Source organism: Corapipo altera, unplaced genomic scaffold (assembly GCF_003945725.1).
Source record: "Corapipo altera isolate COAL_440 unplaced genomic scaffold, ASM394572v1 0, whole genome shotgun sequence".
NCBI classification, from domain to species: Eukaryota; Metazoa; Chordata; class Aves; order Passeriformes; family Pipridae; genus Corapipo; species Corapipo altera.
The window spans coordinates 67,141,020-67,212,952 of record NW_020884872.1 but is presented as its reverse complement, the minus strand read 5'-3'; the positions used below and the strand labels follow the sequence as shown (position 1 = coordinate 67,212,952).

General features: G+C 42.9%; 2 protein-coding genes across 4 annotated transcripts; one reads left to right on the top strand and one right to left on the bottom strand.

Annotated features, from left to right (window-relative positions):
- The first annotated feature begins 6,353 nt into the window (after nt 1–6,353).
- RFXAP (regulatory factor X associated protein) lies at nt 6,354–13,287 on the top strand. Its single transcript, XM_027650506.1, has 4 exons — nt 6,354–6,400; nt 8,236–8,917; nt 11,556–11,663; nt 13,069–13,287. Exons 1-4 carry the CDS (start codon nt 6,354–6,356, stop codon nt 13,177–13,179), a joined length of 948 nt encoding a protein of 315 aa, XP_027506307.1. The 3' UTR covers nt 13,180–13,287.
- A 9,934-nt stretch (nt 13,288–23,221) lies between these two features.
- On the bottom strand, nt 23,222–60,757 carry SMAD9 (SMAD family member 9). 3 transcript variants are annotated; one of them, XM_027650658.1, is made up of 7 exons: nt 60,661–60,757; nt 46,826–47,452; nt 40,931–41,188; nt 37,766–37,903; nt 35,709–35,930; nt 31,102–31,358; nt 23,222–26,668 (listed from the first exon to the last, which is right to left on the bottom strand). In XM_027650658.1, exons 2-7 carry the CDS (start codon nt 47,235–47,237, stop codon nt 26,525–26,527), a joined length of 1,431 nt encoding a protein of 476 aa, XP_027506459.1. In that variant the 5' UTR covers nt 47,238–47,452; nt 60,661–60,757; the 3' UTR covers nt 23,222–26,524. The 3 variants fall into 3 exon arrangements, with proteins under 3 accessions (XP_027506459.1, XP_027506472.1, XP_027506467.1); XM_027650671.1 differs by having other exon boundaries at nt 37,793–37,903; XM_027650666.1 differs by lacking the exon at nt 60,661–60,757 and adding an exon at nt 48,011–48,123.
- Between the last annotated feature and the right edge of the window lie 11,176 nt (nt 60,758–71,933).

Genomic DNA, 71,933 nt, shown 5'->3' with positions numbered 1-71,933 from the left:
GACTATCTGTCTCTTCTTGGAAAAATGCTGTATCTGAAGCTGACTCTCTCCAATGTACAAAGGAACATAATCTTTTTTAATGTTCCTGTACCAGAATATGCAACCAGTAGCATTACTCAGCATAGCTATTAAGTCTGCAGTGACCAAATGAATTTCTATTTTTCTGTATGCCAATAGCTGCTTCCAAAACAATAACCAGGATCTGGTCAAGGTCTGAGTGTCTACCAAATAATACAAGTCATTGATCCCAACTGGGAAAAGTTCAGTCTGTGGATCATAATATTTATCCTTCAGGCTGGAATGTATAAGAACTACAGAGAAACATGTGCCTCAGCCAAATGGGACTTGTGGGTTCACAAAAACTTTCTTTAAAAATACATGGAAGAGCTCTTTTGCCTAGAAATGGCTTTTGATGCTGAAATACAACAAAGCCTGTGACACACCTCCAGAAATACTTGCACCAGGTGTATGAAGCTGCAATGCCAGAAGGGTAAAATGACTGCAGATCAATATGAATGCTTAAGGTAAGGTTGTGTGACAAGATGAAGAAACTCAGTGTTTGAGAAAAATGTTTTATGTGAAGTAGCAGTCCCAAGGCACTTGGTAACTAAGAAGCCATCCCTGGATCTCTGAAAGAGAAGAATAAAGGCAATTGAAATTAAAAGATACAAGCTAATGACTAAGCAGTGTGCTAACAGTACAGTAATTACTCTTTTTTGAGCTCCCTGAAAGCTAGTTTTGTGTTTGGAACCAACTTGATGCTGTTGGAAGTCTGCACCCTGACTCCTCCAAAATTAAACTGTTTAATTATCTGGGTTTAATAGAATGGCTTTGAAAACAAGTGGGTCCCCAAGGACTTTCCAACAGGCTGTTTATCATAGATGCTTCAGGGGCAGCATTCAGGTCCAAATTAGACATGTTCTTGGTCACCAAGATGAAAGGTAGAATAACTGTATGCACACAATACAAAGACAGCATATTTGTCTAGAAAATGTTACTCCTGTACCCAAATACACAAGTCTTGTAAAGCCATTCTGAGAAAGGAGAGAATAAATAGTTTAGGCAGAAATTTGTTATTTTCTGAGGATCAAGCCATGCTTCAGTCCTACACAGTGATAATTCCTTCCCCTCTTGCCTGCAAAAATTAATCCCTTTTGCTCTCTGATAGACTGAATCTGATCATAATAAGGTCCCTATATATGAACTCCCATTGTACCTGTATTTGCTGAGCATTTCAAAGAGAACAGGAATAGGTTATTGAGCAGAATATAACAAAAGAGTTAAAAAGCTATGAATTTGACTCCTTTCCCCCTGACTTTCTGTGAAGCAGAGGAGTGGCCTAGCAAACCATATATATAAGGAGCCTACAAATCTTATTTACTTGCAGTTCTTAACATGTAATTTCATAAACCGGGGCATTTTGACTTTCCTGTGTCAGGAACATATTATGCCTCTGCCCTTCCCTTTCTGGGTGCTCACCCCATCACTGTAGTAAAAAGAAGACAAAGGGATTGTGATTCTCTTACTCTTTGAAGAATGGTGGCTTAAATAGAACAAATGAAAACAAACTTCTCAGCTTCATATTGAAGAACAAAACAGAAAAACCTCTGTGAATGTGTAGAAGAACTGACAAAGTTGCTATTTCACGGCTTCAACAAAGTGCTAGAAAAGTGTGCAAAAATAGCTCCAGTTCAAGAAAGAAATTCTTGTTAATGGGTCAGAACCATCCCCTTCCATGAAGGGGACTCTCAAGTGTGAAATACATCTTTCAGAAAAACTAGACACCTTTGATTACACTTATATGTGAGAAATGTGTGGCATTAAGCCAGAAATAGAAAATATAAATTTTGCTGTCCAAATAACCATGTCAGAAGTAAATCTTCCAACTTTTGCTTGAAATGACATATAAAACATACTTATGGGAACAATACAGGAAATATTTCACTGCTCAATTAAAGTGATAAAAGACTACTTGAACACAACTTGTGGAGTGACTCCAAGGTGTGACTCCCATAGATCATGAAAGGGAGTCAATGACAAGAAGCTCAACATGACCCAGAATGTGTCCTTGCAGCCCAGAAAGCCGATTGTATCCTGGGCTGCACCAAAAGCAGCACGGCCAGCAGGGTGAGAGAGGTGATTCTGCCCCTCTAGTCTACAGTTACGGGTACTGCATCCAGCTCTGGGGTCCCAAGATAGGGGTAGTGAGATATGGGCACAGATTGCCCAGAGATATTGTGGATGTCCCATCTCTGGAAGTGTTCAAAGCCAAGACTGAATGGGGTTTTGAGCAGCCTCTTCTCATGGAAGATGTCCTTGCCCATGGTAGGGGAGTTGGAACCAGATGATCTTTAAGGTCCCTTCCAACCCAAACTGTTCTATGATTTTATGTATGTCAGCACAAAGGCCAAAACACATGATCGATGTTAGCAATTGTTACAAAATAGGAAGGAAAAGATGCTGACGTTCAGATACAGTTATGAGTTGCTTGGCAGCCACAGCTGTTGGCAATGGACAGAGCAGCTAATCTGACATATTTCCCTGCCAACAGAGGATTACTTCCTTTATCTAGAGCTTTGCTTCCATCTAGTTTTAACTTCCTTAATAAGCAAGGCTCTCCCTATTTCTACTGAAAGAGAATGTTTCATAGCCTAAACCCAAGCTCGCTCCTTTTTTTTTATTATTATTTTGTAAATTTATCCTGTTACTGACATTTACTGCCTCATAAAGCAGAGTGACTATCCCTTTCTTTTCTGTTATTCATGGTTTCTTGGCTATAAGGAGAGAGATATTGTTTTAAACTAGGTCTGAATTCAATGATTTAGATTGAGAGGATATCAATCTGTGAAACAGTAATAGCTAGAACTAGCAACACTGACCTCTGCCAAGGTGATAACTATTCCATACCACAAAACCTTATATCATGACTCACACAGACTAGGAGACATTTCAGAACACATCCAAGGATGCTGGCCCCTCATGAGAGGAAAACAGAATGACACTGACCTTGCTCAGATGCCAAAAGCAATAATCACCCATACATTCACCATGAATGGAAATCACCTAGACTAACAAAATGGGCTCCAGATAAGTTTTACTTCAGCAATTGAAAATGACATCAAAGAAACATTGTTCTGAGATTTAGAAGTATTCCAGTAATTAAAGCTGTTGAGAGCATAGGGGCTAATAAATGTTCGGTGTGAGGTTCAGAGCATATTCTAACTTCTGTCCCGCACACTTTTATCCATGCCTATTTCCAATTGGTTTTATTATATTGTCAACGTGAATGTTAATTTTATTTATAAGTTGATTAATTTATGTCTAATTAAATGTAAATATATGAAAGGGGAGACTTACTTTCAGCAGAGCTATTAAACTTATCTGTTTTCATGGGACAAAGATAACCATGCAAAAGAGAGAGGCCCTTGTTTTCTTTCAAAACTTATTTCCGATGACCATTTTATGTCACACATTTACTAAACTGTCGGGGACGAGGATGAAGAAGGCTACGAGAAATGGAAAAGAGAACAGGAGATTTGTCAAGAGATCTGTGGTACCCCAGAGAATGAAACCCCTGTTTGAAGTGACTGAGAATTTTAACCCCTATGTATTTTGGGTTTTTACTGTTATATTCAAGAGTCCATTGTATTTTACTCTCAACTCTACTTTAAAACAGTTTTATGAAAAATCCCTCTGTCCTGCACACCCTTTAATCCCTGTCCTTGATTGGCTCCTGCTTGCTGCATTGCAGCAATTCCTTTTATGGTCATAATTCCCTATATGGTAATGCCAACCCCTATTTCTCCTTTTATGGTCATTATTTGCATGCTCCTCCCTGGTTCCTCCTCTCTTTCTGGCGATTTCTACCCCGACCCTATATAAAGCCAGAGCTCCCTTAATAAAATGCCATTTTCTGCAACCATCCCAAGAGTGGTGAACCCCTTTCTCCTTTTGGGACCACGTCACTAAACCCAGAATACATATCCATGATGCAAACAAAAGTTCTGTTTAGGTTTTTATTTCCATGATTTGCAAAAATAAATTTGTCTGTAATTCATAAAGCCTAATGAGTTAATGAAAATAGTCATTTCATATATTTGAATGGTGTAAAAGAAGATGTTTATTTTTATAAAATGAAAAGTTTCATAAAATTGGCATCAAACTTTAGTACACTTATCTGAAAACCAAGCTTTAACAGTCTGACTACAGCAGCTCGAAATCCTTTGCTTTCTATTATTCATAAGACTTCACCACCCATTGTCACCTGGGCATTTGTATCAGTAAGCACATTGATCACTCTGAGCTTTGCCCTCCTTTGAGGGCAGATCTGTTTTTAGACTGCTGAGCTTTTGAATCTTTCCATGACTGTATCACTGTGCAATTTGACTTGAACCCCAAGAGCAGGTAGGAAGAATAAATGGGGAGTTTGCTAAGCAGTACAAGGTAGAACAAAGCAGAAAAATCTCTCTTGACTATATATACTCGCATTTTGATTCCCTCATCAAACAATGTGTTTCTAAAGAGATGTGCTTTAAAAACTATTCATTCTCAGCCCTCCAGCAGTCTTCATTCCTGTATATCTTTTGAGCACCATTCATTCCTGTTTTAAAAACCCAAATGCTCTCCTTGAGTCAACCTGTTCATTTCATAACAAATAAGCAATAACAATAAGGTTACAAGATAATTTGCATTTAGATTATGTCTCCTTTGTAGGGTTATCACAACACTGGAGGTATGAATTTCATAGTCCCACATCTCATAGAAGTTCTTAGTATGGCCTGTCCTCTTACAGCAAATGATAAAGACAAATGCACTTCTGTGTAAAAGATAGATAGAAAGACAGATAGACAGATAGACATATTGAGTGAATGAAATTTATATCATAACTCATCAAATAGTGATAAAATAACTTCCAACATTTGAAAATATTACTTCAGCTATAATCATTAGTACTATCCTGGTCTGTAAGTAAGACAGATCAGCCTCTCCAATGATGATTACCTTCCTGAATCATAACCTGTATCTGTTTTTTTAATACATGTTGTTTCCCAAGACAACTAAGAACTGGATATTAAGAACTAGCATAGAAATCTAGAATATTAAAATGAACTATTTCACAAACACAAACAAAAGAGACAGCAGAAAATTACAGAATCCACTTAAACAACAAGATGTCAGCAAATGGACAAATGAAGTTATTAGATTTCAATAATTGTATTTGGCATCTCCTTCTAATTGCAGCTGGGAAGACAAAACATGATGCAGCTGGATGGCAATGATGTGCAGACTGGTGTCAAAATTTTCCAAACATGACATTCCTCCCCAAAGAGCCAGACTGACAGAAGTGCAGCCCAAGGAAAGGACTACTTTCCTTTATTTCTTTTCCATCACAGATTTCTCTTTTCTGAGCAAACTAGGCGTATAAAAAAAGAAAGCATCAATGGCAGCTTTTTAAGAAGGGCTTAATTTGTTAGCTCACACTAATTTAATTCCTATTTATGTTTCTATGCCCTAAAGTAAGTAGATGATAAGGTTCTGGGGTAAAAAGAACTGGATAAAACTTCACGTTGCAATAGAGTAATAGGCTCATTAAATATAAAATTCATTTGCTAATTAATTAACGCTTTCAGTACCTTTGTAAGGTACTGTTAGTTTTCTGCAGCTTTCTGTTGCTCTTTGTTCTTCAGATGAGGAAAATGAGAACTATGGAGTTGAAGTATGCTTCCAGGCACACTCTCCAGTGAGATCCCCATGTGTTATCAGGGTGCCTAAGGCAGAATCCAATTTATTCTAAAAGGGAGGGAGTTTTCAGCACAGCATTTGGTTGGAAACCCTAACTCCATGAAAAATTTTCTCATGTAGCCTTTCACTGCTTCAGTCTACTGGTCTGACTGGCCCACGACAAACCTATGTGTCTCAGAGGGGCTTCAGAGAAGTGGAGGTGAAGGACACAAGCAACTCTGCTTCCCAGGAATTAAAGGTTATCAGCTTCCCATTTCTTTTAATTAGTTATTGTGTGGATACATGCAGGGAGTGTGGCTGGAGAAAAATACTATTGATTTTGATTTGTTATTACTTTGAATTTTTCTTTTAATTAATTTCAGGAGCACTTAGAATTTTAAGAAGGAATTCTTTCAAGATGTATTTAAAGCAAAAAAAAAAAATTATTTAGATGGAACTATAATGTGAAAAAAAAAAATCCAAACATTTTGTGACAGCCTCTGTCTTAAGGAGCTGACATAAAAGAGATGAGGCAGGAGAAAAAGAAGGTTATGTGTAACTTTTACATGTTTCACTACAGGCACAGATATAAGGCTGAGTTCTAAAGAAAGCTTCTGCTAAGTCGTCCCAGCATGGCTGTAACAGAGATGAAGAAGACACTGAGGCAGATGTGGGGAGGGTAAGTCTTCACTGACCAAAAAAGAAATAGTTTGTAATTCCAGTTTAAACACTACAGCTGGGAGTCACCTTAGCCATATTAAAGTTGACTGGTGTGTCAAAGGCGATGAAGAGAGTTCCTCCGTTCACTGTGATTTGCCTGTGACTATACCACATCACTAACTATTTTGAAATGGTACAACTGTAAACAGCATAATAATTTACCTTAATGAAAGGAAAAGGGAGCTGTGGTAATTGCCAGGGAATAAATGGAGTCAGCACTGTTCTTTAATACGGGATTAACTGATGCATGCAATGAGAAAGGCAAGAGCCCACAGACAGTAAGGAGGTAAGAAAAATGAAGGGGGGCAAACAGCAGGAGATCAAGGAGATGGAATTCAGTGGGACTTCTCTGCAGGAGTGAGGAGAATCCAGTGCCTGACAGAAGGAGTAAGTAAGAAGAATACTGAAGGTAGGCATGACAGTTGCATTACAGGTAATGTTTTTCTTGGAATAAAATGCAAGAGCTTTGCAGAGAAAAGGACAGGACTGAGGAGTGACAAAACATCTAAGATTATGGATACACCATTCACTTACATTGCAGAATAAAGAAACTTACTTAGCAATAATGTACTTGGCAGGAATTGGGTGAAGATAAGTTTAGCTGCTCAGATGAACCTTGTAATAAGGAAAAAGCATCCAAACCGCCATCCAGAAGTAACCCAAAGGGAGAATCGATTTCCAAAGGAAGAAAGGGAAAGGAGCAGCATGCTGAAAGCTACAGGGGCAACAGCAAACTAGGGGAAACAAAAAGGCTAAGTGGGAGAAGCCAAACTGCATCACTTTGTCCCCCGTCTGAAATGACAGTGGCTGAAAAGCAAGGACACAAGTACAACCTAGAAACAGCACTTTGGAAGATCAGTGGCAGGAATGTTTAGGTCTGGACAGACATCACAGGACCAGAGCAGGACAGGAGGCTGAGCAGGCTGACTGGGTGTAGAACCCCAGAAGATAAGGGGCTAATGTGTATGTCTCAAGAACAGAGAGCCAGATGGTTGTGAGAGACAACCAAGGATTGTTGGTACTAACACACTGTGACAAAGAACAAGATGTGACTGGAGAAGGAGAACATGTGGAGGTAGGGCAGTACTTTTCTGGGACAAACACCCTTGTTCTGGAGATAAGCACAACACAGTACTGGGCAAGTTCAGGAATGAGGCCAAGAAATGGGCATGGACAGTAGTGGGGGACCAAGACCACCCAAGACACCCGAAGTCCTCCAACTCATTCCCAGAAAGATCTGAAAGAACAGACTGCACATGACGACTAATTTACATGGAAAGCAAGAAACCTATCTTCAGGGTTGGGAAACCTATCCATGAAATGGTATCCCAACAAGCCTGGGCGGCACCCCCAGAATTCTGAACATCTTTTTCTCTTTCTCTCTCTCTTCCTTCATTTCTTTCTCTCTCTCTCTCTCTTCCTTCATTTCTTTCTCTCTCTCCCCTCTCCCTCACTCCCCTTTACTTCATTTCTTACTTTCTCTCTCCACTTTAAGGCTTCCTCTTTATCCAAAACCCACTGCCATATGCCTATATAGTAGGTCAGGGGCTAACACACCGATTTCCATGCCAAGTGTGCAATTTACTAATAAAACTTCGATTGCTTGCAGACCCTCTTGACTTCTGTCGTTCCTTTCGACCACGAGCATTTAACGAATCTCGGGTGTTCCCTTTCCCTTAAGGGTGGGACATCACACCGGCCCAAACCACACCGGTGGCTGTGCCGTGACTAAAAGGGCTTCTTGCCACCGTATGCCGGTGCAGCCTCGAGGCAAACCCCCCCACACCATTAAAGCGGCGGCGCCGCCATTACAGCCGCCCCCGCGCCCCGGAGCACATGCGCCGCGCGGGCGGCGCCTGCGCGCTGGGGGCGCGGCGAGGACTGGGCGGGGATTCGGGGCTCCGCGCGGTCGGGCAGGGGCGCCCCGCGGGGCTGCTCCGCCGCCGCTCACGTCTTCGCTTTCGCCTCCTCCTCCTCCTCCTCGCCGCTGCAGCAGCTGGCGCTGCTTCTGATGCAGCCGTGCGGCGGCGGGGAGGCTGCGGCTGGGACGGCGGGGGTGGCGCTGCAGCCGGTGTCGAGCGCCGACGGGCCGCTGCCGCCCTCCTCTAGCGGCGGCTTCATGGTGCTGTACGGGCTGGGGGGCCCCGGCGGGGCCGAGGCGAGGGAGGAGGAGGCCGAGGCCGAGGCAGCGGGCGGCGAGAGCACGGCCAGCTTGGAGGAGCTGGAGGAGGAGGAGGCGGAGGCGGGGGCGGCGGCGGCTTCGAGCGGCGAGGCGGCGGCGGGCGGCGAGTGCAAGAGCTGCACGTACCAGGGCTGCAGCGAGACCACCACGCAGGTGGTGAAGCAGCGCAAGCCCTGGATGTGCAAGCGGCACCGCAACAAGATCTACAAGGACAAGTACAAGCGCAAGAAGAGCGACCAGGCCCTGGGCGGCGGCGGGGCGGCGGCGACCGCCGGGGGAGGCTCCCGGGCCGAGGTGAGGCGGGGTGGTCGGCGGGGCCTCGGCCGGGACACCCTCAGGGGTGCCCGGGGGCTGCGGCTTCCCTGGAAAATCGGCTTCTGTCAGACTCGGGAATGGGACCTTGCTGGCCAGGGGAAAGGGCAGAAATGTGGGGCGGTCCTACAGCTCACTCTTCCTTCGGTTTGCCGGAGCAAAGCCCGTTTCTTCTTAGCTCTCTGACATAAATTGTAGTAGCGTACAGCTAGACCAGGACATTCCAGGGAAAGAATTCTTGCTAGAGGATGCTTCGCTGTGTAGCGCGTGGTTTTTTTCACAGGAGGAAGGATGAAAATATAGATCTGAGAGAGACTTCTTGTCAGATTTCTTGCTCAGTTGATGCTGAAATAAGTTTTAAAGTCACGAAGGCCGTTAGATATCAGGTTATATTGTATATAAGAATCAGTTGTGTAGGTTTTTCAAGATACTTTTCCGTTATTATTTTTTATATTATATGGCAGTTATATATTTAGACCACTGCTAGTTTATACCTATTTTTTATAAGCTTATGTGTATTGTTTAGATGGGGAAAAATTGTCAGTGGGAGAGCTAATGGTAACGTTCGACTTTTTAAATAGGTTTTTTTTTTCCTACAGTTACTGACAGAGCCAGGATCACACATTTTCACATTTTTGGTCACTTGTTATAGAGTGACCAAGATCTTGTATTAGGATGAGACAGAAAGAGGGAAATGGTTTTACTCTTGAAGGTGCTGACTAGTTTGTGCTCAAAGGGGCAAGTATAAAATAGTGATTGCCAGAAGGAAAAAAACACCAACTTGCCTGACACTTATCCTAGAAGCAACCCTTTTATGTCAGCACAGCTGTCTCTCGAGTTATGTGACTGGCAACTGATCTAACTGCAAACTTAACCATCAAAAAACTTTTCTTTTTTCTGTTTTTCTTCATATAAATATTATAGTAACCATACTGGGTGTCACACTAAAGAATCTTTTTTTGTGTAGCTGTAAAAGCTGGCATGAAGCAGGTGCATTAAAAAAAGGGAAGTGTACATGATGCTGCTAAGAAGTATTCTCTCATCTTCTCTCTCAGTTCAAAGAACTTACTGAAATAGCTGTAGGTTTTCTGATGTATTTTGTAGCTCTTAAGTAATGCCTGTTCCATGTAGTATTTTGGATTTTTTGTTGAACTCTGTAAGCTCTGAGCATCTGTTACATTCTGGTAGTTTCTTCAGGTCTGCTGCTTGGTTTATATGATCTCCTTGTTTTTGAATCTTACTGCTGTCAACCTGATTTGCCAGTTAGTGTTTACATGAGAAGATACGGCGAACAACTAATTCCTGTTCAGTTTGTGACACTTAAGACTTGCCTCCTAAGTTGTTTCCTTCCTGCATTGAAAAGGCCTAACATGCTTGTTTTCAAGGAAAAAGTTACATACTTTTATTATCCTTGCCATTCTGTTAACCTTTTCTAGTTCTAGTGGCTACTTCTCTTTTAGATGAGGGAACAGAAGCTGCACACAGTATTCAATCAAGATCAAAATGAATTCTAGATTTATATACTGGCATGACTTCCCCTCTTCTCTCTTTCTTCTCTGATAGTTCATCCTGCTCAGTTTGTGAGCCGGGTCTACAGAACTACTTCCTGCTCAGTCTGTAGAAATACTTTTGCTAGTTCAGAAAAAAGGACGGTATGGGAGAAGGGCAGAATCGTAGCATACTGCATAGTGATGGGTTAAAATCTTTTGATCTGTAACATGAAATAGTGATTATTACATTTTGGAAGAAAGTGGGCTTGCTTTTCCCAGGTTTTGCAAATGCAGGTTGCTTTGAATGTTATGAAATTAAGGCCTGAACTTGCAGAAGAAAGCAGGATATTTAGTCCTAAACTTAGTATGCTTTTTTGCAGTGGTCTCTGTTAAGACTTCACAAGATACTGTTGTCTTGTGGAGTGAGAGTTAGGTTCCCAGTAGATGTTTTCATTTTTGACTTCTGTGGACAGGATTGAAGTGAAAGATACTGGGATACTTTGTTCTTCCTTTTGATCCCTTTCAGGTAAGTGGAAGTGTCAGTAAGTTATGAATTTAATACACAAAGAATTCAATATAGGTTTAAATTTTCCAAACCATTGATATTTTCTTCAGAGCAGATTGTAGAGCCATATTGTATTCATATGTCTAATTCAGGTGACTGGTGATTGTACAACAAACAGAATAAACTTGCAAAGAGAAAAGTAAGACTGGGGCTTCAGCAAGTTCATAATAGTGTTCTGAAGTATGTTTTGTTTTGGTACTAGAAGTATTCCTGCCCAGTTGTAAATGGTAAATATCACTCGCTTTCAGAAGCTGGAGATTGAACTGTTGTGACTTCTTTTTTAAGAAATTCAGTCAAATAAATTCAAGGCTACAACTAGCCTTAGTAACCTGGTTACTTTTGCAGTGTGGAAGACTTAAATCGGCTGCATTGCTTCGGTGTGACTGGTGAAACGGTGAAAGGATGTGGAAAGAAGAGGCCCAGTCTTGAATAGATACATTTCCATTCCTGTGCTGTTACTTTCCTCTGCAGATTAGGAGGCAAATGTTCTTTACTCCTGGGATTTTCTGTGTATCACTATATCAGAGTTTATAGTCTCACTTTCTCTTTTTTCTTTCATGTGCAGGATAGTGTTGAAGGTTCAGTTCCTGTTACAAAGCAGAGAACAGGATCCATTGGAGATCGCCCAGCAAGACCTACTCTTTTAGAACAAGTATTGAATAAAAAAAGGCTGGTAAGTCTTGTTTTTGTAGAGGTTTTGAACTCAAAAATTGTTACACCACCTTTATTTACTTAACTGGCATTGCTGTGAAAGAAGATCAGTTTAAGATTGTTCACTACATGTGCATATTTTCAAATCTGAAATACACTGCAGAGCAGATATGTGCCTCAGCTCTCTGTGAAGAATACTAAGATAACTGAATTTAGTGATCACTGCCACATTAACTGAAGTTGTGTATTATGGTAGTAATAAACAGGCATGGTTATTTCTTCAGTGTAAATAGTGCTTATAGTATAACTGAGGGGTTTTAGCTTGTTAAACCAAAGCTTTAGGTAGAACAATGTATGGACTTTAGGTCTGATATAAGCTTTAATTACTCTGATGTGTTTTAGAAGTTGTAGATATATCACACTTAAGGTTGTGTATGTATGTGTTGATAAACTGTAAACAGTATGACTCATCTGTAGAGGGCATGAATGGCACGTGTTCTAAGTTTTTAAACACTTTGTTGCTCCTTTAAAGAATTAGGCCCAATGAAGGAAAATAATTCAGTACTTACAGTTTCTTTGGCTTCTCCATTACAACTTTCATTCCTTGTGACTGGACTGCTGTTTTGAAGTGTTGGGAAATTCTGAACACTCAGTGAACACAGCATCATAGAATATCCCGAGTTGGAAGGAACCCATAAGGATCATTGAGTCCAAGTCCCTGCTCCTTGCAGGTCTACCTAAAACTAAAACATGTGGCTAATACTCCAGATGCTTGAACTCTTGATGGGAACGTGAGCTTTGCTGCAGAATTACAGTATTTTGTTTGTTTATTATACTCTTTTTGAGCTATCTGCAGTGGGAAATGTAGAAATTGGCTCAAAACTGAAGACACAATTGAGAGGTGTTTGTTTTCAGTATGTCATTAGATTATTCCTGTATGTAATATTTATGGGCTTTTTTGCAATACTGTATATTCTTTACATTATGACCCTGCTTTCAGGATGTGTATTAATGCTGCTTCTGGTTACTTGACGGTGTCTTGAAAAATGCCAAGATGTCTTGTGAGCGTGTTTTGTAACTCTGCATTTGATTGAACTCTCGTTTGGATGGGTGTGCTGGTATTGACTGGGATACAGTTAATTTTCTTCACAGTAGCTTGTATGGGACTGCACTTTGGGTTTGTGATGAAAAGAGTGTTGATAATGCAGTGTTGTTTTAGTTATTGCTGAACAGTGCTTCATTCCACAGCAGGGAGGGAGCAGGGGAGGGAGTGAGCAGAGGCTGCTGCTTAGTTGTCTGCCACGGTTAAAGAACAGCAAGGAGTAATGCGCAAATTAATTTAATGGAAAAATATTATAATATAAATATAATATAGCTATTTAAAATATGTGAGTTCTCTAAAGTAAAGTTCACTCTCTTTCTTTCAGTCCCTACTCAGAAGCCCAGAAGTAGTGCAGTTTCTACAGAAACAACAGCAACTGTTAAGTCAACAAGCTTTGGAACAAAGGCAACAACAATTTCAAGGAGCCCCTGGGTAATGAGAACAGATCAATGACCTTCAGATCAGTCTGGTGCTGAAGGAGGGATGGGATCTGTACTTTGTATAAATACTAAGAATCTCAATGTTTAAAGGAAAATGAAAGTTACTTTTGTTATGTATTTGTATCTTGTTTGCACTTTTGAGGTTTTGAGCTGCTTGGGTGTCTGCAAACTTCTGAGCAAATCACAGAATCATAGAGTGGACTGGACTGTGTTAAGGAAACTTCCCAATCTGACCATTTACCAGACTCTGGCAGTCACACTCCCAGTGCCAGAGACTTTAACTGCTGGGACCAAAGCCCCTTCACTGTGGGTGGCTCCAGTGAGCTGATGGCTCTCTGCCCTGCTTGACTCCCTACAAACCCCACTCATATGCAGTCAGACCAGGTTTCCTTACAGGTTCAACCTCACGTTTCCTATAGCAGAGTCTCAGATGTCTCATTCCATAAAGCACTTTATTCACAGCGCAGTCACACAGAAACAGCCCCAGCTGGTGCCTCTGAGGAGGGACCTCCAGCAAAGGAACCCTTGGGCTTTTATACCCTCACAGTCTAAGTGCCAGCAAGTCTTGTTCTTCCTCCTGAATCTTTGGCTCCTGATGTGGCTCTGTGTCCACTCACCTGGCTAGTGCCATCGGACTTCATGCCCTTTATTATGCAAAGGGTTGGCTTGGCAGTTCATGGCCTCTTGGCTCCTAGCTAGAACTCAATCTGCATCTCAGTCTGCGTCTCTGAATTGCAGCTTGCAAAACCTGCACCAGATGTATTCCTCAGCAGTTGCAAGGGACCTTAAAGCTTCCTCACAGGAGAGGTGCTCCATCTTTCTAATCAACTTGGTGGCCCTCCTCTGGACTTGCTTTAACAGGTGGATATCCTTCCTGCATTGGGAGCTCCAGAGCTGGACACAGTACTCCAGGGTCTCACCAGAGTGAAGTAGAGGGGCTGTAGCGTACCTTGCATACAGATGTATACATTTGCATTAATTACTATCCCCTGTCCTTTTACAGATAGCTATTATTTTCCCATTTCATGGGCTTCCTCCACCCTTCCAGATGTTCAAAACCAGGCCATGACTGGGACTTCATTCCATCAGGATGGGTGGTCAGGACAGAAGCAGCAGCACACTCAGTCTTTGGACACTACCATAGCCCAGCTTGGGGCATTGTCACGCTCTCCTTGCGCCTCGCAAAATTCACTCTTCATTGGTTCATGTCATTCCTGCAACATACAATTTAAACCACAGATTATTTTTCCCCCAAGGTTAAATCTCCTTGAGGCACACACCAGGTCTCCCCATCCTTCTGCATTACCCATCAAGTACACCCAGGTCCTTGAGCAAAGACAATCCTACAAATGGGTTTGCCTTTTCCCATGGGAGGAGAAATCCACACTCAGCTTCCCTGTATGTAGTATGGGGAGCTTACCTCCCCCCTCAGTATGCAGGGGTTTTGTTTGGTCAGAACCAGGGCAGTTAGCAGATCCTCTAGTGTAAATCAATTGGCCAGCTGACTTCTGCTAAATTAGCATCTCAGTGCTTCCATGCCTCATTGCCTAATGCTCTTAACATAGTCTACAGTAGTCCATTATACTTCTCAGTTTTTCTAGAGGCTTGTGGGTGACAGGAGATGGGATATATCCACTCAATGCCATGTTTCTTTGCCTAAGAGTTTATAAGGTTATTTTGAAAGTGAGCCTGTCTGATTCAATTCTTTCTAGAGTACCATGTTGCTACAAAATGTACCTTTCAAGGCCTAAGACAGTGTTTTGAGCAGTGGCCTGGTTTACAGGATCTGCTTCCAGCCAACCAGTAGTTGTTTCACTGTGGTGAATATGTAACACTTATCTTGGCGTCAGTTTGCCAGGCCTCACCATATCAGAAATCCCAGTTCCCTGTATTCCAGGGAAATTTTACATGTGTAGCTCTCTTCATTGCAGCACATTTCTCATTCATGAATGATCTGTGTGATGGACTCCATGGTCACGACCCCATGGATCATGAGCCCATTGTTGCATCTCTTCCTAGATGTCCTGATGTTTCATGGGCCCATTGGGCTATAAATAGCTCACCCTTCTCCCAATCTAGTTCTATCTGTGCTATTTCAATTTTGGCAGCCTTATATACCTGCTTATTGTTCTGATGTTCTTCAGTGACTTTTGGGCATGTGAGCATCTACCTGATGTACCTTCAGAGTCATATTTTCCACTTGTGCAGCGATGTCCTGCCACAATGCAGCAGCCCAGATGGGTTTACCCCTGTGTTGCCAACTGGCCTTCTTCCATTGCTGTAGCCATGCTCACAGGGCATTAGCCACCATCCAGGAGTCAGTATAGAGGTTTAGTACAGGCCACTTTTGTTCAGCAATCTTAAGGGCTAGTTAGATGGCTTTCACTTCTGCAAACTGGCTTGACTTGCCCTCTTCAGTGGTCTTAATGACTTGTCATGTGGAACTCCACTCAGCAGCTTTCCACCTCTGATGGTTTCCTACCACATGGCAAGATCCATCAGTAAATAGAGCATAGCCTCTTTTGTCTTCTGATAACTCATTATATGGTGGTTCTTGAGCACAAGTCACCTCCTCAGGCAGTGCTACAAAATCTCTGCCTTTTGTTCAGTCCATAGTTTCTTCCAGGATTCCCAGAAAACTGGGTTTTCCTATTCAGGCTTATTGTGTGATCAAAGCTACTCACTTATTCCACTGCTTGCATAATGTATTGAGGGGATGTTCCCTTTGAACATCCAGTGCAGCACAGGCAAACGCAGTGCCAAGAGGAGACATCCCAACAACTTCTGAGGTGCCTCGAACCCCCTCATAGGCTGCTAATATCTCCTTTTCAGTTGGCATGTAGTGGGCTTCTGATCCTCGATAACTCCGGCTCCAAAACCCTAGAGTTTCTCCTGATGTTCTTTGCCAGAGGCTCCAGTTGAGACCATGCTCCCCAGCTGCAGCTGAGAGAATATTTTGTGTGGTTGGTCCTGTTCAAACAGGCCACAGAGCTACCGCACGGGCTATGTCCTGTTTGATCTGCTCAAAGGCCTGTTGTTGTTCAAGGCCCCACTCAGAATGGTTCTTCTTCCAGGTGACTCGATAGAGGGGGCTCACAAGTTGACTATAACCTGGAATGTGCATCCTCCAGAATCCTACAAGGCCTGGGAAAGCTTGTGTTTCCCTCTTGTTAGCCCGTGAAGACATCGTTCCTATTTTGTTAACCACACCCATAGGCGTATGATGGCGTCCATCCTGCCATTTTACTCCCAAGAACGGAATCTCTTGTGCAGGTCCTTTGCTTTTCTTTATGGCAAACCCAGCTTTAAGACTCTTGAAATACCCTCTCCTGAGGTAACCGATGCCAAGGATACAAGGGGCCTCTGGGCCAGTCACAATAGGGTGCTTTTCCCACTTGTCCCCTGCTGTGCTCATGTTGGCCTCTAATACAATTTTTGGCATCCTTCTGTCACTCCAGAGGTCCAGATGGGTTCTGCACTCCTGTGTTTTGATGGCATCAGTGTGCATTGTGCACCCATATCTACCAAAGCTCTATACCTCTGTGGATCTGATTTGCCAGGCTGTCGAATCATCCCCTGTCATCCCTTTCCTCCTCCTGGCTGAAGGCAGGTACCCTCTATTCCTATTCCTGGTCAGAGTATTCACTGTCTGACCTTTGTGATGCCAGATCAGAAGTCCCCTTACCAGGATCAAAGGAGCCTGCATGGCTCTGAGACTCATTGTGTTGTCTACTCCCTTGCTTCTTTTATTGCAGAACAAAATCTGAATTTTAGGAATATTAAACCATGACACTTCTATAACAGTGCTTTCTTACTGTATTTGTCTTTTTCCTTGAGCATTTCAAGAACTGTCTTTCCACTAATGTCAGTCTGGTGCAGAGCAAGGGCCTCTGTCATAGGGCAGCATCACTGCTCATTGACTGCCTGTCAGATCAGAGCTGTCTCCTTCAAAAGTAAGCTCAACCATCCTCTTAAATCACCAGATCTACCACAGAACAGTGAAGGATTCATAAACTATACACCCAGATTTTATGCCATATTGATTTTCAGTACATTTTCCTGTGTCTAGCATACCATTACTCACTTAGTGCAATCACTGATTCTCTTGCCCAAGACGAACTTGTATGAATAAAGGCTTTCTAAATGCTCCAGTTCCCACAGTTACTTGTGGTCTGACTGAGACCTAGAGTTTTCCATGGCCAATCTCTTTCAAAGAGAAGAATGGCAGATGACAAGGGAAAGAGCTCTTAAATCAGAAATCTCTTTATTAACAGTAAAACACAAGACGTGAATAATCCCTTTTACAATAGAATAATTTCAGCCAAAGAAAATGGAGTGTTTTAAAAAGTGTATTGTTCAAACATCAGACTAAATGTGTTGACTTCAGAATGCCTCAAATAAAATGCAGCAGAAGGAATGCTTGTGAAAATGTCCACTTGGTTAGCAGTCATTACATCTTTCTTGATACGACACAGCATGGAATAGAGTACTCTGGGGCTGAGTGGAGTACTCGGAGCTGCCCTGATCTCTCGGGCTCTGGAAGCTATGTCTGAGATTTTTCATTCTCGAGAAGCAAGAGTCCAAGTATTGTTCTTTATACAGCAATCTATGCTGGTTTACAGAATATCATGAATGGTGAATAATACTTGTGGATGGTGCAGATGTTTTGCTTTGCTTCTGGTGGAAAAGAGAGGGCAGAATTGTTCATAGACAGAAGCAACTCTGTTAAATCTATGCATGACTCACAGTGCTTTTCTGCACCAGACTGATAGCTTGTATTTAACACAACTCTCCCCACACACACCTTGCTCAAATCCACCATTTCAACCCCTTGACTGCGTAGAACTTTGCAACCTTATGGCTTCACTGTTCCACACTAAAAGGCCTGTTTCTTCACTTTCTTGTCTCACTTCTCAGCCCCATTTATATCACAGAGGTGATGCTGAAGTGAGGGTTTAAATTGCTAACACTGACTTATTTGCAGAAAGTATGCTGTGGTACATTTAGCTTGTACTTTAGAAGTATTTTAAATCATTAAAAACTCCCAATTGCTTGAGTAAGTGAAGAAAATTTATCTAAATGTGCATTATCTCTGCTCATCATGTTTGTTCCCTTGCTCTCTTGTTTGCAAAGCTTCTCATGGACATAACTGCGAACTAATAAGACAACACACACTTTAGCATCAAATAAACCACTTTGAAATACAATTTGCTCACTCACTACTGTGAAAGTGCAAGGGGTCAGACTTTACCAAGTTTTTTTTAGCTTTTCTTTACCAAGTTTTTTTTAGCTTTTCTTTGCTGATGAGGTCTGTATTTAAAATTATTAAGTGGTTGGTCTATTTCATCCTACGCTATTCATATGCAATATTATTTGAATACTAACACAGAATATAAAATAGCAGCATCCATGGATAATAAAAACACCATGACTGAAGATCTAAAATCTGTTCACAATTAGCTGCAAATGTTCACATTGACTGTAATGGAAGAGTAGCTGACTGGAGGATGTAGTGGTTATGTCTAATTGCGTAAGAGACATGGCCTGCAAATTAGATTTGTTATCTGTACAGGCACCGTTTGCAAGCACGGCCCAGGTGCAAGTGCAGGTGTCCTCTTGGTAGGACTCTCATGCACCTCACCTCCCTGACAGGGAAGTGGGGCATCAATATGGCAAAGTAATGTAAGGCATGGCTGGGCAAGCTGTCTGGAAAGCCCTGGGGTGAACAGGTAACAGGATTCTGGCTGCTCCTGCCCATTCAGAGCTTTCCATGAATAGATAATGGATACAAACCAAAGGCTGTTGTGTGTGCTGGTGACCAACATGCAGAAGTGTCTGTCCGCACTAGAAACACAAAAGGATTTCTCTCAGCTGAACAAAGACTAAATGCCCACTCAGGCTTCCTGTATCTTGCAGTAAGGTACTCCTGAAGCTGTGATGAGGAAGAAGCCCTGTTTCAATGGGTGCAATGAAACCTTCAGGTTGAGAAGATTTTCATTCACACATCTAAAGTCTCATGTAATCTCTCTCCCTGCTGCAAGATGGGACCAACTCTTGTCAAGCTCTTTTTTGATGGTGACCTGACCTCTTAGCTGCTCTCAAGGAAGCACATTTGTCCATTCTTAAGTACTGATAAAAATATGAAAGCTCCTGCTGGCTCCGTTTTCCTTTGGGCACTGCAATTTCCCACCTATGCATGAAGTGAGCTGGTTTATCACAATTCCCAGGTAGATGCTCTTATACAGACCATGTCTTTCAGTTGTGTACTTTCTGTTCAGACTGCATCTTTCTTTGAGGAGCACACACTGGATGTGCTTGTAGTGTCCTTGAACATTTGCCCCAAAACTGAACTCATTAGTTTTGCAGCAAGGCAGAGGGTAATCTTTCAAGTGCAGTTCCCAGATGCAACCAGAGCCTACTCTCTGGATCACATGGGACACCATTTGCCCCAACTATCGAATGGCTTAATCAGGAATCTGGCACACTCACAACAGGCTGGATATACAGGAAGAACCACAGCAAGGATTGTCATACTCCAAGCTGCTCTAAAAGCAGGTCTTGACAATTTGGTTAGATGTGAACGTAAAAAGCTCTAGTGAACACAATAACTGCCCAAGCACGTACTGCCTTGATACCTCCAGTAATGACCACTGAGTTTAGCTGGTCATATGCTCTCTCCTCCTCAGTCTCTTCAGCATCTCAGTGCATTTCTGGCTACTTAAACAACCACTAACTGTAAATCCTCTATAAAAATCTCAGCCCCTTCAGTGGGGCTTCCCCTCACTCAAAAGGGCTTGGTTTCAGCTGTCCAAGTAACAGTCTGCTCTCCAGCTTTGTCCAGAGCAAGGAACTCTTGCCTTTGGCTTGGAGAGCATCTGGGACATCATCATCATCAAATAGTTTGGGTTGGAAGAGACCTTTAAAGATGATAAAGTCCTAACACCCTGCTATGGGCAGGGACACCTTCCACTAGACCAGGTTGCTCAAAGCCCCATCCAACCTGGCCTTGAACACTTCCAGGGATGGGGCAGGCACAGCTTCTCTGGGCAACCTGTTCTAGTGCTGAGTTCAGGGGAAGAATCACTTCCCTGGTCTTGCTGGCCACACTGTTCCTGACACAGGCCAGGATGCCATTGGCCACCTTGGCCACCTGTGCACACTGCTGGCTCTTGTTCAGCTTCCTGTCAATCCAAACTCCCAGGTCCCTTTCTGCCTGGCTGCTCTCCAGACACTCTGTCCGCAGCCTGTAGCGCTGCAGGGGGTTGTTGTGGCCAAAGTGGAGGACCCAGCACTTGGCCTTGTTGAACCTCATCCTGTTGGAATCAGCCCAGCTCTCCAGTCTGTCCAGGTCCCTCTGAAGAGCCCTCCTGTCTTCCATCAGATCAACACTCCCCCCCAGCTTTGTGTCATCTGCAAATTTGCTAATGGTACACTCAATCCCCTCATCCAGATCATCAATAAAGATATTAAACTAGTGACCAGCTGCCAACTGGATGCAGCAGCGTTCACCACCACTCTCTGGGCTCGGCCATCCAGCCAGTTCTTAACTCAGCAGAGAGTGCCCCTTTCCAAGCCATGGGCTGCCAGCTTTTCCAGGAGAATGCTATGGGAGACAGTGTCAAAGGCTTTGCTGAAGTCTGGATAGACTATATTCACAACCTTCCCCTCATCTATCAGGCAGGTCACCCGATCATAAAAGGAGATCAGGTTGGTCAGACAGGACCTGCACTTCCTAAACCTGTGCTGACTGGGTCTGATCCTCTGTCCATCCTGTAGGTGCTGTATGATTGCACTCAGGATGAACTGCTCCATAACCTTGCCGGGCACTGTAGTTTCCCAGGTCCTCCTTCTGGCCCTTTTTGTGGACTGGCGTGACATTCGCCAACTTCCAATCATCTGGGACCTCCCCAGTGAGCCAGGACTGTTGGTAGATGATGGGGAGCGGCTTGGTGAGCTCTTCCACCAGCTCCCTCATCACTCTAGGATGGATCCCATCTGGTCCCCTAGACCTGTGAGGATCCAAATGGCTCAGCAGGTGGCTGTTTCCTCCTGGATTACAGGGGGGCTATTCAGCTTCCTGTCTCTGTCTACCAGCTCTGGAGGCCAGTTGTCCTGAGGACAGCCTGCCTTCTTGTTGAAAACTGAGGCAAAGAAGGTGTTAGGTACCTTGGGCTTTTCCTCATCTTTGGTGACTTTGTTCCCCCATATGTCCAAAAAAGAATGGAGGTTTTCCTTGCCCCTCCTTTTGCTATTGTGGTGGTTTGGGCTAGGCCTTCCTTGGTGACCAGTTTGTAACCAAGGAAGGGTCCAGATTTACCCAGTATTCCCTACGATTTTTACGTAAGCTAGATTATAAGAAGAAAGGACGAGAGGCCTTCGCCCTCTTTCCTTCCGGCGGCTTGAAGGTGCAGGTTCCCTGCTGTTGAGTCTGCTGTGTTGGGGAGCGAGGCCTGGTAAGGCCTTGTCGACCTTGGGAGGCGGAGGTTGCCGGCGATCGTCCCGGAGCAACTCTCGGTTGTCCCAAGGAGAGTGGTGGGATATTTTCTTTGCTAACCCTTTAGTTACTAGATCTCGGGCTACTGATTTGGGATATATATATATATATATATATTTTTGGTTTTGTTCCCTTTCCCTTCCCCCTTCCCCTTCCCTTGTGAAAATTGTATATATTTTAAATTGTATATATTTCAATTGTAATATAAGTGTAAATATATTTATATATATCACTTTAGCTGTCTCTCTCGTTTCGGGTTTTCTTAGCTGGTTGTTTTTCTCCCTCTTCTCCCTGAGGTTTGGGGGGGGGGGGACACTTCTGGTGGTAGGGTTTGGAGACTTGGCGGGGAGCCAGCTTCAAACCATATCAGCTATTATGTATTTGTAGAAGCACTTTTTGTTGTCCTTCACAGAAGTGGCCAAACTGAGTTCAAATTGTGCCTTTGTCTAATTTTCTTTCTACATGACCTAACTATATTCCTAAACTCTTCATGAGTAGCCAGCCCTTTTTTCCATAGTCAGTAAGCTCTCTTTTTTCCCCTTATTTCCTTCATAATCTCCCTGTTCAGCAAGGCTGGTCGTCTTTCCCACCAGCTCGCCTTTCGGCACACTGGGACAGCCTGCTCCTGTGCATTCCAGACTTCCTTCTAGAAGCATGTCCATTTCTCCTGGACCCCCTTGTTTTCAAGGGCTGTTTCCCAAGGTACCCTCTGAACCAGTCTTCTGAGTAGGCCAAAATCTGCCCTCTGGAATTCCAGGGTAGAAATTTTATTGATGGCCCTCTTTGTATCCCTGAGTACTGAAAACTCTTATTATTCCATGGTCATTGTGCCCCAGACGGCCTCCGACCACCACATCTCCCACCAGCCCCTCTCTGTTTGTGAACAGCATGTCTAGAGGGGCCCCATCCCTGGTAGGCTCATTTATCAGCTGAAGCAGGAAATTATCCTCTATACACTCTAGGAATCTCCTAGACTGCCTCTTCCCCACTGTGTTGAGTTCCCAGCAGACATCCAGCAGGTTGAAGTCACCCACAAGAACAAGGGCTGGCAATTTTGAGACATCTGCCAGCTGCTTGTAGAATAATTCATCACCCTCATCATCCTGATTGGGGGGTCTATAACAAACAGACTCCCACCGGGATGTCAGCCTTGTTGGCCTTCCCCCTGATTCTGATCCACAGGCACTCAACCTTATTGTTACTGACTTTAAGTTCTAGAGTGTCAAGAGACTCTCTAACATATAGAGCCACCCCTCCACCTCACCTATCACTTATGAAGAGCCTGTAGCCACCCCTGGGAGTACTCCAGTCATGCAAGTCATCCCACCACGTTTCTGTGATGGCGACTACGTCATAGCTTTCCTGCTGCATGATGGCTTCCAGGTCCTCTTGCTTGTTACCCATACTGTGTGCATTGGTGTACATGCACTTCATCACCTGGGCTGCTGATATCACTCCTAACCCTGGCTTTCTACCCTTAGGCTCATCTCTGGAGAGCCTGGTTTCAAACCCTTCCCCTTTCAAACCTTCCAAAATGGGGAGACATTAGAGATACAAAGTTACATTGCTGTAAATTAAGAGAAACCTGAATTTTTAACCAAGTTCAATTCACATATACTAGAGAAGCCTGTAAAAGAAACTTTGTTCAAAAAGAAAGGGTAATAAATGGTTTAATAACCTTACTTTTTATCTCTGCATATGGGCAGGGATTATCTTCCTATTTACTTGTTTTCCTCATTCCTATTATCACTTCTCTGTGAGCTCTCCCCTTCACTTGGGAAGGAGCTGTCAGCTTCTCTGTGTTTGCACAGCATCCCGCATGGTGGAATAAGTCCCCAGAGGCCACCAAAACAGGAAGAAATAGTTGACACAGTGATACCAGCCTTCCTAAAGGCTAACAACTCTGTGATGGCCATTGGCTTCAATTGCCCAGAATCAGGTGCTTTGATCCAATTTCTGACAAATAGTTATATTTGCTGAAATTCATTTCATTCTAATACAGATGTTTTAAATAGGTCAGAAGAATCATGCTTCAGAGATTCCTCTTTACTTATTAGTAAGGTAGTATTAAGGTGACTGCCTTAAATGAGATGCATGTATGGACTGCATGGAAGCCAAATTCCATTCATATAAGGATTACTATAAAAGTAGACATATACAGGAAAGAAAGAACTGCTCTGATTTTACCAACTTTTATTCAAACAACACAGACACTTAACTGAGCAAGCATCGTTATTACGCTGGGAAAGCTACCACATCTTCCTTAGGGTCCACCTCCTCTACTTTTGGAATGTCCAGTGTAGCAGTCCACATTTGTGCTAGAGACACAAGTGCCCCTTATACTCAGTGGGAAAACATAAGCATGCCTAAAGTACATTTTCACCTACTTGAAATGCCTGTCTTATGATGAAATGAATGATGTCCCAAAAGGACCTGCTTCTCTTCACTGGCCTATTTTTTAGCATTGGCAGAAACTGGGTTCTGGAGCTGCGCAAGAGCAGATACACCTCAGAACATCTTTTTGCTCTCTGTGAGGAAGATGACAATGCTGGGAATGTCTTCTCTCTATAAAAGCTTCTCTCTATATTAGAAGGGAAGGAGGTTTCAGCCTAAAAGACAAGGGGGAACCTAGGATAAAGGACAGAGCTAGATCCTAGACAGGAGAGGTGATTTTCTCTGTCCTTAGCTGCTAAGAAAGCAAAGAAATGAGCTACATGAAAAGGTGCTCATCCTAGAGCAAAGGTGCTACTGGAGAAGAGGTGCAATAAACATGATAAAAAACATGTTACCAGTACCTTGGTACAGGGTCACTGATGACAGAGGGAGCTGAGGAAAACGCATTTTTCCAAACTGATGTCTCTAAGTCTGCTAAACAGTAAATGGCACACCTGGAATTTCTGTGTAATATTATTATTGTATTTCATTGCTGCAAGAGACTGTAAAGCTTTTCCTATCTCACAGTGACACCCCTGACATCAAATGGTGATAGAACAGGTTTCTTCGCATGTACAAATTTCATATACAGCTTGCTATTACTGCTCAAACTTAACAATAATTTATCCTTCTGTGTCCTGCAAATTCCACAGGCAGCTGAAGATGCACTGAAATGAAATAACACTGTTACTTTACTTACTGTCTTTCCAGTGAATGTTATTTCCTTTGCATATGTGATATAGCTGAAGATTTCAGACATCCTCTTCGAATTATGCAGCAAAATGTGTAGCACCAGATATTGTGTGAGAAGAAAAGAAACATTCTGTAAAACATTTTTTTTTCCTCATGATACTTCTAGTGCATTCCATGGAGGAATGAGATTGGAGAAGTTATCCTTAAAGCAAAACAATTTTCAATGAACTGTTATGCCTTTAAAGAAATAATACTTGATTCTTTCAGCAAAATGATGGAGACAATCAAAATGTATTAAGAGTTTCACCTGTCTCCTCAGAAAAGGTTAAAAAGTGAACAGTATTTTGTAAGGCTGGCTCTGTGGATGAGGGTATGGGCAGTAGGTTTCCCTTCTTACAGAAGGAACACAGACAAGGTTCTGCACATCGATTCACTCTTTGCTTGTTCACGGCTTACACTGCCTCACCATCACCTGCAGTCAAGGCAAAAGCACAGCAAATGATGGAACCTGTATCTAAGACAAGAAACCATTTGTGGGGATGTATGGAGTGACTGGCAGGGAAGCCCTCTCTCTGTCAGACCCGAGTGATGCAGTCAGATCCCAAGGACTGGCCCAGTACAGGGGATGGATGTGGCTGACTCCCATCTCCTTCTCATTGCATCCTGTGGGCATGGGGCTTCCTGCTCCCAGTATGGAGACTATCCCAAGAAGAATGATAAAGTAATTATTTGCTTCTTCAATGCACACTTCATTTCCCTTTTCTGAATCACAGTTCAAGCCCCTTTGAGGTGTACCCTTGATATCAGCACAGTATTCTACCTACAGACAGTCCTAACTTTAAAACAAACTACATCAATACTGTATCATGGATAGGATTCAGTTTACATGCCGGATACATATGCAAGTATGTATGTACTTTGCAAAAAAAGCACTGGAAGTTAATTAGTTTTTTAAGTCATAGGCCTATATTTCAATTATTATTTTTTTCTTAGGAGCTTGTTGCTTTTCAGTGCAGCAATACCGTACCCTACTGTGTCAACAGTAACAGATTACTTGGAGGTGTCTAGAATGCTCTGATAAGGCTCCAGTGCTGAGTATATCCTGAGGGCTCTCTCCCCCTTGCCAAATCCTAGGGGAGATGCAGGTGCCTGAGCTCCTCACAGGATTTGTTGTCCCATCATGCTTTGCAGTAGGGAGTCAGACTGGAATTGCAATTTAGTCCTTCAGTTCACTAGATAAAAGTCATCTCTATGCATAAGTCCTGTGCACCATCTAAGGTCCTCTTTTAGACCTGAAATTAGGATGTAAAATGGATATAAATGGCATAGAGATCTGACTTTGGTTGCCTGCAGAGGGGTGAATTTCACCTACTAGGAACAGCTACAGCCAGGTTTCCGAACCCACATGAAAGTGCTGAGAATTCGCACCATTTACTGGCTTGGCTGGGGAATGAAGATGCTCATAGGAAATGTTTGACACTTTTGCAGGAATTTGGCTTATTTTGCACTAGAGAACAGATATGCTATACCTGAATTTCTAAACTTGTTTTACTGGCATCAGAGTAACTAGAAACCACAAAATGCAGCATGGAAAAAAAAAAAAGAGAGTAGACTATGTATAGATATATTTACATCTACATATACAAGCTTCTGTTCACTGGGAATTCTATAAGCCACTGCCTGCAATAGCATCCATCCTAAAGAAATTCTAGAGATGATTCTTAAGAGACTGAGGAGATGGGGTTGTGAGGTGAGCCCATCTGTGTCAGCACCTTATCCAGCCATTGCAACGGTCCATGCAGGTGGATCTCAATCCAGCAGGGCGTGCTTGTAACATCTTGGCGATGATACTCTGCTCCCCAGCCCTACAAAAGGACCAAAAAGTGAGCAGTTTTTTTAAGAAAATCAAAACATTAAATCACAACTCCAGTGCTGACAGTCTAACACAACTACAGGTAGTACACCACCCAAGTTCCCAAGATTTAATGCTTTGTCCTAGGGATAATTTTCTCTAGAAACTTTGCTACTTTTTAAGGTCATTGTTATCACAGTTACCTATGTGGTTACTCTATGGTATTAAATTAAAAATCTCTTCACACTTCCAAGTGCTGAAAACAACTGGCATGGAAAGGCCTGCTTCCAAGCTTGCTGCCTGCAAACAGCCCATGGGGAATGGTCCCTGCTGTTTGCACCCCGGAGACATGCCCAGGAAAGTCTGGCAGACTGCTGTCTGGCACAGATAAAAAGCAGGCCAGGCTCTTTCATAACATTTTAACAGGAACTGGGTATGATCCTGGGCACTGCTTCATGTATTGGTAGGGATGCATTCTATGAGTCTGAGACCCTAGAAGTTCTAGGTATTTATCTAAACCTCTGGAAACTTTCAGCAGTTCCTATGTACCATAGCCTATGTATAGATATTTTCCATAAGTTTTCTATCCTTGAACATGTCCTCTTTTCCCACAGGAGTTCCCAGCTGTCTGCTGTGGGAAGTCCTGCAGTAATTTCTCCAGCTCTTTTGGTGTGACAAGGGATACAGAGCATCTGACAGAAGATGGGGATGTGGTGCTAGCAGGGAGAAAAGAGCCTGGAGCCCCCATGCCTCAAGGGACAGGTTTAGGTTACATATCAGGAAAAGGTTTTTCCCCCAGAGGGTGGTTGAGCAGTAGAACAGGCACCCCAGGGAAGTGGTCACAGCACCAAGCCTGTCCGACTTCAAGAAGTGTTTGGACAACGCTTTCAGGCACATAGTATAATTCTCCTGTGAAGGGCCAGGAGTTGGACTCGATGATCCTCATGGGTTCCTTCCAACTCAGTATATTCTATGATTCTATGATTCAAGCAGGCTCAGTGTCTGCACCCTAAGCAGGCAGCCTCATTTCCCAGCAACACGAGGCCTCCGAGTCACAGCCCAAAGTCTTGCAGCTCACCGGTTGTCTCACTGGCAGAACTGAACTGGGATTTCCACAGGGCAATGTGTAAAACATGGTCCCACTACAGGATGAGGATCTTCGTCTGTGGGATGTTGATCAGACACTGAGTCTTACCTATCATTATGCTAGTCAGGCAGGTTGGTATTCTTGTCATGGAAAAAGGATGTGGAGGTATATTAAGAATGATGCCTGCCAAAGGCACTTAAATTGCAGACTGCTGAACAACTCCAACAAGTGAAGGTGCTAGAGCCCACTTCTTTAGATGTTCAGCTGCAAAATTAAGATCAACACCGAAACAGGATGCCATAATAAGTGGTCTGGATAAAATTCATTGCTACTAAATGATGAAAAGGGGAAAGAAAGCAAAAGAGTAAAATAAAAAGCCCAGAGTACTTCTAAACAGGCAGCATTTTTCTGAACTGTAGAGCATTTATCAAGCTAGAAAGGGCCTGTGCTCACAGGACCTCAGACTGATGTTCTGTAAATGTTTGCATAAAATGCCAGTTGCCGTCACACTCCTGAGATGATGAAGTTGCAAGTACTCAGCTGCAATGAAGATACACAGCCAGAAGGGCATTAGAGGAGCCGACGCACCTCTGCTGACTGGCAGAATGGAAAAGCCAGAGGAATGGCAATTGCAGGCTGAAAGTACAACCTGCCAGATCTGGGGGAGTCTGGCAGCGCATGCAGGCGGCTGGCCATCTCCCTCTGCTGGCAACTCCCAAACACTCCCAGTGATGCTGTCTCTGGCTGGAGCCCTGCCAGGGGAAACAGTAGGAGGACAAGGCCCCTGTGGCCCCTTGTATATCACTCTAGGGTCACAGGTAGCCTCCTTTATCCCCAGGGTCAAAATGAACTCGGACTCTCTTAATGAGGGAATAAGATGAGCACAACTTGCAAAGCTGTGACGGTGTTTTGCACAGACGGTAGGAAGAGCATACTAGTACTCTCACAGGGTCCTGCTGCTCCTGCCAGCCCTTCCTACCTCCTGTGGGCAACAGCTCTCTCCAGTCCAGGCTCCAGCCATGTCCCAGAGTACTGAGTTACCTCATGCCATGGAACACAGTCGAGTCTGCTGGGTCTTCCCCTTAGCCCCAAGACTTGGGGAAATGTGTCAGGGGTTGTGCTGGGTTCAGACCTTAGCTTAGAGAAACTCTCCATCTCTACCCTTTGTGCTTCAGCTGCCTCAGCTGTGGAGAGGGGCCAACACCATCCTGCTTTGGTTATCAGAAGTGCTCAATGGATGGAAACTGCTCTCACTGATGGTACATCCACAACTGAGCTCCTAGCTGCAATGTGGGCACACAAAGGACATAAGAGGGGACAAGACATTTACCTCCCTCTGTCCCATGTCCTGCCTCCAGAAGACAACACAGTCCTGGCAAGTTTCTCATGTCTTGGTCCCTCCCCATCGCTGTCTCCCAGCTGGTAGCTCAAGCATTGGTGGGGTAGGAGACAGGGTCTCCAGCCCTTTAGCTGTGCTCGTCCTGTGGGTTGTAGGTGACCAGCAGCATCTGGACACGAATCAGGGGAGAAGCCACAGCATCACCCGGCACCTGGGGGCTCTCTTGGCGGCTCTCTGACAGACAACGTGCCCCTATCTGCAACTACATACCCAACATCCAACGGCACTCCTGACCTCAGACTGAACACACAGTGGCTCACACCTTGGGAGAGAAATATTTTGAGAAGACTGAGTACAGGAAAAGGTATTAGTAGGCCAGGAACAAGGAACCTAGATGAGATTTGCATAGCAATTTTCCAAAGGTCATGGGAAAGGTTTCAAAAGAACTCCTTGCACTGGTCTTCTGGTGCCTGAGGCACTATAGTAGCTGCTATTGTTTCAACAAAGCAAGGTGATAATATGGCAGCAGCAATATAGAGTGCATCAACATCACCATTTCTGCTGCCAGGCTGAGCATGGAGGCAGATAACACATCAAAGAGACTGTCCCCAAGTTGCTGAGATAATGAAAATATTGTGTAACTGGCTACACTGCCTTTACAAACAACATGCCCATTCACGTCTTCCATTAATTAAAGAAAATGTTTGTTGAGTTTCTTGCTTTCCTTTTCCCCCCTGAAGTCTGTATGTGAACAAGATGTCAGCTCCTTCACAAGAACAAAGCAGCAGCATGGTGATGGGCATGGAGATTTTGGCTTGGACTCCTGGGAGAAGTTACAGGGCACTCTTAATGCTCTCAGAGACTTAAGGAGATGGGTCCCCAAGGATGGCTTGAAAAAGTCAGAAAGATGTGTAGGACTCAACTCATTTGCTCTGTAGAACATAAGGTAACTGCGCTCAAGCCTCAAGCAATTTTTCAGTATCTTAGAATTCAATCATCTTGATTCAGTCATTTGTATAGAAACAAATCTGCAAGACGAAGGCACATACACAAGCCATTTTTTATGGTACCTAGCAGAACCAACTGGCTTCTAATGGTGCAGCTCCTCTAGTTTGCAGGCTGAACATTGCTGCCAGCTCTCCCCAGCAGCACTACAGCAAGTCAGTCTAGCATATCTGCAAACAATCTTTAAATACCCACCATTCTTTGGGTTTTAGATGCTACAATAGGCACCTAAGTAAATTCTAAGCGCTAAAAGGAGTCAAGAGATCTCATTCTGGTAAGAAGGCCATTCAGAAAATTTGACAAACTCCCACAAATATCACACAGAGCAGTCAGACTGTGAAGTTCAGATATGAAAGACGTTGAAACAATAATGGCTTTGGTGGCTTCCTGTCTCTTCCAAGTAACAGAGAGAAGGTCAGATATTCTTTTTCTATTCTGCTTGCAAGAAGCCCTTCTGATCCTGTGGCTGGCCAGAGGGAACGTCATCAGAAATTATGACAATCTTTAGCCAGGAATCAGGCAGATGGCAAACAACAACTCCCTGCAAGCTAAGTGAGAGATGAAGAAAGATCCAGTGTTTCTTGACTGAGACCATATATATCAGTCTATGGTACTGGTGAGACTGTAAATTAGCCTAGAGACATAAGGACATTCTTTTCAGATCTATGGCTCTATCAAGCTCTATTGCAAACCTGTAACAATATGAGAGATCACAACTGCCTAAGACATTCATATTTTGCTAAGCCCTTCCAAGTTGAGCTTTTTGTGTAATCAGTGGGGGAACTCCACCATGCATTCTCTGCCTATTTTCCACAGAGAGCCTATGGAATACCCAAATTTTGGAATCTAAGAAATTTCCAGGTTGACCTCAAAACTAATGATTGTAAGCACCTAGAAGTTTAAGGCAATACTGGAAAAGAGGCAATCTGAATTGCTTCAGAAAGGATTTGATGGGAGCTAGAAAGTAACGGGATTTGCCTTTTCAGAAATCCAAGAGAAAACAAACAATCCTTACTTTAACAAAGCTCATTCGAATAGTACACATCTTGGTCAGCTCATACACCACTTCAAAACCATGATTGACTGACTGGGCAAGCAGCTGGGCGAAGAGCTGGTTGTTGAAGATCTTGAGGCTGCAGCCACTGGGGATCTTGCAGACAGTGGCTGGGTGGAAACCATGCTGGTAGTTACAGTTGCGGCTTTGCACAAAAATACTGCTGTCACTGACACATTCGGCATAAACTTCCCCACCAACGTAGTAAAGATGAACACCTTGAAAAAGAAAATGTAATGTGTATCATTTCTCCATTGTTCACAACACACTTTATACCAATAATTTTTTCTTTTATCCTGGCATACAAACCCAAGATCATTCCAGATACCTGGTACCTATACATTACCTTTTAGAAGACAGTAAAATGTGTGCATATCTATGTACTGTACAAGGGGCCACTAACATTAAGAGGAAAATATCATAAACACTATTTTGGGGTATTGGTCTAGAAGAGAAAAGTTTTGGAAAGCGGTATTTTTCTTCGTTTCTCAGTAAAACTTGGTTTACTTCTTTTACCCAACAGCACAGTATTTTATGACAAGACACACATATGTAAGTATCAAACACATGTCAACCATATACACAGCATAAATCAAAACTATCCAAGAACTGAAAAATCAGTATTACATTACACATCGAAGTGTATTTTCTCTGTTCAGAACATGCACGCTGACCAAGACCCACTTCACTGCATGCTGTTATTTTACTACAGTATCCTACATCATACAGTTAAAACACAGCATAGTGTGTACTTAAAATAGCTTTTCTGTATTTTGCTTTATCCGTCACATCAGAACCGAGTATTTGCATTTACATGATGTGACTGACTCGTCAGATCCTGTTCCAAGTGACCTTTAGCAAGAAAAGGACTGATTTTATTCTGAACTTTCCAGTGCCCAAGTGACTTACCAACACTAACCTTCAAATTTTGACTGTGCCTTGGGGAAATGAAGGTGGAAGCACTTCTATCCATTCAAATACTCTGATCCCCTCAGGATATCTGCTTGCATGAAAATATACCTAAATTGGTGTGAGAATTTATCTTAGCCTAATTCAGTAACCTTAAAGTTAGGGATCTTGAGTAAGGTAATTGTGCAGACACCTTCCCTAGCTGATAGATGATGAGAGGCATTGTGACCAGATGATTCATTCCATCCGCTACAGAGTGCAGGCTTACAGCCAGTTTAACCCCATGGAAGTCTGTGTAGGTGCTGAAAAGGCTCTCCCATTCCCTACTCCTGCTGTTTCTTCCTACACTAGCTTTCATGCTGGCAGCAATGGCTGAGGATCGGGAACCAGCTAATAAACTTAAAACCAAACCAAACCAAACCAAATTTATTTGCAGTGAGATCCTCATCAGTGCAAGCGCGGCAATGGGGACCCAGCCTGCTTAAACGTGAGCATGAAGCCACACCCTGAAAGGGGCCAAATCATCCTGTGAAAATGCCCAGGCAGTCACCTTTCCCATGGCTGGATTAGGGGAAATGAACCCCTCCCATAGTCAAGAGAGGTGGAAGAACTCAGTTCTTTGTTCTCATAAAAACCACCACTAAATAAAAGTAAAATCCTCCTCTCTATTCCCAGGTATGGCATTCAAACACTTACATACAAATGTACATTTTCACAGAGCCTCAGTGGACTGCCTCCAAAGCTAGTGATAACTATGCTTTAATAATGCAGTTGAAATTACTTTTATTCCTGGTGTCTTTCATAAAAAGACTGGTTACATATTCCCAGTCTGTTCATCATTCTGTGGTCGTAACAATAAGAGGTAGCAGCACATCCTCAGGACAAAACCAGCCTCTAAACAGAAGTGGGAAAGGCTCAGGGAAAAGCAGGTTGAGTGGGAAAGGAATCTGGGAAGATTATGTTCTCCCACAGTTTTCCAGGGTGACTCAGACAGGAACCTTTAAGTCTGTCTTCAAGCCACCACTTGACTTCTATGCACCCACAAGATCTCAAATAAGATGCGAGTGGCAGGGGTGTGGCTTAAAATACACACTGGTGCTGCACTGGGAACACAAGCAAGGGGACAGCTCCATTCCACCAGTCCTCAGGTCTGCTCTGACTACGCCAGACACTGTGGGGTGCTGCACACTGTGACTGCTATTACTTGACCTACTCTCCTTTCCTTACCTTGGAAATGCATAAAAGGGAAGGACTGAAAATAGGAAGGACCTTGATGGAGTCCGTATAATTTTCTGAAATAATCAGATAGAGTGAGAACAGAGGGTAAGGAGAGAAGAATAAGGACATAAAAATTCACCACATTTCAAATCTTCAAGTGTGGCTACTGATTTAGGGTCACCACACTTTCTGGTACTAAGGTGAAAAATTTTTAAGGCTGGGTTTTTGAAGTATATTGAGCAACCTATTTTCTGAAAAAAATTAATTCTTTCAAAGGCATCGCCTAATCTGTCTGCTATAGTAACAAAACCACTGTTAGTCTCAAAAGCAGATGCTACAAATTGCTTTCTCCTTGTGGACTTTTTAAAAGCAGTAAATACAGCAGTAATGAAATATCAATATGTATTTCTATTCTTCTAGTATTCATTCATCAGAGGAAAGCACCCTCAAGGAAACCAAGCTGCTAGATACATATTTGTAGAAGACCAAATTAAGGGTCCATATGTTTTAGTGGGATTTCATTGCTCCACGCAGAAGCTGGAAATTCACCAGTCTCCAAGCATCCACATCTTCTTGACACTGATCAAAAGTCCCGTTTTTGTCCTTGAAGTCTAACTGCTGAAACAGGTCCAATTGCTAGTAGATGTTGCATTGTGTTCTGGATTGTTTTTAGCTTTGATGTGGTATTTCCAGGAAACCGTTTCATGCTGATACACTAGATGACAATTCAATCACATATCCTTATCCTACTGAGCTAATCTTGTTTACTCACTCTTTTTTCTCCCCTGTTAACATGTGACAATTGTATCCATTTCAGTAGCTTTCATCTGTCCACCATGCCTCTGAACTACACATTTTGGAGCTGCTCTGTGCTCTTCTGCAGGCCTGTACTGGTGCCACTTATACTCCATTTGTACATGTTTTTTTAAGATTTACATAAACAGGCGAGAACAGTAAAATCACGGATCTCTGATACACTAAACTCCTCTCTGGGCAACCTGCTCCCTTCCCTTGGGCAGATTCTTAGTGTAGGACTTTAAAGGACTTTTAAGCAATGAAGACAGATCTTCAGATTTAAATGGATGAAGACCATTAGCATCTCCCTAATTTTATTTTTGTTCTGTCTCCTCCTCTTTTGGTGCAGAAAGTCACAGGATGTAACATCCTCAAATGACAGCTGGGATCTTTTGTCATTCTTTTAGGGCCAGGCTCATCTTTCATCCACATCCCTCTGACAACTTACACTGATAGGGAAGCTTTGCTTTATTTACTAAGTTAGAACTAGATGTACAACACATTTGCACCTCTCACAACGAACCACTATGACAGACACTTGTAGCATCACACTGGCTTCACGCAGCGCATCTGCAACACAAGTGCCTTCCCTCCCAGAGAAAAGTGCAAGAGCAAAGCACAACATCTCCTGCACCAGCCTTCAGGTTCACTGCTGTTTGCAAAAACTGTATCACATTTGTCTCAGAGCTTCCTTGTATTCAGTCATTCAACACTAGACTATCAAGAGCCAATTAAAATATTGCTGTAGGCCTGGGAAATAAGGTGAGGTTGACAAGATAATAGCAGTGGAACAATTAGAGTTAATTAGCCCAGTGGGAAATACATTCCCAAGTAGCTACTGGTGCGAGGCTGGGTTGGCAAGATAATGAGTCTAGACTGGATATACCAGAACATGAAAAGCTTCATCTGCATGGAGAAGTGGCTGGCACAGTGCTTCTGACTCACCATCACAAACAACAGTAAATTCTATGAGAATATCAAACCCTACACAGCCCCAGTGAGCTGGGACAGATTGTGTGTGGTCACGCATGTCCAGGTGTGGTCTTTCACCGGCAGCATATGATTCTGCACGCTGTACACCAGAAGTGGAGCATACAAAGAGAACCACTGGTGGGAGAACAGGAGCCTTAGTTTTACTGGTGAAAAGTCGGCAAAGCAGGGAATCAGACTGGTGGTGGCAGCGAGAGGCAGGGGGGGTGTGTGGAGCTACAAAGACAACTCTGGTAGAGTTCTTCAGCTAAGTAACTCAACTACTAAGTGTTTCATCCATTTCCCTTTGTTATTTGGTGGAAGGAGAATCAGCCCTCAGGCACCAGCAATTATCCTTGTAGTGGCATTTCAATGGCAGTATTCCCAGTTGCCAGAAGCTCTAATAAATAAAATGAAAATACATACTGCTAAATCAGAACACATAACTATAAACAACATTTTTCTCTTCGCTGGCCAAGTAAATAGCTTTTGTAAGGAGTTACTCTGCTGATTGTTATCCAGTCAGAAAAGAATCAGCTGCTTTTCTTTTATTTCAGAATAATCTCAGAGCTTTTACTTTAAGACAAGTGCATTTGACAAATCAGATAGGTTTGTTAATGCAATGTGTGGATCTTTTCAGTTCTGAATATTCCTGAGGAGAAGGGATTTCCTCTTACCTTTTCCTATGTGTCTCCTGGTGTTTTCTATAGTAGAGTTGCGGTTTACATTTGACAGCAGACCCAGGCAGAATCTGTTTTTGTTATTTGAGGGATCTGTAAATCCATCTATAAGGATGCTTCGAGAGGAAGCCTGGAAAGTCTCTCCTACGCGGTTGTTGAGTTCATAGTAGGCAACTGAGCACCAGTGTTGGGGTTCCTCATAACAAACAGGCCGAAAGTCTGTAGGAAATAAAAGTTAGTCAGCTGCTCAGGTCTCAGTAATATTTTTTAAACAATCCCTCTCTGTTTTCTTTCCTCCCTCCCATTCTCAGCCCCCCATCTCTTCATCTAAACAGTCACTTATGGTATGCTTTATCTCAACAGCAGCTTCCCTTGCTTCTTAGCTTTTTTTACTGTAGTCCCAAACATGCAAAAGTTTGATGCACCAGCTTAACTCTAACACACTGACATTCCTTGCTGAACTGGGGCCCAAATTATGCACTGAAAATAGTAAGGGATACATCTTCTCTACACACCAGTAGGAGCTAGGGATGACAGATGGGCTCAAAGCAAGTCAAAACTAAGGCAAGCCTTCAGCCTAACACCAAACTCTGTAGTTCAGAAGTAATAAATCACTACCCCCACCTCCCATCCCCCATTCTCAATTTTTAGATGCTTTCAGGCTTTCTGCTTCCATGTGGGATCATAAGCAGAAATGTCAGCAAGGTCATTTCTTTTGGATCTACCCATGCCCAGGTTTTCTAAGTCAGAGACAGACTGAAAAATGTAACAGAATCTCTGAGCCTCATTTTTCCTACAGAAATCAGAAGGAAACCTTATCCTGCCTGCTCACCACAGGCATGTAAGCCTGCCTGCCCCCAGAGCCTCTGTGCGTAACCTGTAATAAACTCCTAACTAATATTCACTAGGATAGTGATCAGGGTGGTAAACTATGATAAAGAGATTAAAGTAGCTTGACAATTTATTTAAAAGTACTGGTGTCTGATAACTTATTATTATCTGGTCATTCTGTGTAATTAGCACTATCCCACTCATCTTCCTTCTGCTCCAGTTCCATGCTACATACAGCCTTCTCATTTTTTCAGAAGAACTGGTAGTAGTTTTCTAATGTGCATGTGTGTGCACAGTGTTCAGTCCTCATTCTATAAACCACATTTCTTTAAGAATACAATATGATGGACTAAAAGAACAATGGTGATTTTCCATTTGCAGTAGCAGGAAGCCAAAGTAAAACCCAGCAGAGGAACTCCCATTTGCCCTTGGTACTCTGCAGCAATTGGCTTTGAATAGTGGAGGCATTAGTTGCCAGTACTGGTGCAAAGGTAGCAGGGACCATGATGAAGATGACATCAAGTTGCTTTGAGGGGTGCAAGGAGGATCCCAGACCCTTCTTCTCTGACCATCCATGCCCTCTCCCACTAAAGCATTCTCATAAGAGGACAGAGGTTGGTCTTCTGTAGAAATCTCTTTGTACTTAACTAAAACATGTTCTTTTCTTTTTTAGCCAGCCAGTAATGTAACACTTATACAAAGATGGCAGCAGAAAGGTTCCTACCACAAGACTTTAAAGTACTTGAAACCCAGAGCTGAAGGTGGTAAAAAACCCAACAGTTCTGATATTGATAATGCTTTTGTGTGTTATACTGCCCCACCATGCTTGATTTGATATATTTATCTTTACGATGTAGATAACAGTGCTTGCTTTCATTAACAACTTTTAAATGTAATAGTACATGGATACAAATAAACTACATAAAGTAGTTAAAGTACAAAAGTAAAGTAATAGTAGTAAAGTAGTTGACTACATAAAGTAGTTAAAGTACAAAAATGCTAATAAAAATACAAAATACAGAGTCTAAACTCTGTAACTTTGCACATAATACATGGTTTTCTTACATCAACCTATTCTGCTAGGTAATGGGTGGGTCTAGCACAGAGCCTTACTGCAAAATTGCCTGAAACCTATTATTACACATCACTGAACCCTTTTGTTCAAATGACAATTCTTTTTCTTAACAATTTTTATGTAAAAAATAGTACAAATGGTTATTTACTTTCAGGTTCTCCATCGGCAGATTTACCTCCATTGGGCAAAGACAGCACTAGTTGACTTTCAGCTATTGCATCCATTGACCGTCCATTGTGCATTCCTGCAGGTTCTCTTGTGTGGTAGGGTGGAGGTGGAGTTTCCACTGGAAGAAAGAAAGAGGGAAGGGAAGGGAGGGAATGGAAGGAGGGAGGGAATGGAAGGAGGGAGGGAATGGAAGGAGGGAGGGAAGGGAAGGGAGAGGGACGGAGAGAGACAGAGAGAGAGTGAGACAGAGAGAGAGAGAGAGAGAGAGAGAGAGGGAGGGAGGGAGGGAGGGAAAGCAAAGAAAGAAAACAAGAAAGCAAAGAAAGAAAGCAAGCAAGAAAGAAAGAAAGAGAAAAAAAGAAAAGAATTAAGCCTAAATCAGTATGTTGGTAAATTCCTTCTTGGCTTTTCCTGGTGAATATTATACCTCTTTGGCATTGTTTAGCTAGAGAAGGGCTGGAAACAGCACAAATCTGAACCTGACCTCCCTTCAGTCTCTAGATTAAGACCATTGTGTGTTCAGAGAAGATGGGAAGGAAGGGCTGTCATGTTGGACATGCAGCACTTGAGAGAGGGACAGTCACAACAGTACCTCAGGCCTAGACCCGTGCCAAGTTCTCTCTTAACACCAGCTGTTACCCTACAAAAGTAATGAAGTTTGATCCTTCAGTTCCAGACTTCTCTCATGAATTTAAAACTTAAGGAGATGATTTAAGAGCAGAAGCAAACTTTAAATGATCCTCTGGGAGAAAGCTCTCTTCACAGTCTATAAAAAAAAGCCTATGGAAAGCATTTACACTCTAAAATCAGACTTGGCAAATCTCCCTCCAGATTTATTTTTTTTACCTCTGTTCAACAAGGGAAGTCTGTCCTCTCCTGGTTTGTTCAGTCTCCCGTCAAAGAGCAATGGATGTGTTGAAAACATTAGGAGAAAAACTATCAACTCGCAACCTGCCCAGCTCCTGATTTGTTCCATTTCCAGCAACATGAGCTAGAAAATAGGTTACTCTATAGCAGGGATTCTCAAGAAAGACAGAAGGCTTCAAACAGCCAAAGAAAAAAGGTCTTAATTTTCAAATTAAAAAATGTCAACATTCACTGCATAAGCACTCAAAGTATGTAGCTTTGTTCATTTGAACAGAAACTCTGTGAGCTTATGTGCTAATTATAGCCATATACAAGCTTGCAGGACTGTGGATCTCTTTAAGCACTGTTTAATTTGGTTCCAGTTTGAAATTCCCTGTTGTGTTTGGGGTCTGTTGGCTGGCCCTCAAAACAGAGCAACTTCAGCTGGAAGTGGATGACTGTGAACTGTCTCATAAGACAACCACTGAATCTTCCAAGTAAGTACTGAACAGGAATGTAATTTTACTTAAGCACTGTTCAGGATTTAGGAATTTCATACACCACATGATATTTCTAACATATAGATGACATAAGCCTCCCACATAAAATACAACAAGCTAGAATGGTAAAACAAAACCAAGAAATAGTGGAAGAGAAAACAAGTCACAGAAAGGAATATAATCACACAGTCATGTGGTTATATGGCTATTTTTGATGTCTATGCCTAAGCTAGTCACCCTAAGCTCTCCTTATACCCACAACAGAAACATAGGCACCCGCAGAGACAGCGTATCTCAGGTACTTTAAACATATACAAGAAAATGCAATGAATCCTGTTGTAGGAGTCCCTGTTTTCCTCCATTGATTAGAGAGAGAGTGTAGAGAATTGCATGAGATGCAGAAATGAGCATAGCTGACATCTATATTTGGTCACAGCAATCCTGCTCAAGGTTCTTGATGTAACTCCAGTTTGCTTTAGATACCCTTCCATCCCTGATTGTTACACAGGCAAATTATGCTTATCAGCATGCCATGTGCTGTCATATACTGAAGCTCAGGTTGAGCCACTTCTATTTTTAAGTAGCTTTGCAAGGTCCCAAGTTCAGTTAAATGCACGAGTCAGAGTCATTACATAGCTGGAATGGGCCTGATTTACCTGTCAGGACCAGCTCCACTGAATCCAGCTTGGTTACACAGAGGTGAAAAAAAAAATATAGGACAAGACAAACAAGTCTTACTACTCGATGAAATGTTTCAGTGTTGCTAAATATGATTTTATCTGAAATACAGATCTAGAGAAAAAATTAATGAAGACATATTCAACGAATGGAGAGAGAAGGAAAAACATCACACTGTATTGAAAGTATCCAGCTTAAAAGGAAGTTCAAATACTACAAATACCTTGTAAAAATAAACTTCTTGCACTTAAAGTGAAAATAGGCATGTCATTAAGGACATGCATTTAAACACTTTGCAGTTGAGATACTAAAATTTTAAGCTACAAGTTTCTGATCTGAATTCATCTTTGTGGAAAAAACTGAGATCACTGAAACTATTTGAAAGTTAAAGAGTAGAAGTGAATCTGAAACATGTTTTGACATCAAAACTATCTCTCAGCTGTGTTGCATTAACAGCAAATGCATAGTTAAATTTTCACATAATTAGAGCAGTACTAAGTAAGGAGTTTACAACACAAACAATCTGAGTGACATAACCCTCCCAACTTCAGAACTGTGGAACATGTTTCAAAGTCATAGGAATGTGCCTAGTGGCTTCCACAAGTGTTGGGCCAGACTGGTAAACACTTTAATTTATACAGTCAGTGGGATCACCACACATTTAAAAATATTTCTGCACACCAATTTCCCGATTTTATCCTCTCTCTTGATGGAGTTTCTAAAGATTCCTACTCTGCCCATCTTAGGTCCCTTACTTGAGTCTTGCAAGTGCTCTTTTCCATGAATTGTATTGGAAGCTTGGATGGACAGCTTTAAACAGAAGGTGGCCTGGCACACCTGCTTCTCTCCTCAATTTCCTCCTTACAGTAATCATGAAATCTCACTCAGGCACTTCTAGGAGTGGGATGACTACAATTCTTAGTCCCTTGAGCATCTCTCAGAAGGACTGGGAGTCAAATACACAAGAAGCAGTCACAAGAAATCACATTCCAAGTCCACTCTGTCCAACAGTTCAATCTGTAGCTATAGCCTAAGGGAAGCATACAGAATTGTCACCTGACTCCAGGTTCTGGTAAGAACCTCGACTGCCTCAGTCAGAATGTCTAAAAGCTCATTATTACCTGTGAGCTGATAGGGACTTCCGGGTCCAGAAGAGCTTTCTGGTGAGTTGGGATAGCTGATGCTGTTAGGTGACTGGGAAAACATGTGGCTGGGTGATGATGGAAAAGGGGTGCATGGAGGATGCTGGAAAGAATCAGGATAGGTGGCATTGTGCGGCATCAGTGGCTCACTGTGCAGAGAAGTGTTTCGAAACTTGGCAAGGAGGCTGAGGTGAGGGTTAAACTCACTGTGTCTTGGAACGAGTACAGGAGGCAGGACTGAAAATAAAAATAACAACAAGAAATAAAATGGTTAAAACTGCATTCTTGAAAATATATCGCTTTGTAAGTTAAAAAGAGGCATATTCCATGCTGCTAAAAATATTGCTATCTATAGTTAAGTCATTGAAGGGCAACAAACTTGTTCAAAATCAAGAATCAAAAGCTGATTCTTGGGACTTTTTTTTCTGCAGATTTGCAGCCAGTTACAGCAGTTCCATATACAAAACATGGAATCCTGACTTGAGCAAAGTACCAAAAAATTCAAAGGTACGGCATGAGTACACAGTCCTCTTACAGAAATGCAAGTGGCACATCTCTCCATCTAAAAATTATTTATTCTTTCCTTCTTCAAAGACTGATCATGTCAGGACTTTGCTAAATGTTATCACCAGGATGTGCCAAATTCACAGCCATGTTTAAAAACAACTAATAGTACTCTGCAATACACAACATATTTTACTACCACTGAGTAACAGATGGGCAAAAAGAAGTACAGACCCGAAGCTAGACACCAGATTTAAAATGTTCTCAGGTACTTGAAAATGCTACCAGCCAGACAGTGGGATCCTTAAAAGGAAATATAAATGGCAATTAAAATATTGCAGCAATATCAATTTAGCTCTTGCAATACAGTTAGAAAAGATCTAGCATAAAAAGGCATATGTCAATGGTTGGTATTTAAGACATGAAAAATGCAGGTCAGAAAACTGAAATCCAAATTAACCAATGTAAAAATTGGTCTAGTAGAGGATAGCACCTCCCTTCACAAACTCTCTTCACTTACATCTCATACTGTCAGTGCTGTTAACACCACTGCAACTTGAGAAATCCAAAGCGGATCTGAATTACTCTGGATTCTGACATGAAGAGCAAGAGCAGAATTGGAGTCAAAACACTTCAAAAATCCTGACTAGTGAGTTACCTATAAAGATGAAGTCCTTAGGGTGGAACACAAAGGGGCTTGCTAAGTAGGACTACATAAGAGAGTTCAACTTGAGGCTTTAATTGGGTCTCCCATAGTCCCTGGAGGGAGAACAGCACCTACAGCAGGCAATTCATGTAGCCTTAAGCTGTCCTGCAGATCTAAAAGCCACCAGAAGAGATAAGGAGGCAATTTGAGCTATTGCGACAAGGATGAATTGTTCCAAAAGCAGGGACAATTCAGCAGGCTTGTATTGATTGACCTAGTGTGCAGAGCTCCTCTGGTTTAAAACCCAGCAGCACGTAATCTTTCAGTCTACTCTTAGTAGTTTATAGAAACAAAGAGCAATGGGCACCCTTGGTCTTAAACGTTGTTGGGAATATATGGTTTGAACATGTTTTAACATACTGCTTGGGCCCAAACACTCTGCTTAGGTAAGGCAAATCCTTTTTAGGTAGGTTAGCTAACACCTTTTAATTATAGCAAACTCTCATTTATCCAGCTTAATGAAAACATGGAATAATTGCTATAAAGCAAGTAATATATAGATAATGCAAAACATGTGCACGAGAAGAGGCTGCAGGAACACTCCCCTTGAAATGCACATCAACAGCTCAGGGAGCTGGGGCACTTACTAGTGCCTGGTAACAAGGACAGGTTTACAGCTTCTTGCTTGATGTAGCACTATGCTGCAGCTGGGGCAGGATTAAACCATGTATCTGCCTACCCACTAGCATATACCATTTGGGAATTTGTCAGTCACCCACAAGATGAAGAACTGAACCCTAAAACCATACAAGAGATTGGACTGATGTCAGGGAGTTCACTGCAGAAGTCTTCTTATCTGCCTGGAAACACAGGCACTGGGATACCTATTAAGAGACTGGACATAGACCCTTCTCTGGCCCAATGCATTTCTAATTAGCTTTTGGCCAGGACAAGGATTCTGCTTGGGAAACTACTTTCTTTCCTTCTGGATCTGATATGCCCCTATCTGTGGTGTAAAAATTCTGCCACCACTTTCTTAGAGAAAGGTGTTTCTGCTTCTTTACTGCTGTTTTTAGTTTTATGGATTTCCTAGACTCTTCAGGTAGGACTCATACAGGCAATACAAGTATTCACATCTTATTCACATGGATCTCTTCATAGCTAGTGGAGAGAAACAGACTCTTTTACTGCTAAGTTCATCTGCTATACATTGGGACAAGACCAGTACAACCACTGCAGATGTGTTTTTGGTGAGCTGGATTGCTCCCATCCCATGCTCTTGTGAGCAGCCCCAGGTTGTGAGCTGTTGCTGCTTCTGGAGTTTTCCTCTGCTGCTCCATGAAACTGGTACAATGCATGCCAGGTCTGCTGCTGCTCAGCCAGCTCAGACCAGCAGCCTTAAAAAATGGGGAGCTGGTGATCCCTTTGCACCCAGCAGAGGTGCTGAGCAAGGGACAGCTGTGCTACAGCAATGTCATACAGCACTGAGAGGCTGGTACCTCACTGTGGGTACCACATGCTTTCTTCAGCCCTTTGAGAACTCAACATAACTCCTCTAAATGAAAGCTGAGAATTCGAATGTGTGAATAACGCTTGCCAGGGAAAGCCTTTGATTTGCCTTGAGTGAGTCAGCATGCTAGAAGAATTTTCAAGCCTTGAACTTCTTCCCAGCTCTGACCAGGATACTCTTAATTTCTGCTCTACTGTACAGTTTTTGCCACCTCACTTAATCTTTCCACTGACTGTTCTGTGACTGCCTAGAGGGCTAAAGCGGTGGTGAGGAATTCAGAAATTTTCTTGTTTGTGGCTAAGAGTACCCCTGAGGGCCTTGTTCTCCTTGTTCTTTTGGTAACATGCCACTCTCCAGGGCTCAACCACTCTGAAGGAAGTGTGGTCAGAGGCTCAAAACTGAGTAACTGAGTGTATTTGGACTTGCCTTCCCTCATAAATTATCTGCACTTTCTTCACTCAATGAGGGTCCTTTTCTTCTACCTGCTATTGTCTACCAAGAGCCAGAGGTGGACCTTTCCTTCTATGCATGCTCAAGTGTGGATGATCTTTGTTTAACTGAAGACATATACGGTCATGTCCCAAGTCCTGCTACTGCCTTTCATGCACAGGGTTTTCTCCTCTTCCCTTTAGCTTCAACAGTTCTTGCTGGAAACCTGGCTGTGCCCAGAGCCTCTGACTTCAGAGGCTCACAAGCAAACTACCTGTCTCAGTTTAGTTCCAGGTACAACATCCACACTGCGATTTCTCACACATCAGTCCATCTCCGCAGAGTTTACTTACCTTTGGAGATCTACCCTCTGGTGAGATCCACCTACTCCCTGTGCCCACAACTATTTCCAAACACCAAACACATGATCAACAGTGAGATAATTGGGCGGTCTTCCACCTGGGAGGCTATCACATCTTAGTCCTACTCGGGCTTGATGAAAGCAGTCAGTTAATCTAAGTGAAAAATTAATTTCGTCTCCTGCTGTCTAGAGCAATGGTGCACCCTCAAATTTGCAACATCTACACATGAATGATCACATAAAAATAACAGGGTACATGTTTAGGCAGCTTCCAGATTTTTCTGAAACTCAGGCTTTTTCTGACAACAAACAATTCAGATTTCTGACGAGCTCTTCGAAGAAAACAATGAAGGGGGAAGTAGAGCATAACCACCATACCTATCTCCTTCAGACTAGGTAGCCTAACCCCTCTCTGCAGTGGGATGTTGCACAAATAGAGGAAATATTTGCTGTTTTTTTCTAACTGGCACCTGATACTCAGCAGACCTGATAAGAAATCTGCTGGGGACACTGGCAGCAGCAACAAAAGCTATGCATAGTCTGTGCAGTATTGGTCAGCATAACCTAAAAGGTGGCTGGGCAGCCTGGGGACGTAACAGAAGCAATGAAACCCCTGAATCTTCAACCAGAGCCTAAAGCTGCTCTCTAGTAACAGAGGTCTAGGGATCTGCCAGGCCACTGAAGAAAGGGTGAGGCCCTCCCATCTTTGACACAACTCATTCATTCTGGATAAAAGACAACAGGTCCAGTCATAGAGTAGTTGACTCAGTAAGAAAGACTGCAGTGAGGCAAAGTGGTCCACAGAAGGATGAACATTAAAATGAAAATAATATTGGCATGTAGATTATAAAACGTTTGGCAGCCATTTAGCAGCTGCTGTACTATTCCAGTACTAGTGTTTGTTAGCTGACACGGAACAGATGACAAGACTAGGGTTGAAAACAGCACTGTGCAGTGCTGTCAGCTACTACAGAGGAGACTCCATTAACTACACAGGAGTTACACCAGAAGAAATGAAAAGACACTTAAGACTGCAGCCTTCAAACAGAAAGATACAAAAAATGGGATACTTTATGAGCATCTTCTTGTAGATTACTGAAGAGTTTATTTAGCAAGGCAGGCAATCAGCTTTTTCCACTGAGAACTGCTGACAGCAAGCAGCACTCAGTGTAGCTGTAAAATTTAAAAGTTGTGACAATGTTTACAGCAGTTCAGATACAACTTCACAGCAACAGTTCTGCTGCAGTGGAAGGACTATCAGAGGAGGAAGCAGCCCCTGTTGTTTAACAAATGTTAACAAATGTCTTTCCCTTATTTCACCTATGTGAAAAGAAGCATCCCACATTTCACTTATCTGATCCTAATGTCACCTCATAGTAAAGTTCATGCCAGACAAAGAGTAATCACAGAATAATATACTTACCAACCGTATCCATTAGTAAATTAAATTAGTGTGATTTTTGGCAGCAAGGGAGAGCTAGGTTAGACATTAGAAATCATTTTGAACTGTAAGAAGAGCAAAGCAATGGATTCACTTGCCTGGGGAGATTGTAGAGCCTATATCACATGGGACTTTTAGAGCTCATTAGAAAAAGATCCGTCAGGAATGTACCCCGTCATTTGTTTTGGTTTGGTGGTCTGGGCAGAGGAAAACAGGACGACTGCTTGAGATCTCTGTCAGCCCTGCTTTCTAACATCTCTATAGAAGTCAACACTGAACACTATGATTTTTTAACAGCTGTTTCATTGACATAAAGCCCAATTAAATGACCCTTCAGTGTTTTAGTGCTGGCCAAGTCCAGTCTAAAGAGGATCATTGGGGAAAATTTCAAAGTTTTATGACAACTTGGGGGATTTATTTCACATAAAATCTCCCTTTAGGTAAGTAAATTCCATTTAAGGCAGGCCACCAGGCATTTTAGGAAGAATCAACTGACTTGGTTTCATATCCACTGCAAAATATGCGATCTTACTGCAACTCTTATCTTTAAAGGGGAGCTAGTGTTTCCTGTGGGTTAATGAGTCGATTGCTGATTTTGAGACAATGAGACGTAAATCTTGCCAGGGTGGTAAGTCTGGGCTGGTGCCTAGACTTAATGCAAATGGACACCAGTTCACGAGGGAAGGATTCTGCACCCACATCCATGGAGAGGAAGCTGCTTTCAGCACCCTGGACAAGATCCGGGCACCCTCGGTGGTCTGATGGGATGCAGACCCCACAGGGCAACGGGCTCCTTACTCCCTCCTTACTCCTGGCTGCCAGACCTATGACGCCACAGGGCAGGGTAAGACCCAAGATCCTTCCATTAGATGGAGCCTACCTTTTCACATTTCAGAGCACAATTCGTAGGATGCACCAAGACTAGACCTGCTAGAGCAAGAGTTAATAGAGAGACGTGAATCACTGGCAGATGACATAATTACCTGGGGTTTCCACCCGCCGGTAATGGTAGGGGTTAATGCACACTTCTTTTTGTTTTGAGCCAAATGGGAATTCACAACATTCCAGTGGTTTCAACTCATGGTGAGATTGTAAATCAGGCCAGCGCCACACTCTGCAATATATGACGTGGGGAAGCCCCTTGCGGTGAGACACCTGCAGCCGCCCATCCAAGGAACGTGGGATAGTGACACATTTACTGGGCTGACCCGGGCAGCTCAGAGCCCTTTCCAGTTCTTCCATGGCACCCTTTTTCTTCTTTAACTTCTTCACTAAGGAATCAACAGCTTTTTCTGCCCACTTTTCTTCTTCATCTCCTTGTTTCCAGCCCAGCAGCCTCTTCACTGCAGGGCTGGTGAAGGAGAACAAGGAACTGATAGGGGTGCTGGAGTGCATAAGAAGCAGAGATTACAAACAAGCGCCAATGGAAGTACAAATTACTCTCCTGCCTGGCAAGGCTTGGACGGAGTTTCCACAGTATAGCAAGGGACACTTCCTTCAAGGAAAGGTTCTTCCACACATATGTTCCTGTAGTCTTAGGCACTGGTTACAAGTGGTCCAACAGGGTGGGTCTCAGAACTTTCCAAACATCAAGAAACTGCTGATGTAGCCTGGAACAGCAACACAATACACAGTTAGGCTTCACACACTATTTTCATTGTTCCTTCAATAAAATATTTTGAAAGAGAAATTATTCAAAATGTGTAGTTAATTTGCAATGGTTTTCTGTTTGGTTTTTGATGTTTATTTTGGGTCCAAGCTTCTCCTCCCCATTACCCTCCCCACTCCTTTTAGAGCTGGATGATGGAAATTGTTAAGCATCCAGCCACTTCAACTCTGTTTAGAGTTCAATGCACCAGGCAAATTGTTGCATGACTAGGGTTATATTTACTAGAAAACAAAATGTAGCTCTTTTTTATATGCTAGTATCTGTGGATTCAGCTCAAGCATCTTCTATGAAACTAAATCTGTTATATCAAATTTTATGGAACCAATGAGTAGAATATTGTACTGATTTCAACTCCCTCTGCCACTCCAGTCTCACAGTGTACTGTCAAGAGCTGTACAATATTAACTGCAAAACTAATTTAAAATTACTACTCTCAGGTTTCATTTAGGGCCTTTGAAAGATTTATTAGTATTCTCTAAGCTTATTTATATTCTCTCACATGGAAGAGAAAAACCTTGTTTGTCTAGACAGTCTGTTTCTCTCTCTTCAACAATTCACAGCTTTCTGGATCCAAATCACATACTTTTGGACATAGTTTGTGGATCCTCAGTTTTGCTAGGAGTTGCTACATCTGACAAAGTCCAACAGAAGGAGTTTAGTTCTTGAGGGTTTTTACTTTTTTTCCTTCATGTAGCTGGAGACAGCCTAATTTTAGCTGTAAATGACATATTTCCACTGACTGGAACTCTGAGGAAAGATGTCTTCACATGTCAAGCTATTTACTGCTTTAAATAAACTTCATGGACCCCCTGTGCATAGGTAGTCCAAAGGTCTGAACTATATATACAGAGGGCACTTAAAACAGGAGATGAGAACAGCTTCTAAATGGATGCTTCTAGAAAAGCAGCTCCATGACTGCCCTGGTCCACTCTTGTGGACCTTTCCCCCCATCCAGTAAAGGCCTGCTCATAGTCCTCAGCACTACTTATATGCAGCCACTGAGGAGACACATGTCACCCAGTCCGGGGAGCAGCAGAGCTTCACAAACCATATTATTCTGCAATTTCCTTAAACGTACAGTTCTTGTAAGAGTTCAAAGGGCACCTGGGGACACCACGTGCAGGCACAGGTACAACACATTGATACAGGAGGCCAATCCTGAAGATTTGCCATAGTCTGATACCCTCGGCACCACACAGCTCTGGAGCATGCTGCAGAGTAAGCACACACAGCCCAGGGCATCAGAGCCTCTTAGATAACCTGAGAACCAAGGATTGCCTGGAGCTGTTTTTTCTACCAGCTCTTCTGTTCCCATGCCCACCCCTCTGCCCCACTGCATTACCCTTTAAGACGCCAAGCACTCTAAGAAATGCAGGTACACGGACGCATAACAAGCTTTTCCCCTTCTTCCACAACAGCAGCAGTGGTGATGGCGGGGGCTCAAATGCCCAAAAGCCTTCTACTGCACTAGGAAGGTGGAACCAGCACAAAAGCAACACCCTGGCATACCACAAACCCCACCAGTAGTTGCTATTCCCCAAGAGATTAATATTCCAAGAACCAGTGAACAGAAGGTTCCATGAAAGTATGCACAGAAGGACTACAAAACTGAAAGGTAGAACAGGTCCACCTTGCTTCAGGCACCTACCACAGTATTGAGCTGTGGCTTACCCAATTTCTACATTATCAATCTATGTGTATGTCCATTTGTCCTCAACTATCAAGAGAGGTTCCCAACAGAGCACAGCAGAAACCCCCTTGCTCATGCCATTCATCAGTCAATGACCAATTGATTCCACAGAACTGCTCGAACTTGTCCCTTCACACCAAGAGAAACTTCATATTCCAGATTTTTTCCCTGCTCTATATTAGTGAAAATCCAATGACCTGGAGTATTTAACTGGACAGTTAATAATGCTTCTTAGTAAAAACCAAAGTCTATTTCAAACACTTAGAGGGTACATGTGAGAATGAAGTAAATTCGGAATGATTTATCACAGGAAAAAAAACCCTCAAGCTGCTTGTAAAACATAATGTGGATAAAATTTAGGCAGGCAGGCTCCAGCCTTTGCAGGAGCAGGCTCAGCCTACAGAGGCTACAGCACCAGCTGCATCTTGACATCCTGTGCAGTGGAGGTGTCTGTCCCTCACTGCCCCAGTGAGAATCTCTGGAGGATCCACCACCACACTGCCATCACTGTTTGGCAGCACCAAACGCCACCCTCACGTAGAAAATGAATCAATGCTGGGATCGCTGTGGATCAGCCCTGAAAGCAGGAACAGGAAGCAAGGAAAGCCTGGGATGAAAGCCCACTGGACCAGCAGCAGTGAAGTCTCTGCTCCAGGCTGAGAGGGAAAATGGCTCACACTTCTTATCTGAGGGGGTCTCTCGGGCATTGGCATGTGTAAACAACTGCTTCTGATAAGTTAATGCAACATTACAATCATCAGATATGAAAACATACATGTTCACGTAAAAGTATTGTCCCAAGATTTTCTTTTCCATTTTGACCAAGGTTTTAAATAAACACATTAATCTCGTACAGTCAAATTAAATAACTCAACAGTGACATCACTATGAGTCTGAGCACTATTGTTGCTAGTGGGAGAGTAGCCAAGATTATATGTATGAAAGCAAAAGCCGTACTTTGCAGACCATGTGATGTAGTCTCAGATAAGTACTTTGCACAATTTCCTACTGTGCTCCCCCCAGTTTCTTCTAAAATCTTTTTCTCCCCAAATTCAACTGACATATAAATATAAATGGTATTAAATAAACAGATTTCAAATAATATTATCTGAACATCCTAGTTTAACGTTAATAAATTACATAATACTGCATACTATTCAGCAGACTAAGTCCTGTGTTGCTACACTTAGATTCTCCATTATGAAATACCCAGGCAGCCACTCTGCTCCAGGGCTGCAATGACAGGGATGTAAATTCACAATTTAATTTTAACAGTCTTTTAGGACTGAAGCAGTTGCTTCAGCTCTGTGCCTTTGGTAACAGGCAACGTGCCTACTCAACTGGAAACTTCCAACGTTAAAATGTTTCAAAACCATGTTTGATGTATTTTCTGTGCCGATGATCCATTGCGCTTCTTGATGCTCAACAATTCAGAGTGGCAGTGGGGAGGGAACAGTTACAGTTTTGATCCATATCCTCACCACATGTGTAAAGCCATACTATGATGGTAGTTCTGTTCTGGTCACCTCTCCCTCAGTGACAGCATGATGTGCTATCCTGAGTACGAGTCAGGCATCATTCAGGGTACATTCCTAACATGATTCCCTCTCCTCTGGGACTATAAGGAAGGCTTTATCTGTCTGTCAGCTAAGTGACTGGTCAACACTAAACATGGTCAGTCTTCCGTGCCATAGATCTTTATTCCATCACTGAGTTTAGCCTAAGGTCTGAAGCTTGATTTAGGGAAGAGGCAGAAGACATATGGTATGTGAGCATGGACCTTTCGCTTCTTTAGGGCCTGCAGGAGAAGGTGGGACTGGAAATGCACTAGCCCAGTTCACTGGCTCCATTCCTCCTAAACACAGGGCGCCTACCTTAGCTATGGCACAATAGTGATGGGAAACTGGAACTTGACTACCTATAGCATGTTATTACCACAGCATCTGGAATAGCTTTGGTCTGTTACAGTAGCACCTCCAAATCACTTGCGTGTAGTTCAAGAGTTAGCAGGGAACAGGGGTCACTCCTGATAAGCCTGCACAGAGCCACCCTGTTTTGGAGGGTGAAACAGCCATTGCATGGAAGTAAGCCTCAAGCCAAGGTAGGTTTTTCCTAATGTTTAATCTACACCTCCCCAGACACAGCTTCATACCATTCCCTCAGGCTGGGATAATTTCCCTACCATAGGCACAGCAGGGAAATTGTATCAGTCCTTGTTACATTTCACCCTAAGTTTTCTGCAGAAGTCGAAAAGGAAAACTGCATGGATGCTAACAAAACCAGACTTAAAACACAACTGTATAAAAAGCAAAGGGTCCAGTCTCCCTCAAAAGCATATCTGTGCATGTGTGTGTAAGTACACGTGTATGCAGATTGTGTATGCTTTGGAATAAAGAGTCAACGTGCTGCCTCCACTGGAAGCGCTCGTCTGGGCTAACTGCGCCGTGAGAGGCATAGGCAGGGCTATCTGTCTCGAAAATGGCTGACATCAGTCTTGGTGTCACTGCAAAAGCTATGTAAGGCCACAGAGGGAGATTCCTCAGAGGGTTGTCTAGACATAAGCTGTGCAGTTCTTGGAGATGAATGCGGCTAGAAAATGGAGTAGTGCGACAATTATAGCTGGAAGTCTGCCGCTTGGCGACTAAATCACAACAGAATTGGAAGGGAGAAAATAATTTCAGTCAATCAGTGTAAAGAGGAATGCTGTGAACATGCTCTTGGTTAGTTATTTTTACCTAGCACTGATTCAGTTACTTCTACCTACTATGAAAGAGAGAAGCATGCAAGTTTTCTTAAAGCTGAGTCTTGATATGTTTTCAGATGTGGCCAGATGGCAGCAGCCAGCACACACTCAGGGCTGGCAAAGAACCTCCTGGGTTTCATCAGCACTGCCACTCGTTTATGGGGATGTTCCACACATCAGAAGGGGAAAGGGCTATAAAATAAATAAATAAACTAACAGAAGTGTATACAAATACTTGGGCCTCAAATGAGCGAGGAACCTCACCAACCTTGCTTTGGGCCTCATGCACAACCCTTTTTGGTTTTTTTGCAAGCACAGCAGCTCAGAGTTAGGCAGGAGAGTTTCACACGTGCACTCGCTCTGGAAGAGCAGTGTGGAAGCACACACCTGAGCTGCACAGTCATGAGTAACCAGCTCATGGCTTGGGAACGGTGGCCACATGTTACTCTTAACACATGTAAATCACTTGAAAAGACTCATGTTCCACTCGTGGCACCCACAACATCATTTGGGATCCCCCAAGGCTTCTTGCTGTGCTTGGGACCTGCCAGACAAGGGTGCTGTTATGAACCTATCTGAAACCACTGTCTTTCACACCCAAGAAAATACAGTGAATGAATTATTCATTACAATGTTACCTTCTTCTTCTTACTGACAACCACAGACCTGATAGCCAGCATTTTAATTACATGGGACATAAAGGAGGTTGGGTTGTTTGTTTTTTTTTTTAATTAAGAAACTAAATTTCTTCTTGATTTGACCATGGTCTGCTTCAATTGGAAACAGCTGCAATGATAGGAGGTAGAGTGCTTGGGATTTAAATATAACCATGTTTCACACAGCCCTGGCAACATCTTGTTGTTTATTCCTATAAACTTAAATGAATAATGCAAACTTGTGAAACTCATTTTCTTGAGTCTTTTCAAGTTTGTTCTGAAAACCCTTCTACAATAATTTTTACGTGCAGGTATCAATATCAAATAGAAAATCCCACAGCACCTCATGCCTCTCCAACCACTCATCTACCCCGTGGAGCTTTCACCAGAACTCACTGCCCTCAAAATAAAGCAAGGACAAAATTTGATGCTAGTGCCTAAAAATCTGTGACATCCAAATAATTTCTCTGGACTTTGAATTTTGAGTGTAATTACTCAAATATTACCTCATCTGCTCCGCATCATTTAGCTTCTCTTGACAGGAATAACACATTCTCCTTTGATATAAAGAGGGAAAGGTTCAGGTATATAAGTCACACACCTTAGCACAGCTACAGGCCCTTCCATAGGCCAAACACTCGTGGAAATGTTTAAGATGCATAAATTCTGTCACGAAAGAAAATTAAGTACCAAGGTCACTTTTGGTACGCCCATGATGCCTGACTAGGAAGAAGGGATGTACCAACTCCCACAGTGGGACTACTGTGAGTGAGCACATTGACTGATGTTTCAACAAAGCTTCAGTGGTGTGGCTTAAGATGGGGAGAGCAGAGGGGCATGGACATGGTAATAGTTCACCCATGTGCAAAAGGCTGTTGCAGGCAGGATAGGGGCATGTCTTTCATGTCCACTTGAGAAACAGGGAGAGCATACGAATAGAACAGATACATGTTAGGATAAGCTGCTGCTGGAAGTCTGTGAGTGCATATTACACAGCTTGCTTCAAGAATAACTGTGCTGACCTTGGGGAGAAAGAAGGGACTGGAAAACCCCTTGAGATGAGCCCTTATGACCCTAAATCCCCTACTATGACTAAGCAAAAGAGCCCCTCTCTTCAGGTGCAGCACTAGGCTAACATGGCTATGCTGGCTTCAGCCCCTGGGCTACTTGCATCCAGCTGCTGAGGGTAAACCCAAACCAGAGGGCTGGATGTTATCACTGATTTTTGCCTTCAAAAATCTCCCACAATATTTAAAGGTACCCCACAAAATTACCACAACCAATGTCTGTGCAAAAACAGTAAACCAGACCACTTTATCACTATGATCTCTCTTTGACTGCACTTCCTTCCTTGATATTAATTCTTAAAGGAAACCAGTGACTGTGATGTTTATAAGGAGTGAACTGCACTGTGTTCCCTGGCTGGGCCACACTGAAGTTTCTAAGATCGAATTCCACAGGGACACATCCTCTTCTCTGCCTCACACCCTGCTCCCTGCAGGCAGAAGGAAGACTCATTCACTCAGCCCCTGTCTCACCCCTTCCTGTGGCTACCTTGCTCAGCCTCAGACCAGCAGCTCTGAGGAAGAGCCCCTTTCCCTGCTGCTTTCCACCAGCAGAGCTGAAGGCTAAGGAGCACATACGCCATGGAGGAGCTCTGAGTACGTATTTGTGGGAGAAGGCAGGAGGCAGTGGGGTGATGGGGAGGCACATCAACCTGCTCTGGGAAGCCAAAATGTCTTCTCATGGCTCTGGTTATCCCCATTTTGTAGCCAGTCAGTCCTACATTCTCCACATACCCACCATTCCCAGAGAAACTGTAGCAAAGCCCATTGGTGTTTCTAAAAATGGAACAGTTAGAAATGCACAAAAAATAGAATTCCTGCTTTTAAAATAAAAGCTGACTCGTCTCTAATACAAAACATGCAGCCAAGTGCCTGCAGAACAAACACTTCACAAAGGAAGAAGGCGACTTGAAAAGAATTTCACCTTCAGTGCTGGCCTGAAGTTTATACCCACACTAATCAGATGCTGTAACCCTCGTTATCAATCACTGGCATTCTTGGAGTCATTCCCAAATACCCATTTTAGGAAAAGGATTTCCTTAGAGTTAGATGTTAAGAACGTTGTGAATAGGGATACATCTAAAGAACAATTACTTCACCAAGGATGTGGCACTCCAGTCTGATGGAAACCTATTCTGGAAGTTTAGTGTCTTAAGCTGTTAGAAGAGAATACATTTTGGAGGTCTGGTTGTGCATTTATGGTACACACAGGGAAGAAGGGTAAAGCAAACACTCTCCTCATGTTGCAAGGTAGCAGCACATCCACCTACTTAGAGGAGACCTGAGGGCCAGCTGAGTGAGCATCATGTCAAATACCTTCATTTCCTGAGAGAATACACGGAACTGGGAGGCTGTCTCCCACTGGCAGACCTGCAAGGTCTGATCCCAGCAATGAAACCTGGCGCCAGGTTCTATCCATGCAAGGACTACATCTCGTGTTTCTGAGATCTGCTGCCTAATTGTGCCAGGAATCTAATGCCACAAAGTCAGAAATAACCTGTGGCACTGGGTATTAGCTGTGGAGTCTGTTGTCTCCAGCACCCCACGCTTACGGGGCACCCTGAGGCACGCTCCTGGCTGTAGCCTGGCAAAGACACTCCCTTGCGTAACACCCAAGGTCCCAGAGAGAGACACATCAGGGAGGTCTGCCTGAAGAGTTACTTAGTTATGGTATTAACACAGCAGACATCTTTTGCTAGCCATTTAGCATTACACAGTTTGGCAAGCGAAATACAGATCATCAGATCATATGGATCATCAATAAAATACTCAAAAGGAAGAACTTCCAGAAGTGCTTCCCCTCTGACTGGCAGCAGGCCTGGAGAGGGAGCAACAGTACTGCTGGCCACCTCTCTTTTGCAGGTGAGACAGCCTGGCCAACTGCATACAGGGGGATAGGTTCAACACACAAAAGACTTTCCATATACATCATGTTAGCAGTTTTCCATGGAATTGCATTAGCATTTCATTGTGTTCAAACCATATCACATTCAAATCTGTTTTTCCTAAAAGGTTTTCATTGTACATCACTGTGGGAAATTGCTAATGCAATAAGATTGACATATAGGTTCTCCTGCATGAACATCCGCAGTAATCTGTGCTAATTGAGCTCTCAGTGGCTTGTGAAACCCTGGGGGGGGGAGAGGAAGGGTGGAGCATCCACAGGGCTTACATCTTGGAGAACTGCAACAAATAAGAGTGTGGAGGACAGGTAAGCACTAATATTAGTGTGTTTTATCCACATAAAGATCTGATTCAGTGGTAGGGATTGCCTCGGACGAGGGACCAACGCTCCCAAGCAACAGCACTGAGGCATTTTCTATGAAAAATATCTGAATATGCTTGGACTTCCTACAGAAGTTATTTCACAACAACAGGACTAAGAACAAAAGGAGCAAGAACTTGCCTATCTAGTTCCCTTCTGTGGGGGCAAAGGAGGAGATGGCTGGCTATTCCCACTGACTTCAGCTGAAGATGTGGGTCACAAACTGCAGCTCCCACAGGAATGAATTTTGGTTTCTCTGCTCTAGATGTCTCTGTGAAGGCCTCATGCCCTGTATGAAGTAATTCAAGATCTGCTGATGAGAGAGATAAATTAGATACCTCATATATGCTGCAGGGTAAGGAACCGCACATTGGTAGCAGAGTAATTTGACAGAGACAAGTAGGTTTGGATAGACAAGACCAGCAAGTAACCATAAGAGAGTCTTGAAAAGCCACATGAACTGCTTATGCCTCTAGTCAGTTCTGTGTCTACTGGGTAGCATGTGGGATCACCTCCTACCACAGGCCTCTGGCTGAATGGCTTTCCCTCAGGTGCCTTGATTTCTGCATCTGTCTTACAGGCACCCTGACAGGGATGGCTTTGTAAAGCACTATGAACTCTCCTGAATGAGGAACGCTACACAGGAATGTTTAAAAAAAAAAAAAAAAAAGAAAAAAAAAGGATTTTTGTTAAGGAAAGGCACAGCAAGAAAACACACAAAAACGATTAAGTATTGTTGAAATGTATTGACCTCATCATCAGGGTTATTCACGTTATAAAGAAGTCTTTATTACGTGGAGCTTTGCCGTTTGCAGATGTCGCCTTCTGGAAAGAGTCTCTCCATTGCCAGCTCCAGCCTGCTGTTCTGCACAGCATGGCTGCCTGACCAAGCACACCACCAGACCGAACAAACGCAGAACCACCGTTATCAAGAAATGGCCAATCTGCCTCCTACTGTAGCCAGGTAATAAGGGTGAAAGGAAGCCTGATGCAGAACAAACTCTAATGACCTGGGTGTCTGTTAATTTTCTTTCCTCCGTATTTCTCTCTTTTAATGGACAGACAGTGAGTTTGAGGCCAATAGTTCTAGGGAACTCTGGATGCAGGGAACATTTTCAAAGCCTATAAAAAGACCAGGCGTACAGATACTCCAGAAAAGGGGATGTTTCAGAAAGAAAAGCAAAAGATGCAGGATTTTGGCATGGGTCATGCTTACTGGGAGCAGAATGCAGGTGGGAGAAAAGAGCTTGTTGGGAAACTGGAGGTTGCAGAATCAAGCTGGAAGGTTGCCATAGTGTGGACTAATGCTTTGGCAGCTGCAAACAAAAGGAAGGAGGAATGTAAGAAGCAACATGAAGAAAAAGCGTCAAGAGGTATCTGGAAGTATCAAGACCTATGAGAAACAGAAAAGGTAAAGATGATGCTAAGTTTGGCAGAAGGGAGGATGGCGTTGCTACTGACAAGGAAAAAGAGTGAAAAGGAAACAAGTTCTAGAGAGAAGGATGTGGGAAAGATAAGGCATTGCTCCGCCCAATCAGAAACACACCTCAATCTTAATGCTGTCTCAGAAGAACAGAAATCAATTGTCAGATCTTCTTCTTTTTTTTTTCTTGTGTTTTTTTTATGCAGGAGTGACTGGATAAACTGGGAAATCTCTGCTCCATGTCCACCTCCACCACATCCTTGACGTGCCCTTGTCCAGAGGAGCCTAACTTCAAAGCGAACTGCTCAACCTGCCATCTGTTTAAGACGTTGCAACAGTTCCTGAAGAAACCTGCAAGTGGTCCTGCAGAACAATATGTCTAAAAATCACATGCATCTGCACAACACTTGGGCAGATAATGTTTCACCTGCTTTGATTTAAATGAGAACATGTATTAGTCAGGATCTCAGTCTGGGCTCTGATCCCGCAATCTATTAGATCCACTCATCTGCAAAAGCACAGCAAGGTTTTTAGCTGCGCTAATAAACACACAGGACACAAGACTCTTTAAGTCACCTGTCCGTCTGTAAAATTCCCACAGTTTTAACCATTCAAACATTATAGACAAAATATAAGACGGGAAATAATTTGGGATATTTTTTAAAAATTAATTGTATTGTACTCTATTCAGAGGCTAATGCTTCCTTACAACCAATGTTCTTGAAGACAGTAATAGGGCTGCAATGATTATTTCAAATTGTCATTGTTATTGGTATCTTTTGGTGTGCATGTACAATAACACTAATGATTCTTTATATATGCCTGTAGCAGGAAATCAGGCAGTCTAAGAGAACAACCTTTCCTATATATGTTTTTGCTGTGTTGTTTTCAGTTAAAATATTTATGATGGGTTGTTTTTTTTCCTTCCCTGTAATTATTATTTGTAAAGGGTATATTGTACAGCAAATGGAATATCTGTACACTTTCACTGTATTTTTTGAAGCAGACAAATTTCCTAGAGCATATATATATATGTCTTCTGGCTCCCTTTATTCTTTAAAGTTTCTTTCAGAGGGGTGCCTAGTACTGCTGATGCTGGAATTACTGTTAGTCAGTATCAGCACTGGTGATTAGCTAGTGTTCTGGTTAGAGGTCACTCGTAATTAGTAGTCATTGTCCTTTGAATTTAACAATGGAAAAATAAAACTTTATAGCAACAGATTAGCCTGGCCATCAAAATTACAGCACTTTAGCATTCAGGAGAGAAGATTACATGACACACTATCTCCCAGATTGATAACAGCAGATAACTAAGGATTCACATGTGAGATGCAGAAAGTCTGTAAAAGAATAAAAGGAGAGAAAGGAGGATTAACTGTCCAGATGTTATGTGATACATTATAATGACACTTCTACACTCCTGTTTTAGTGAGCTGGGTCTCCTCTTGTACCCACTGAAGGCAAGGTGGGACACTACTACAAGTTTCTGTGAGAGTAGCTTTCAAACCCGAGGTGCTACCTAGTTCCTCTACACACATCTCCACCTTCTGCAGATATCTGGCACATGTGTACCTGACTCTTAGTCTTGGGCGTGTTAATAAAATACTAATACTTAACTTCTTCACAAAGTTGTGCAGTTGACAGCTTTGTGCATATTCATTTCATAGTCATTCTATCTCCACCTCATATCAATTTACAAATCTTGATACGGATGTGATACACAGATTGGTAAATCTTTCAATTTGTGTATATCATATGGATACCATAAGGATTCATGACAAAATAGACTTGACCCTTACTCTAGTCATTTTTGCAGAATTACCGTTTATCAGCTTATGTAAAAGTTAACCAAGTCAAGAAAAAAAAGTTTCTAATTCCATTACAAACAACAGGCAGGAATGGGAACCAGTGCCAAACTCAGTAAATACATGATATCCTTCATACAATTGACTTTAAATGTATTTTTGGGCATGTTTATTTTAGCTACTAAGTCAAATTAACTCAATATTTAAAAAACCAACAAACAAATCACAAATCTCCCCAGCCTCTGCTTTAAAATCTAACAGGAAGCAAAGATGAACCAGCCAGACACTGGTACTTATCAAATCTGAAAGAAGGGAGTTGTCTGGCTGGATTAAAACGGATGAGGTTTGTTTGAGTGATGACATTTGTCCTTCCATTGCTGAGGGGAAGAATTTTGCAGCGTTTTCTTCAACTTATACTCATAAAGACGAGAGGATTAGTCCTACTACACAAATATTTGCACGTAAAGAGAGGCACACTTTCACACCTCAGAGAGTACTGAAAGTTGCATTATCTGCAGTGTCCTTCTCAAACCACTACCAACTTGAATACATTCCCGAGCGGTGCACATCATTTCTCACTTCTGCCAAGGGAGAACTCATTCACTGAATAGTTGATCATTTGAGGCTGAAATTTTTTTTCACTAGTTTATAAAATGCAAGTAATTAACAGTTGCACGCGCATGTGTGTGCGTGTGTGTGTGTGTACGCACGTCCATGTGTGATTTATTTTCATTCCCACTACTGCCTCTTTTAAAACCAGACCTGGCTAGCATCAAATAAATTTACCCATAAAATCAAAGTTACCACACAATATCCGAATTGTTCCAAATGAGCCAAACTCCGAATTCCCTCCACTTAGAGCAGCCTGGGCATAGAGATAAAATTACAATGATTTATAATTTGCCATATCGAGGGCTATTGTTTTTGGAAATGTTGGGTACTTGCTAATGCATAACGTTTGAACTTAAGAGCCAAAAAACCCCAAAGAACACAACAACAAAACAATCAGAGTCACCGTTCGTAGCTGGAATAAAAACCCCAAATCCCAGTAATTCTGCTCCGTTTTGCCTGGGAGCGTGTCCAGGAGTGGGATTTCTTGAACAGAACATAACCTCTAAAAGGAAAAGTATTTCCAAACGTGTCATGTGGGGTTCTGTTGTTTCTTTTCTTTTATTCCCTCTCCTACTTAAACGAGGAGGAAAGAAACCCTGACAGCGGGAAGACTTGTCAGCGTTTAGCCATCCATAAAAATGTTTTTCCCCGCGCTCCTCCTTTCGCTCGCCGCCCTGGCGTCGGTCTGTCTCATCTCGCTGCTCCGCGGCCCCAGCCCCCGCCCGCACAGCGCCCCAGCCCAGCGGGGCCGGGGCCGCCAGCCGGGGGGACACGGCGCGGGGCAGCCCCGGCGCGAAGTTTGGGGAGGCGAAGGCGGCGGGACTGTCCTCCGTCCCCCCTGCCACCCCCTCCGCCCTTCCCGGGACGCGGGCGGGAGCCCCGGCTCTTACCTGCCAGCGGGCACGGGCTGGGGTCTCGGCGCGCCGCAGGCGGGAGCGGGGCTGCAGCAGCGCGGCGGCGGCGGAGCCAGGGCGCAGCGGCAGCAGCAGCAGCAGCCCCGGCCGGCGTCAGTCAGGCGGGAGCCGCCAGGCTGTATTAGTGCGCCGGGCTGGACCGCGGCCAGCAGCGCCGTGGCCGCCGGCCCGCCCCTGCGCCCCCCCGGCCGCGCCGCCCCCGCACACAACTCACAACCGCACACACCCACACAGGCACATCCACACACGCGCGCACGCACTCTCGCACATTTGCACGCTCGCACACGCTCACGCAGTTACGCGCTCACACACACACGCGCTCACACCCCGCGCACCTCCCAGCACACGCACCCACCGCACGCCGCCCCCTCCTCCGGCTCACCCGTCCGCAGACGCCGAGTTCTGCCCCTCCGGCGCACGGGCACACGGACACCCCTCTGACAGAGTTCACCGCAAGGCACAGCCATACGCCCCCCTGGCGCGGAACCCGCCCTTCACACACACCCCCCCCTATACACGCTCCCACTCGCCCCCAGCCCAGCGCCCCGCGGGAGCGCAGCCCCCTGAGGCGCCGGTATGTGCCCGCCCCGCGGCTCTGCGCTGAGGGGGCACTCCGGTCCCTGCCCTGCCCGGGGCTGTGCGGGGGCGACGCGGCGTTTGTGTGCGGCCGCCGGGTCTCCCCGGGGCAGAGCCTCCGCTCAGTGCCCCCGCAGCCGGCCCTTCCCCGTGGTCTTTTTCGCAAGCCTCCGAGCCCCCGAGGATGGACACAGCGGCCAAGCGGGGCGTGGGGCATCTTCTCCGTCCTACACCGCAATGGGTGCTGCTGGGGATCCCAGCCTCTGAGGATAGGGGACAAACCCCGGCTGTGGGGAGAAACTTGGACAATGTCACTATGGAGCGGTTGGACAGCACAGCTGCAGAGGGGTTTGGGGTCCAGGCTGCACCTTTCCACACCGACTGTACAGGGATTCCATCATTGCACAGGACTGGTCAGAGAACAGCAAACTGCAACCGGCACTGGGGAGCAGATGAATTTTCTGCTCCAGAGATTACCTATTAAGCCCTCATATTACTTAGGAGTAACCATCTCTAGCTATGTAGCATATTGTATTAGCTGTAATAAGGAAGGGCTGAAAGAGAAATATCAGAGAAGTCAAGTGGCTTCAAGGACACTAGACATAAAAGCTACTTGTGAAATTGGGGCTCCAGGCAGTGCTAGGAACAGGCACCAGCTGAACCTGACCGTGGCTGCACCGAGGGGTTTCAGTTAAATGGCGCTGAGCCTTTTGAGGTCAATCAATAAATATGATTAAAGATACAATCCTGCTGACATTTTCACCAAAATTTTTTTACATTGTAAACGTGACAGCAAAGCTAATATTGTTTGAGTAGACATCAAAAAGCCACAATGGAATTACAGCTCCACAGCACAAATTTATCGAAGCACGTGTGCGTGAAGGTTGTGGTGCAATAAGGAGATATACAATGTAATGCCCCAAAATGTCTTTCTTTCCCACTTTGGCCTGAAACATCTTAAAATACCAGCAGCTTTCCCACTGCTGTTTGGCTTCTACAGGAGACTTCTCGACAGATGAGTGGCAGAAGAGATGCTGTTATTTATAAATCACTGTAAACATTAATAAAGTGCTGGTCACACATTCTAACTCGGCATGATTTCAGATTTTATATCCATAATGATGTTTATTTTTAACTGAAGACATCACACTGTAAATGCTACACGCACAGACAGTTGGAGTTGCTTGGCTGAAGTGTGGTGTGTAACTTAATGAGGCATGGCTCTTGATCATGAATCTGAGGGCCCTCACTGCTGGGTCTCACTGCATCTTTTCAGGTGTTGAAACCACCAGTTTCTCATGCCTCTGCTCACAGTTGCTGTTACCAACAAAAGGATGGCAGGACAAGGTGGGTCTGTACCCATCGCTGCTCTGGTGCAGAGCCTGCTGTGCTATCTCCAGTCCATCTTCATTGGCAGTGTTCGTTAAAATGCCAGTACTGCTACTGGAGCAATCCCAGCTGGTGGGGGATAGCAGCAGAGCCGCTGTTGAGATTGATCGGTCAGTTCCTAAAGCTTTACTTTGATTGAAGCTTCCCGTTAAACAGGCAAAAACTATTTGTGAAATGACTGAATTGCATTCATATTTGTGTGGTGCCAATTTTAACTGTGCCATTATGAAAAAAGTCTAGCTAACAGAGATTAGACGGGTATATATACTACTAGAGTTTGATATACTATAGATTATAGAGCAGGCAACAATTTTTTTGCATACAGTTGTACTTCAGATCATGTGGCATTTGCACATGATGCTTTATTATGGTAGCTGAATATATGCTGGTGTAACCTCTGATCTGATAAACCCTTTGAACTATGTGTCTTCTCAGGAGCAGGGCTGATATATCCCACATCTCCTTCTCCCTCTCTCCACACACACTTCCAGACCCATTCCTCATTCCAAATCTTCAGCATGGCTTTCAAAGCCTATGTCCGCTTTATAAGGCTCTGCTCCTCCTGCCAGGGTGACTCATCACCTGTCCCTCCTCTGCACCGCCTAGACTCTGCTAATTCCATTTCTCATTTGCTGTTATCCCTCTTGAGTGCCTCATTTCCCATCCTGCCCCTTGTAAATGCCTTCCCTTCATCTGCACATGATGTAACTCATCTTCTCAAATCCTGTCCTGTAAAACATGGACCAACCTTCTTTAATCATAAAAAAAATCCTGATATGAGGGTATCCTCCTTATTTTGGTCTGTATTTTGTCTTTTTTTGCTGGATAGCTTTGTAAAGAAAATTAAATAAAAGGTTAAGTAGAAAATAGTAAAGACTGGATGTAGCTGTAAAAGAGAAGGAAGCATTCTAATTCCTTTTAGCATTAGAATTGTGTAAAACATGTAGAATAACATGCATTTTCCGCTTGGAGAGAACTGCAAGTACCTAAGAGTTGTAAGTCCATTGACTCTTGTATGTACTGCCCCAGGGCTCCGCTGAAGTACTGGCTCTGTCCTCCACCTAACAAGAAATAGCTGTTAAAACAGCAATGTCATGTGCTGTGTGATGGAGATACCTCAAACAGCTCCAAGTGTGCTGGTGCAGGCACTAGAAGACTTATAGCCACAGTATCATGGATTTACTGAGTGAGTTACATTTTCCTCAAGGGCTTTCTCAAGGCAAAGATACAGCAGGCACTTGCCTCTGGCAGCAGATTTTTGAGAACAGCAACATAGCTGTGGTTCTGTTGCCCGCTTTGCCTGTGCCAGAGCCCTGGAAAGTGAGGGCTGTTCCTGTATTGCAGGGTGGAGTCAGACATGCAGGGCAGCCTAGCCAAGAAGCAGCTGACTATTCAAACAGCAGCAATCACCATCTCACTCCTTCAGTGGGTGCTTGAACAATGAGCCCAAGCCCTTCCAGGATGCCTAGCTCCACACCTTTAGCTCCCCTTTCCAGGATAGAACTGGGCCAGTCCCAGCCCCTCACCCTTGGGTTGGCTAAGTTTGATGTCTCTTGCGCTGTCTAGAAGCTTGGAACTTGCTCAGTTTACCCTGCTTCTTATTCACAGACAGTTTGGATATCTCAGTATCCTAACTAATGTCCAGCCGGTTTGGACACATCTGTATCAGGTTTAAAAATAAACACTTGAACCATCAGGGAGTCTTCTGTCACACCTCTTTTCCAGCATTGGCAGGATGAAACATTTGCTCTTTACAAATATATTTCATGCTACTCATGTCAATTTTCCTGCATGTTTGTGACTTAAGATGCTAATTCTCAGAAGAAAAACAGCAGCTGCAATCTTGTGCAACGTATTGGTGAATGAGGCATTACAGAGATTGTCCTGGGCAGCTGAGTTCTCTGTTCCGTCACAGCAAAGGCATTACAAGTGCTCATCTCACTGCTCTTTGCTTCAGACTCTAAATGTGAAGCTATAAATCCAGAGAGACAGAAGAAGGAGGTAGGCAGGCAGATTTGGAGATCTGTGCCTAAAGGGAGAGAAGGGAAAAAGGGAATCATCATTAGAGTGGATGGGTAACAAGGATCACCTGAGAAGACTGTAAAACAGTAGTTCAGAAATACTGGGAGACACAGAGGTGACCAGGCTGAGTGGCTTCATGTACTGCCACCAGGATGTGGATTCTGACCCTTTTAGGTCAGATGACCAGTAAGATCTAAATCTATCATTTAGCCTCATGGCACTTTTCATCTGGAGTTGAAAGAGGTGTCAAGAAGTGAATGAGCATACTCTGATATGGACAAATGAACTTAAAACAGTCTTGATAACTTTGAATTACTAGCCAAAAAAGACTCAGGAAAACATTTGCCCAGGTTACTACAGTTTTCAGAAGTGGAAAAGATAATTTCCTACTCAGAACAGTAATTCAGCTAAAGGTTTTTGTTAATGTGTGTATGTAACTACCTACTGAAGCAGTTGAAGAATGAAATCATATTATTTGTGATTAAAGATTTTGGGGGCAAATTCTACTCTGAGCTAAAACCCCATAAATTTTAAGGCATTCCAGTGAAATTTGTCATCATCGTATTATACCTAAGCTCTATAGACTCCCTTGGTTTTTTTCCTTTTCTTTGATTCATGTACAAAGGCTTGGCTTTAATTCACCAAAATTTTTAATGCATTGAGATCCAGCTACCTGTCTTGTTATTCATGCTGTTTGTTTTCTACTGCAGAGAATAAGACTCAAGATGCTCAGAACAGTATGATGGTTGAGATGTCTTTTTACTCCAAGAGATGTGGATTAACCCCAGACTAGATGAATTTAGTCTGAAGAATAAGATCTTCCAGTCAATAGAGTCTGTTACTTCCTCCTCAAAACTATGAGACCATGTGAGGAAGAGGACAGACACAACCTACTTTTGTACTTCTTGTTCCTTTTGCATAGCAATGTTGATGACTTAATAAACCTTAGAAAGTAAATTCTAGAAGGATTCTATTTCCACCCTTTTTAGCCAGCACTGGCTGAAATGTGTAATAAATCACTTCTCTGATGTTTTCTTCACCTGGATGAAATATTTATGTGCCTCTGGCTCAGCTGGCACTGGCTCAAGAACCACTGTAATCCCCTGCCTTCACTTCACCTTCTGAACTTCACACCTAATGCTGGGAAGAATCAGATGAATTGTCAGCCATTTTATGTAAGTCCACTCTTTATCTTACTAATGTGAGCAGTTTTCTTGTTGTTGATGATTTGCTTGGATGAAAAGAAACAGTATGGAAAAAAACAGTATGTAAAGATTCATAAATGGTAAGAATGAACCACTGTCCTCTGACATCACATACGTACAGAGGTTCCACGATTTCACTGAACTGTGGCATCAAAGCCAGCAGCTATGGTTGAGCTAGAGCAAATCTTCTGGATAAAGAGATTTTGAAATCTTTAGTGATGGAAAATCCATTACAAGCCCTGCTAAGTTGTTCTACGGTTAGGCTTATCCTTGGTTGGAAGGAAAAATGGCTTTGTCTGCTCTGAATTTTTCTAGCTTCAGCTACTAGCAGTTTGATCTTGTGTCTTTAGACATGAGATTGAGAGTTCATTATTACATATCTGTTCCTTTACAGCCTATGCCTGTGCTACCTTTTCCTTCATACACTCGGCAATGGCTATTAAGTATCAGGTGATTAAACCATCCTAAGAGTTACTGGGCTCTCCTTTGAGCACTTTCCAAATTCTTTACATCTTTTTGAATTGTGGACATCAAGAACTCAGGCTTCTCCAGCTCTACCAGACATCAGGGGACATACACAGAGCACAATAATCTTTGTTAAACTTGTATGTCTTTGTTTCAACGTATAGAGATCACATCAGCATTTAAAAATTTTGGCTCATGCTGAGAAGCCCAAGATTTGCTTAGATTCCAGGTCAAACTCCCCATCTTCTCATACATTGACCTGCAAACATTCTTCACTCCATCGTGTCACCTTACTTTGAGTGTGCAGAAACATCTGCTGTTTTCTTGTGCCAGGCTTACAAGGAAGTACTAGAATAACTTCCCCATGGATGAGGGAGAAACTCTCCCTCTGAAGAGCAGATTAAACAAAAATCTATCAGAACAGCTGGTCCTTCCTTGGAAATGGGGAGGGATGGAGTGACCTTGAAGTCCTCACCTGCCCTATTGATAATCTCACTACATAATCCCTTTAATTTTTTTCTCTTCCCTTTTCAACAATGCCATACTTTATGTCATTGGCAAAGTTCTCAGTAACGACTTCATGGATTGTTTTGCGTCATTGTTAAAATACTGTTGGGTCAAGAAATTATCTCTTTGAAACCTCATTAAAAACCCATCAAGCTGATAAAATTTTCCTCATTTATGGTGACATTTTCAGACCTGGGAACTAGTCAGTTTTTAATCAATGTAGAATAATGCAAATTCAATACAGCTTACATTAATTTCCTAATTAAAATGTCAGGTAACGTGAAGCTGAATACCTCTGAAAGGTATGTAGTATCAAACTAATTTCCTTTACCAGCTAATCTTTTAATTCAGTTTTAATTTCTCCAGATGTATTTGTTGAGTGGTGGTACTTATGTTATCCTCCCTTAATTCTGTAGTTACTATGACCTGTGTTAACTGTTCCAGTGTTTTCCCTGGAATTGCTTTTAGTTCTGAAAGACCTCTAAGCATACTGCCTATTCCATGTATCTGAAAATGCTGATATATTAAGCATCTTCCAGTTTGATGTACCTAGCCTTTCAAAATCTGTTGAAGTAGCTTGTGTTGGTCAGAGAGCTCCTTATTGCTCATATTTAAAATTCTTGAGAGCAGGGTGTCGGACTCAATGATTTCAAAATATCTTAAGTTAGGATTTGCATTTTAACATCATCTTTGGTTATTGTTAAAATAGAAAATATGTTACTATGTTGCAGTATAAGTAATTTATCATTTAACCTTTTTTCTTTCCCAGATGCTTTTTGAAATCTTTCCTTTTTTATACTCGGTTCTATCATTTCCACCTAGTACTGATACAAATAACTGTTTGAATTACTTTAACTTCTGGAGTGCTTAACTCCTTTCTTACTGTTACTTCTTCTAGCCAGGGATTTGTCCTCCTCTTTTTTCCATTATGATTTTTTTTTTCGTAAAATCTCTATTACTTTTTTATCTGACATGTTTATAAAATATATTTGTATTCGTACTTGTTCTGAGTCCTTCTGTTCTCTGTTAACCAGAATAGCCTCCGTTCTCAGTTGGATTGTGGTTTTGAAAGCATCCTCTAGAATGTTTTAGCAGTTCCTAATTATTATTCCCTTTTCTATTTATTTGCTTTCTTTTCAGCTGATTTAGCTTTTAACTGTTTTCAGCTTTGTGAGACTGTGTGGCTGGTTTTTTTTGTGGAGGGTTTTTTTATTATTTCCAAGAACATGTGTAGCTGTCTGAACTGTCTTCTGGTCACACATCACAAATGTGATCAAGTCACAATGCCTTGGACTTAAGCAATCTCTACAATTTAGTGACAGATTTCTCTACCAATCAAGACTAAGTCTAACACATGTTCCTTTCATGTTAGATGCTGAATTTTTGAGGCCAGGGAAGCCTTCCTTAGTGAGCAGAACTTTTCATAAGAAACAACCTGACAGGATATCATTCCTGACCCTTCCAGGAAGTAGAATTAAAGTGAGTCTGTGAAGAGATTGTTCTCTTGGCCATGTTGACAATGAAGAAGAGGTATGAAGAAGATAAGCAGGTTTTGGAAATATTGAGTGGGGTCATCTTGATGTGCTAATTTCGGTTCTGGTGTACCTTCTTCCATTTGAAACTCAGCTTAAAAAGTTCCATTGCTCTCTACAAGCACCTGAAAGGAGGCTGTAGCAGGGTTGGCCTCTTCTCTCAGGAAACTAGTGACAGGACAGGGGAATGGCCTCACCTTGTACGAGGGGAGGTTCAGCTTGGATATTAGAAAAAAATTTTTTCACTGGTAGAGTGGCTAGCCATTGGAACACGTTCCCTAGGAAGAGGTGGAGTCACCATCCCTGGAAGTATTCAAAAACCAAGAAGACATGGCACTTTTTGATATGGTCTAGTGGGCATGGCGGTATTCAGTTGAAGGTTAGATTTGGTGATCTTGGAGGTCTTTTCCAACCTTATTGATTCTATGATCTCAGAATCATGGTCCATTAAGGACATGAAGCTGTTGGAGTGAGTCCAGAGGAGGACTCCGAAGAAGATCAGAATGCTGGAGTACCTTGCCTATGAAGATAGGCTGAAAGAGCTGGGGTTGTTCAGCCTGTAGAAGAGAAGTCTCTGGGTAGACCTTAGAGCAGCCTTCCAGTACCTGAAGGGGCCCTGCAAGAAAGCTGGAGGAAGACTTTTTGAAGGACATGAAGTGATAGGACAAGGAATAGCTGTAAACTGACAGAGCGTAGGTTTAGATTAGATATTAGGAAGAAATTCTTTACTTTGAGGGTGGTGAGACACTGGAACAGGTTGCTCAGAGAAGCTGTGGATGCCCCATCCCTGGAAGCATTCAAGGCCTGGGGCTCTGAGCGACCTGGTCTAGTGGGCACAGAGTGGCTAGAGAGCAGCCAGGCGGAAAGGGACCTGGGGGTGGTGATCGACAGGAGGCTGAACATGAGCCAGCAGTGTGCCCAGGTGGCCAAGAAGGCCAATGGCATCCTGGCCTGCATCAAGAACAGTGTGGTCAGCAGGAGCAGGGAAGTGATCCTTCCCCTGTACTGTGCATTGGTGAGGCCACACCTTGAGTATTGTGTTCAGCTCTGGGCCCCTCAGTTCAGGAAGGATATTGAGGTGCTGGAGCGGGTCCAGAGAAGAGCAACGAGGTTGGTGAAGGGACTGGAGCACAAGTCCTATGAGGAGAGGCTGAGGGAGCTGGGGTTGTTCAGTCTGGAGAAGAGAACGCTTAGAGGCGACCTCATCACTCTCTTCAACTACCTGAAGGGAGGTTATAGCCAGGTGGGGGTTGGTCTCTTCTCCCAGGCAACCAACAATAGGACAAGGGGACATGGGCTCAAGCTCTGCCAGGGGAGGTTTAGGTTAGATGTTAGGAAGAAATTCTTTACAGAGAGGGTTATCAGGCATTGGAACGGCCTACCCAGAGAGGTGGTGGATTCACCATCCCTAGAGGTTTTTAAAAAGAGATTGGACGTGGCCCTTAGTACCATGATATAGTAATTGGAGTTGGATCAGGGGTTGGACTTGATGATCTTGGAGGTCTTTTCCAACCCAATCTATTCTATGATTCTATGATTCTATGATTCTAAAGTGTCTCTACCTATGGCAGGGGCTTTGAAACTAGATGATCTTTAATGTCCCTTTCAACACAAACCATTCTGGTATTCTGTGATTCTATGATGTACAGAAGTTTGGGGCAAAATAGAAACAAAATACTTTTGTCTTTATAATGTCAAGGTATGGAGTTATAGAAGCATTACCTTAGTCACCTGTGCAGCAATATCTCTCACCATGTTTTGTCTTTTTCTGTTGTAGTGCAGCAGTAATCCCTAAAATGCTCTCGTGTGTTGTGTTAATTTAGAAAGTATGGTTATTTGGATTTTCACATGCTTATATGGTTTCTTAATATTATTGCTGTAGAAAGGGAAAAGAATGGTCACAACAACAACAGGCCAGTAATTCCCCCCCTCCTTTTTTTCATGGATTTACAAGCTCATTAACAAATGTATCAAAACAGATACTGTAAAGATGTGTGCACTTTCTGAGAAAGCCCATCTTGACCTTCCCTGTCCAGGTGAAAACATGAAAAGATGTTCACAATTAATGTCAATGGCAAACATCTCCTTAATAATATTTTATTTTAAAACACTCCCACAGTTTAAACAAAGACTGTATGTGTGCCTGCCAGGGGAGAAAAAAAGACATCTTTATAAACTAGACTATTTAAAACTCAAAATATAAAAAGAGGAAAAACCCCTCAGTGATATCTGACAGACTGTACTGATAAGCACAGCTTATTTGTTCAGTATTGGCATTAAAGCAGGATGAAGTGAGAAGGGAAAGTGCCATTTGTATTAAAAACTCAATGTATTTTAATTAAAACTTGATTTATATGGATTGGATTTATCTGTATTTTCATTATCTGGCAGAAGTAAAAAGAACCCCATAAACTTATAGTTGCTTCAAGCAATAGGGGTCAAGCAATGCATCATTTTACCATTTTTTTGCTTTAACACAAGTTAGGTACTGCCTGAATATTTTGCTTATGAATTCCAAAAAGGAGACCATTGCACTCCAATCCACTTCTTGCAAATATGTTAACAGCAGTTGTCTTGGAGATCATGAAGTTATTACTGCTCCATACAACCAGTAGCAGTAATCTGGAGGCCTGTACCTTTCAAAGGGAGATGCATTTGGTAATTTATACCCTAATTTAAAGTTGACTGTAGTTCATAGGAACTACCACCATTTTCATTAAGTTATAGATATAGCAGTTATTAAGTAAGGATTGCAAAACTAAGCATGTGATAAATTCGCTCCCCTGGGAATCACCTGGCACCAAATTCCAAGCCTCACATTTAATGAAGTTATCAGAGAAACTGAGACACATGAAGATTTGTTTTACTGAATATCTGCTCAGTGATTATCAGCATCCAAAATATAGAAATTTTAAAGATTATTTTTATGCCTATAAACATTTTTAACTGACTCAGTGCCTAGGATGAAATACTTTGAGATAGTGCATTAGTCTTAGAGTCTTTAGTCTTATAATAAAAAAACTCAACCCAAACCAAAACAGAAATAGGAGGAGAAGAAGCTATTTCTTATGGATGAAAATAGATCAACATTTAAAGATATACCACTAAAACATACCTGTAGGTATATCACTATATGAACTTCAGACAGAAAAGTATTTATTCCTTAAGTCATAAAGCAGCTACTTATTTTCTAGTCTTACCACATTTGCATAACAGAGATATACAGCAATGCATGTACTGTTGCCTTTTCATGATGCCTCTTCATCTTTTTCCACCCTCCAGACCATATTCCAGAAAAATTTCCTCACTCTCTCCACAGAGACATCTGCTCAACTGTAAGATGGACCTTTTTTTTTTTTTGTTGTTGTTGTTTTGTGGCTTCCAGAATTTTACTTCCCCCCATCACAAGACTTAAAGGCACCATATTCTACAATCTAACACATTTAGATTCAATGAAACCCTATGTTACTGCACACTAATGTAATAATGAGAAATGTAATTAAAGTCACTACTATAATAATTTCTTATCGGAATGCACAATGAAGATAAACTT

Coding starts and splice junctions, on each gene's coding strand:
- RFXAP (XM_027650506.1), top strand. CDS start 6,354: ATGGCTGTAACAGAGATGAAGAAGACACTGAGGCAGATGTGGGGAGG. Junction 6,401..8,235: donor CTGAGGCAGATGTGGGGAGG/GTAAGTCTTCAC, acceptor ACACCATTAAAG/CGGCGGCGCCGCCATTACAG. Junction 11,664..13,068: donor TATTGAATAAAAAAAGGCTG/GTAAGTCTTGTT, acceptor TCTTTCTTTCAG/TCCCTACTCAGAAGCCCAGA.
- SMAD9 (XM_027650658.1), bottom strand. CDS start 47,237: ATGCACTCCAGCACCCCTATCAGTTCCTTGTTCTCCTTCACCAGCCCT. Junction 35,931..37,765: donor TGCCGATGGAGAACCTGAAA/GTAAATAACCAT, acceptor TATTTCCTACAG/ACTTTCGGCCTGTTTGTTAT. Junction 26,669..31,101: donor TTCGAATGAGCTTTGTTAAA/GTAAGGATTGTT, acceptor GTCCTTTTGTAG/GGCTGGGGAGCAGAGTATCA.